Genomic DNA, 64,512 nt, shown 5'->3' with positions numbered 1-64,512 from the left:
GGGGAAGACACCAGTTGTTAGTGACAGGTTGAAGAAGTGGGCTAGGGCTGGGATGAAGATAGTGGTAAGGTTTGGGATGAGGTGGGACGGGATTGGGTCAAATTTACAGGTCGTGAGGTGTGATTTGGAGAGTAAAGAGGAAAGTTGATCTTCAGAAATGGTGGAGAAAGTGGTTTTGGAGGAAGAGGGTTGAGTAGGTGTGGGGTGGGGCTGTGGGGGCTTTAGGCAAAAGCTTTGTCTGATGGTGTCAATCTTCTGCTTGAAGAATGAAGCAAAGGCTTCGGCTGAAATAAGAGGAGAGGGAGGAGGCACTGCGGGCTGGAGGAGAGAATTGAAGGTGTTGAATAGTTGTTTGGGGTTGTGAGACAGGGAGGATATGAGAGATGCGAAGTATGTTTGTTTTTCTGCAGTGAGTGTGGACTTGAAGGTAGTGAAGGATTGTTTGAATGCAATGAAGTGCTCATTGGAGTGGGACTTTTTCCATCTACGCTCGGCAACCCTGGAGGCCCGTCGCAGTTCTTTAGTTAGGCTGGTGTGCCAGGGTTGTCTGTTTGTGCGAGCTTTGGTATGTGTGAGGGGGGCGACCGAATCGAGAGCTGCAGCTGTTGTGGTGTTGCATAAAGTGGCAGCAACATCTGCATCATGTAAGGAACTAATGTCTGTAAGAGGGAGAAGGGATTCAGAGAGTGAGTGTAGGTCAAGGTGTCTGAGATTTCTGCGAGGGTGTGCAAGTTTGTGGAGTGGGGATTGTTGACCTGGAGAGGAGAGGGTAGAGAATGTAAGTAGGTTGTGGTCAGAGAGAGGGAGAGGTGAGTTAGAGAGGTTAGATAGGGAACAGAGGCGGGTGAAGATGAGGTCCAGCGTGTGGCTGTCTTTGTGGGTGGGTGTGGAAGACCACTGGGTAAGACCGAAGGAGGAAGTGAGGGATAGAAGCTTAGAGGCAGCTGAGAGGGAAGTGTCAATGGGGATGTTAAAGTCACCCATGAGGATAGTGGGGATGTCAACGGAGAGGAAATTAAGTAGCCAAGTGGTGAAGTGGTCAAAGAAAGTGGTGGTTGATCCTGGGGGGCGGTAAATGATAGCCAGTTGGAGGTTGGAGGGGGAGTAGATGCGCACGCAGTGCACTTCAAAAGAGGGGAGAGTAATTGAGGGCGGCAGTGGGATATGGGTGAAGGAGCAGTTATCTGAGAGGTGGAAACCTATTCCTCCACCGTGCTTGCCGGTGGGGCGGGGGGTATGGGAGAGGTGGAATCCGCCGTACGAAAGTGCAGCAGGAGAGGCCGTGTCAGAGGGGGTAACTATTAAACAGTTCCCCCTCTACAGCCGTTAACCCCTTCACGCCGCAGCCAATTTCCTTTTTTTTTTTTCTTTTTTTCCTGCCTTTCTTCCAAAAGTCATAACTCTTATTTTTCTGGCCATATAGCTGTATGAGGGCTTCTTTTTTTTTTGTGGAACAAGTTGTACTTTTTATTTTATCATATGATGCACTGGAAAGTGGGGAAAAAAATTCCAAGTGCTTTGAAACTGCAAAGAAAAATGCAATTCCAAAATTGTTACTGACCTGGAAATATGATATAGCATATACTATATATTGTGCATGGAGGGTATGTATGTATATATATATATATATATATATATATATATATATGTATAGTTGTATTTTTATTTAAGTGGTGGAAAAATATTCTGAAATATGTAAAAAAAAATAAAAAAAAAATCCTTTTTTCTTTTAATTTTTGCTTGTCGCCGCTTTCCAAGACCCGTGTCATTTTCAATGTTCAGGATATGGGACTGTGTGAGGGCTCATTTTTTGCGCCCTGAGCTGACTTTTTCATTGATACTATTTTTGGGTAGGTACGATGTTTTGATTGCGAAACAGTGATTGCAATCTCAACAGAAAAGATTTTGTTAGCGCTGCGCGTGTTCTACTGTCTAACAGCGGTGGTCGGTCTCCACGGCAATGAGCTATAAACAAAAGAAAAGTGTTTAAAATGGTGTACCGTTCTTGAGATATTAACACTTTACTTTTCTTTATAGCTCTTTGTTTAGGAGACTGACCACCGTTGCTAGACAGTAGAACACGCGTAGTGCTTACAAACTCTTTTCTGTTGAGATTGCAATCACTATTTTGAAGCTGGATAGGATCTCTGGAGAGCATTGTTGCCTCCTAATGCTGGCCAACATTAGAGCACTGTTTATAAGCTAGACAGCTGCAGCAGTGGTCGGTCTCCTAAGCAACAGAATGGTAGAACATTTAAAAAAATTGTAAATTGCAAAATGACTTGTATTTACAAGGACTTTCTGACAATGGGCTATTTATGAAGATGGGAATAACCCTTTACTTTTCAGGATCTATGAGGGTCTCAGAGTGTAACAAAACCAGATAAAATAAGGCTATATTATTGCAATACATTGTTACTTTTTAAAATCCCTTAAGAACCCTGGACAGTTTTAGGTTGAGGAGTCAGAAGCCACAAAAAAAATGCAAACTAGTGGGACAAAGAGATGCAACGTGTTACAAGCTGCTTAGTAGTGTCCTATTAGTTATTGCAAACTGTACAACTCTCAGCATGCCCTAACAACTACAGTCTGCCATGACATACTAGGAGTTGTAGTTTTCCAACAGCTGAAGGTTAGGTAACACTAGTAAGACTTGATGAGAATGAAAATGATTAAATACTTAGCACAACAGTCAAGATGGTGACCGTGATCTAAGGACAATGCATTAGTGTATTATTATAGACTAGATGGTGGCCCGATTTGAACGCATTGGGTATTCTAGAATAGGTATGCGGCCGAAGGGGCGAAATTAGCAGAGCGGCGTTTAAATTTGGCGCCCAAATCGCTGATTGGTCGCGTTAGGCAACCGCGACCAATCAGCAAAGCGGTGTTTAAATTTGGCGCCAAAATCGCTGATTGGTCGCGGGCGGCGGCCGCGACCAATCAGCGAACCGTGTTAGTGAGGAATGGAGAGCGTGTTTAAATTTGGCCCCAAAATCGCTGATTAGTCGCGTCTGACAGCCGCGACCAATCAGCAGAGCGGTGTTTAAATTTGGCGCCAAAATCGCTGATTGGTCGAGGCCGCGACCAATCAGCGATTTTGGCGCAAAATTTAAACAACGCTCTGCTGATTGGTCGTGGCTGTCAGACGCGACTAATCAGCGATTTTGGGGCCAAATTTAAACCCCGCTCTGCATCGCTCTGCTGATTGGTCGCGGTCGCTGGCCTCGACCAATCAGCAGAGCGTTGTTTAAATTTGGCGCCAATCTCGCTGATTGGTCGCGGATGGTGGCCGCGACCAATCAGCAGAGCGGTGTTTAAATTTGGCGCCAAAATCGCTGATTGGTCGCGGGCGGCGGCCGTGACCAATCAGCGAACCGTGTTAGTGAGGAATGGAGAGCGTGTTTAATTTTGGCACCAAAATCGCTGATTAGTCGCGACCGCGACCAATCAGCAAAGAGGTGTTTAAATTTGGCGACAATACTGCTGATTGGTCGCGGCCGGCGACCGCGACCAATCAGCAGAGCGATGCAGAGCGGGGTTTAAATTTGGCGCCAAAATCGCTGATTGGTCGCCGGCCGCGAACAATCAGCAGAGCGGTGTTTAAATTTGGCGCCAAAATCGCTGATTAGTCGCGGCTGACGGCCGCGACCAATCAGCAGAGCGTTGTTTAAATTTTGCGCCAATACTGCTGATTGATCTCGGCCAGCGACCGCAATCAGCAGAGCGTTGTTTAAATTTGGCGCCAATCTCGCTGATTGGACGCATCTGGCGTCCGCGACCAATCAGCAGAGCGTTGTTTAAATTTGGCGCCAAGCTCGCTGATTGGTCGCGGCTGGTGTCCGCGACCAATTAGCACAGCAGTGTTTAAATGTGGCGGCAAGATCGGTGATTGGTCGCGGCCGCTATTTAAATGTGGCGCCCAAATCGGTGATTGGTCGCGGGCAGCGGCCACGACCAATCAGCAGAGCGGTGTTTAACTTTAGCGCCAAGATCACTGATTGGTCGCGTGCGGAGAGCGCGACCAATCAGCGAATCGTATTGGTGAGGAGCGGGGAGCGGAATCGTATTAGTGAGGACCTGGGAGCGCCGCCACCTGTGCGGCTACTTCCGCTGCGAGAACCCGGGACATGAGCGACTGCTCGCAGCAGAAGTATCCCGACCCGCAGCGCCGCTCCCCGGTCTTCCCTTCACAGCCTAGCCGCTGATCTCCCCACAGTATCCGCATGGTGTTACAAAGGTCCGGACATTTGTGTTAAAAATCGCTGATTGGTCGCGGGTGCTGCCCGCGACCAATCACCGATTTGGGCGCCAAATTTAAATATCGGCCGTGACCAATCACCGATCTTGGCTCCACATTTAAACACCGCTGTGCTGATTGGTCGCCGACGCTGGGCGCGACCAATCACCGATTTTGGCGCCACATTTAAATAGCGTCCGCGACCAATCAGTACAGCGGTGTTTAAATGTGGAGCCAAGATCGGTGATTGGTCGCGGCCGATATTTAAATTTGGCGCCCAAATCGGTGATTGGTCGCGGGCAGCGCCAGCGACCAATCAGCGATTTTTAACACAAATGTCCGGACCTTTGTAACACCATGCTGATACTGTGGGGACATCAGCGGCTAGGGTGTGAAGGGAGGACCGGGGAGCGGCGCTGCGGGTCGGGATACTTCTGCTGCGAGCGCCCGCTCATGTCCCTGGTTCTCGCAGCGGAAGTATCCGCACAGGCAGCACCGCTCCCCGGTCCTCCCTTCACACTCTAGCCGCTGATATCCCCACAGTATCCGCATGGTGTTACTAAGGTCCGGACATTTGTGTTAAAAATCGCTGATTGGTCGCTGGCGCTGCCCGCGACCTATCACCAATTTGGGCGGCAAATTTAAATATCGGACGCGACCAATCACCGATCTTGGCTCCAGATTTAAACACCGCTGTGCTGATTGGTCGCGGCGATATTTAAATTTGGCGCCCAAATCGGTGATTGGTCGCGGGCAGCGCCAGCGACCAATCAGCGATTTTTAACACAAATGTCCGGTTCTCGCAGCGGAAGTATCCGCACAGGCAGCGCCGCTGACATCCATGCGGCAAGGGTGTGAAGGGAGAACCGGGGAGCGGCGCTGACATCCAATTGGTCGCGGCCGCTATTTAAATGTGCCGCACAAATCGGTGATTGGTCGCGGTCTTGGCCCGCGACCAATCACTGATCTTGCGGCTAAAGTTAACCACTACTGTGCTGATTGGTCGCGGCCAATATTTAAATTTGGCGCCCAAATCGGTGATTGGTCGTGGGCAGCGTCCGCTACCAATCAGCACAGCGGTATTTAACTTTTGCGCTAAGATCAGTGATTGGTCGGGTCCGAAGACCGCGACCAATCATCGAATCATCTTGGTGAGGACCGGGGAGCGGCGCTGCCTGTGCGGCTACTTCCGCTGCGAGAACCCGGGACATGAGCGGGCGCTCGCAGCAGAAGTATCCCGACCCACAGCGCCGCACCCCGGTCCTCCCTTCCGCATGGATGTCAGCGACGCTGGCGGTCCTTCCGCTGCTGCCGGCTGGGACATGAGCGCCTCGCGCCGCTCATCTCCCGACTGCATCTCCGTCCCGCAGATGGGTCCGGCGGTCGGGGTCCTTCTGCTGGTACTGGAGATGAGCGCCTCGCGGTGCTCATCTCCCGGTTGCAACGCCGCTGAGCTCCGTCCCGCAGATGAGCCGCTAACGGCCGCCATCGTTTTTCTGAAATCCCGCTGCGCTGAATGGCCGCTGCCGGACCAATGAGCGACGCGGGATTTCCTGGACAGACAGACAAACAGACGGGATAAGACAATTATATAGTAGATCATGGTCTAGTTGTATAAATATATGGCAGGCCAATATATAGGAAAACTATTAATTATTTGACATAGAAGAGTAAAAAAAAAATTGTACAACTATGCCCTGCTGGACCTCTACAGCCAAATGTAACCACTTTATATAACTTTACGCTGTGCCTTTAAAATATGGACAGCTTTGGGTGCAGCAAGATGGCGCCCGTTGTACTTCCTGCCCGGCTGATGACGTAGAATGATGGCGCCGGAAGTGAGCTGCTCTGTACGGCATGCATGTGATGTCGCTGTTCGCGTGTGTTTCTGCTCTATGCTGCTGATCGGCGGGAGGAGGACGGGATAGAAGCAGAACATGGCGGCTCCTGCTGTGCAGTTTAAGACCAAGTAAGTCAGGGGGAGGTTTATTTCCTGTACTTTGCCCAATCCTGCGTATAGCACTGGTGGTACTACAAGTCCCAGCTCCACCACCACATCACAGTTCTATGTAATATTTTCTACACTGATATTTAGCATTAAAGGGGGCAGCTGACTATGTAAAGATTCTATGTCATCCATCATGTGTCCAGATCTGCTCTTGCTGTCAGTGAATGGAGACCCTCGTGTATACAGTGTCTCTTCTTGAGCTTGTGCTGTTCACACTGGGCAGGGTGCGTTACCGTGCCAGACCTCCCTGGTCACAAGCCCCGCAGCTGTGTGAGCAGGGTGTCATCAGAGTGGGTGTGATGTGCAAAGGGGAATAGATTTTTTGTTTACTTTTCAATTGAGACCCCAGGCCAGAACCCCCCCATCCCGATAACATCACAGGTTGAATTGAGATCCCTCCCAGACCAAGCCCCGAAGTCAATTAAGACCCCAGACCAAACTACTAAATGAATTGAGGCCCCTCTTCAGGCCAGACCCTTGGACAAATTGACATTGTCCTCTCACCCCATGCCCAGTTCCGCTCTACCTGGATCCCTATTATATGTACTATTACTTTCCTCTGGTAATATTGATTACGTTGCCATATTCTCAGGTTCGGTGGGGGTCCTGATAACTAGTCTGGGGTTTCCAAAGTCTTTGGGGGATGCACCATAACTCATTGTCTGTATTTTCCAGTTACGCCGTGGAGAAGAAGATTGAGCCTTTCTATAAAAGAGGCAAAGTTCAGGTATTCAGCAGATGTTTTCACATTGACGTCCATGATGTTAGAGGCCGTCGGGATCTGATTATGATTTATTTTTGTCTGTCAGATCAGTAAGGATGGGACCCATCTGTTATGTATATGCGGTAATAAGCTGAATGTCCTTGAGATCGCTACCGGGGCCATCACCCGAACTATAGAACAGGTGAGGAACCTACAGTCCTAAAACGCTTCCCCATAGGAGGTAACTGGGTTTGTGTGGGCAATAACAGGAGCATGTGACTCCTCCAGTCAGTGCCAGGAGGTGAGATTGAGGCTACCCCCATCTGATACCATCCTATATAGAGCTCCGTGGGGAGATTGAGGCTACTCCCATCTGATACCATCCTATATAGAGCTCCGTGGGGAGATTGAGGCTACTCCCATCTGATACCATCCTATATAGAGCGCCCTGGGGAGATTGAGGCTACCCCCATCTGATACCATCCTATATAGAGCGCCGTGGTGAGATTGAGGCTACCCCCATCTGATACCGTCCTATATAGAGCGCCGTGGTGAGATTGAGGCTACCCCCATCTGATACCGTCCTATATAGAGCGCCGTGGTGAGATTGAGGCTACCCCCATCTGATACCGTCCTATATAGAGCGCCGTGGTGAGATTGAGGCTACCCCCTTCTGATACCGTCCTATATAGAGCGCTGTGGTGAGATTGAGGCTACCCCCATCTGATACCGTCCTATATAGAGCGATGTGGTGAGATTGAGGCTACCCCCATCTGATACCGTCCTATATAGAGCGCTGTGGTAAGATTGAGACTACCCCCATCTGATGCCATCCTATATAGAGCGCCATTTCCCTAAGCTAAACATATTTTTTTTATCCTTCTAGGATGATCAGGAGGACATCACGTGTTTTATACTCAGCCCAGATGATGGGGTAAGTATGTAATATCAAGTAGCCTCCTCTCAACAGAAAGATTAAGACATTTTTGTTATTAGAATTAGTAAAAAGAAATTCTACCATTTTGTGTATACAGCTCCTGTGCAAACCTGTGTGTTTCCATAGCTGCAAACAAGTTACGCGTAGTCTGATCCTGCAGTAATATCTACTCCCTTGTTTCTACATTCAGGAGGTCGGCAAGAAGCCGGGGGCATACGGCTATAATTGTGGTCAGACTACACAGGGTTTGTTTGTAGTCTGTTACCATGGTAACAAATCGGTCTGCATAGGAGATGTAGACACAAAACTGTAGCGGATAATTAATCAGGATTATCTGCAATTTTTTTCGGTTTTTATTTTGGATGTATGGGAGCAATTAATTAAAAGTGGTTGTAAAGCTGGACCTGCCCTTCAAGTTCTGTCTTCCCTGTAGATCCTGGTGACCAGCAGTCGCGCTTTGCTGCTAAAACAATGGCAGTGGCAGATGGGCACATGCACTCGGACCTGGAAGGCCATCCACACCGCGCCGGTCTCCAGCATGGCCTTTGACTCTACCTCTACATTGCTGGCTACAGGTAAGACTCCAACTTCCCACCTTGTTATATGCATGTATGTTTCCTGCCTCTGATGATAATGTGACTGCTGAAAAGTGATATATATTACACAGGATCCACCATTCACCATAGTTGTCACAGCTCACCTCTTCCGCCCCCTCCCTACACAGGTCAAAGAGAATGCCCCAATACAACCACACCCCCCCCCCCAATAGAAGTCAATGAGTCCCCTCCTGTCTATTGTTTCCTGCTCTAAAGCAAATCTCTAAAAGTTGTTAACAGCACTTTGAGTAAGATGGCTGTCCCCATAAGAAAAATTGTACAATCAGAAAAAAAAAAAAAGATTAAAAGAAAAGATTAGATATCAGTAATTTGATCTGCATCGCCCTGTGTCAGCTGGTCCGGAGCCCTGCGATCCGCCTTCCCGGCGCCTTAACTGGGGCAACATGATGCCAGACCTGCTCATCACAAAATGCGCTGGGGACTCTTATCGCACGGCTACCGTCTGGCTACCACGAGCTACTGACCTGGCCACTGGACCAGGGTGCTGCGGATCAATTCTCTAATATGTGGCTTACTTCTACCGCTGTCAGATGTACAATAAGAGCGCAGCTTCCATGTTGCAGAATCTTGATTAGAATATTTATAATTTTCTGTGTTTTCTTTTACTTTTGTGCTTGTTATGGTCATTACATATTTCTGGCTGCTTAGCCGGTGATCTGCTGACGCTGTGCAGCTACATATAACTGTATTACCCTTCTCTACCTGTAGGGGGCTGTGACAGCACAATCAAAATCTGGGATGTTCTGAAGCAGTACTGCACCCACAACCTGAAGGGCTCCTCCGGGGTGGTCCAGTAAGTTTTAGATGCTAGTTTAGGGGGCAAACTGCCATCCACATTGGTTGTACGATCTGTTGCAGTAGTAAATGGTCTGCTTTGTGTTTTAGGTAATGCAATATTTAACCCCTTCATGACCGGAGCATTTTCAATTTTTGCGTTTTCGTTTTTTGCTCCTCTTCTGTCCAGAGCCCGAACCTTTTTTTTTATTTTTTGTCCAATATGGCCATGTAAGGGCTTATTTTTTGCGGGACAAGTTGTACTTTAAAACGCCATCATTGGTTTTACCATATCGTGTACTGGAAACCAGGAGAAAAATTCCAAGTGTGGTGAAATTGCAAAAAAAATGCAATTCCACAGTTGTTTTTTTTTTATATACCACGGTCACTGAATGCTAAAATTGACCTGCCATCATTATTCTCCAGATCATTATGAGTTCGTAGACACCAAACATGTATAGGTTCTTTTTTATTTAAGTGGTGAAAAAATATTACAAAGTTTGCTAAAAGAAACGCCATTTTCCGAGACCCGTAGCGTTTCTATTGTTTGGGATCTGGGGCTGGGTGAGGGTATATTTTTTTTTTTTGCACGCCGAGCTGATTTTTTTTATTGATATCATTTTGGGGTAGATCCAATGTTTTGATCGCCCGTCATTGCATTTTATTGCAATGTTGCGGTGACCAAAAAAATGTAATTCTGGCGTTTGGAATTTTGTTTCAATGGGGCAAAAAGGGAGGTGATTTAAACTTTTAAATTTTTTTAATATTTTTAAAAACATATATATATACACTTTTTACATGCTTCTATAGTCTCCATAGGAGACTAGAAGCAGCAGCAGTCCGATCGCCTCTGCTACATAGAGGTGATGAGCAGATCGCCTCTATGTAGTAGAAATGCTCATGTGCTATGAGCGCCGACCACTAGGTGGCGCTCAGAGCAATCTTTACACGACAGCCACAGGGGTCTGCTGCAGACCCCGGGTTGTCATGCCCACACATTGGTGACCCGCGATCACGCGACGGGGTCACTGATGGGCAGGGTAAGTGACGTGCTTCCAGCACGGTGCTGTTAAATGCCGCTGTCAGAGATTGACAGTGGCATTTAACTAGTTAACAGCTGCGGGTGGATCGTGGCGGGCACATGTCAGCTGTATAAATCAGCTGACATGTGCCCGGTTTAGTTCAGGCTCAGCGCCGGAGCCCGCGGTGAACAGGGGGTGCCGACGTGGTGCGTACTATTACGTACCACGTCGGAAAGGTGTTAAAGGGGTCATAGGAGATTAGAAAAACATGGCCGCTGTTCTCCGGAAACAGCGCCGCTCAGTGGCTCGGTCTGGTATTGCAGTCTCTTTAGCATTTTTGATCATCGTCTTATTTTTCTAGTCTGGTGCAGTTTCATCCTGACATGTCCCGGCTGCAGCTCTTCTCCTCCTCCATGGATTATAAGATCCGTATCTGGGATCTGAAGTCCAGCAAGTGTCTGCGTCTCCTGGAGAATCATTACAGCGCCGTCACCTCCTTGTGCTTCTCTGCTGATGGGGACATCATGATCAGGTAAGTCCCTAATTGTACAAAGCCAATGCATTGTGTGCCCCAGTGATGATCAGCCATTGTGATCTCCTGTCTGCAGCTCAGGTCGGGATAAGATCTGCACCGTGTGGGACCTGGAGACCAAGACGCCCAAGAGGACGGTTCCCGTGTACGAGGTCGGTGATCACTTGCTCTGTGATCTATTGTCGATATTATATACACGGGAAACAATTTATTTTTTCTCAACAGAGTGTGGAAGTTGTCCTTCTCCTCCCCAACATCCCAAAGCTCATCGGCAGAGATCAGGACACAAAGTCTCTTCTCTTCATCACAGCTGGCAGTAAAGGTAGGACAGAAGCAGGAATTACAAGGATTGTTTGCTTATTATAGCAGCATTGCTCATTCTGGGCCAAAAACATAGCTTGAAAAAGTAATTCGCACTCACTATTCACATACATTACTGATCCTGCGTGACATCCTGTATATACTCCAGAGCTGCACTCACTATTCTGCTAGTGCAGTCACTGTGTACATGCATTACATTACTGATCCTGAGTTACATCCTGTATTATACTCCAGAACTGCACTCACTATTCTGCTGGTGCAGTCACTGTGTACATACATTACATTACTGATCCTGAGTTACCTCCTGTATTATACTCCAGAGCTGCACTCACTATTCTGCTGGTGCAGTCACTGTGTACATACATTACTGATCCTGAGTTACACCCTGTATTCTACTCCAGAGCTGCACTCACTATTCTGCTGGTGCAGTCACTGTGTACATACATTACTGATCCTGAGTTACATCCTGTATTATACTCCAGAGCTGCACTCACTATTCTGCTGCTGCAGTCACTGTGTGCATACTTTACTGGGTTACATCTGTATTCTGCAGGTATACTGCAGGTGTGGGATGCAGCCACGTCCCGGTGTTTATACACTCAGCCATCTCCTCACCCCGGAAGGAAAGCCTCAGAAGAGGAGGGTGACGAGCACAGCCTGACGCACTGCCTGCTTCTCCCTAACCAGGAGGAGGTGGTGACGGTGAGCGCGGAGCACAGCATTATCATGTACGACCTCCACAATCTGCAGCTGAAGAAGCAGGTGTGTCTTGTCTCGTCCTTTCTCGCCCCCGGGTTCTCGTGATCTTCGCCGCCTCCTAACCTTCTCACCCGCAGTTTGCAGGATACAACGACGAGGTTCTGGATGTGAAATTCTTGGGTCCCTCTGACTCCCATATTGTTGTGGCCACAAACAGCCCCCAAATAAAAGTCTTTGAGCTGGAAACATCTAACTGCCAGATCCTGTACGGTCACTCGGGTACGTTGTGTGCAGCGAATCGTTCGGGGGAGGGCGTAGAAATGTCTGCAGACACATCACAATACAAAAAAAATCCCCCAAAATTCTGCTGCAAATTATTTCCACTTTTCCTGCATTTTTTTTTTTATCCAGTCTGAATGTGCATGTGACCGCTGCAGCCAATCACTGAATGCAACGGTAACATTTCCTTCTGGACTAAGTGAGAAGTACTGAGCCTGTTTCTGGACATCCTGTTCTAGCCAGATGGACATGTGACCACTGCAGTCAATCACTGGCTGCTGCGATGATTTGTCAGTCACTGCTGCGGCTAGTGATTGGTTGCAGTGGTTACATGCCTGTCGTGAAAGAACAGGAACTACGGAGACTAGTGATGTACCTGGTGGGAAATAAGTACAGTGGTTATACTTTACAAGTGAAGATCGGCCACCATGGCAGATTAGACTGTGCTAGCACAGATCTAATTGCTCGACTCTACTGAGAATCTGTCAGTGAGCTCAATCTCCCAGGAGTTTGTAAATTTATATCTGAGCTCTTCTGGGCGGATTGACTACCACAGGCCACATCAAAGAAGAGCTGAAACTTTGATGTGTGTTCATAAATAGGAGTTTGTCATTGTCTTTTTCAGCCTATCAAGAACGAGCTCACCGACAGATCCTCAGTTATCTCCTTTTGAAATGTGCAGAAAAAAAAATCCTATAAAAGCCAAACGATCCAAAATTTGTAACGAAACCTAACTGCAAAAAGGAATTCTTCGCACCCAAAAATATATATAAAAAAATTGGTCTGATCCTGAAATTGTGTCACTCCCCTCATTACACCTGATCTTGTCAAACTACTGAGTAAACCGGCAGGAGGGCGAAACCTTGGAGACACATAACTCTTCATTGGAGCTGTGTGCACAAAACAGTAGATCCTTTTTTTATATATATTTTTTTTTTTAATCAGGATGATTTGCAAAGGTGCTTAAATCTTAATTTTTTTTAATAAATACATTTTTTTTTAGCCATTTGTAGGTTTTAATAGCCTAAGAGCGATACCAACATGAGCCACAAGATGGCAATATATTTTTTTTAACTTTCTTTTTTTAATTTTTTTTATTTTTTTAGAGACTGTTCTTGCCCTTGATGTGTTTAAGAAAGGTCTCATGTTTGCCAGCTGCGCCAAGGTACAGTCCAAAAAATGTGTTAAAATACGAGCCGCTCCAGCAGGTGACCTCCTTGTACTTTGCTCAACTTGCACTTTCTTATAGGATCGAACTGTCAGGATCTGGAGGATGAATAAAACCACCGGACGCGTGCATTGTGTCGCCATGGGCGGAGGTCACACCAATGGTGTGGGGGCGATCGCATGCTCCAGGTAGGGGAGTCCCTGTCCTAAAACCTGAACTCCAGGAAGGATGGATGAGCGGCTAACAAACTGCGGGCGCCGCTGATCTCTGTGGTTGTAGTTCCTGAACCGCAGCAGACATGGCGTCATGGGACGGACCGGTGTCGCCTTCAGCTTTTGTCTCTTTCTTTTAGATTGAAAAATTCCTTTATTGTCAGCGGAAGCCAAGATTTCACACTAAAGCGCTGGACGCTTCCCGAGACCGTGACAGTGTCTAAAGGCCGGACCCCCGAACTGGAGAGTCTGTACGCCAGCGTGACAGAGAAGGGGCATGATAAGGTAAAAGAGGACTGAGATGATGCCCAGGTTATACCAGCTGTAAATATATAATTATATACAGAACATACCCAGGTTATACCAGCTTTACATATATAATTATATACAGGAGATGCCCAGGTTATACCAGCTGTACATATATAATTATATACAGGAGATGCCCAGGTTATACCAGCTGTACATATATAATTATATACAGGAGATGCCCAGGTTATACCAGCTGTATATATGTAACTATATACAGGAGATGCCCAGGTTATACCAGCTGTACATATATAATTATATATACAAATGATGCCCAGGTTATACCAGCTGTATATATATAATTATATATACAAATGATGCCCAGGTTATACCAGCTGTACATATATAATTATATACAGGAGATGCCCAGGTTATACCAGCTGTACATATATAATTATATACAGGAGATGCCCAGGTTATACCAGCTGTACATATATAATTATATACAGGAGATGCCCAGGTTATACCAGCTTCACATATATAATTCTACATAGGAGATACCCAAGTTATACCAGCTGTACATATATAATCTATAATATAATGCTGCAAGTGTGCCTGTCTGAAGCCTCGATAGACTGCGCATGCGTGACGCGCTGTCTGGCTCCAGGCAGAAGCAGGCATAAAGCCGTTACAGGTACGAGGAGTGTATGGCGCTGGAGATCGCGGTGTGCGTAGACACTGAACGCATACCGCGATCTCCGGCGCCATACTTACCTGACCGGGAGGAGCGTTGCGGCGGCGCCTCTCTTCGCTGGAGACTGGGGCAGGAGTGAGGCATCGGATCGGCGCATGCGCATAGCGCTATCCGGCGCCATTTTACTGAAGACACATTTGCAGCATGGGAGACCATATACCAATAAAAATGCTCGCCACCCGGGCGTAGAACGGGTTCAATAGCTAGTTATATATACAGGAGATGCCCAGGTTATACCAGCTGTACATATATAATTATATACAGGAGATGCCCAGGTTATACCGGCTGTACATATATAATTATATACAGGAGATGCCCAGGTTATACCGGCTGTACATATATAATTATATACAGGAGATGCCCAGGTTATACCGGCTGTACATATATAATTATATACAGGAGATGCCCAGGTTATACCGGCTGTACATATATAATTATATACAGGAGATGCCCAGGTTATACCGGCTGTACATATATAATTATATACAGGAGATGCCCAGGTTATACCGGCTGTACATATATAATTATATACAGGAGATGCCCAGGTTATACCGGCTGTACATATATAATTATATACAGGAGATGCCCAGGTTATACCGGCTGTACATATATAATTATATACAGGAGATGTCCAGGTTATACCGGCTGTATATACATAACTATATCCAGGAGATGCCCAGGTTATACCGGCTGTACATATATAATTATATACAGGAGATGCCCAGGTTATACCGGCTGTATATACATAACTATATCCAGGAGATGCCCAGGTTATACCGGCTGTATATACATAACTATATCCAGGAGATGCCCAGGTGTGCTGGATTATAAAATAGCAGATGTAATTCATACAATAATATATACATATTTTCCCCTTTTTGCTTCTCAGGATATTAACAGTGTTGCGGTGTCTCCTAACGACAAGTTGATCGTCTCCGGGTCTCAAGATAAGACCGCCAAGCTGTGGTCGTCGACCGACCTGTCTCTCATGGGCGTCTTCAGGGGACACAAGCGCGGCGTGTGGTGCGTGCAGTTCTCACCTGTGGACCAAGTTGTAGCCACTTCATCTGCAGACGGGACCGTCAGACTTTGGGGTCTACATGACTTCAGCTGCTTAAAGGTGATCATACCATTCTGCCCTCCTCTGTAGAATACTACAACTCCCAACATGACTACAATATATTTTTATTACCCTCCCTCTCATTATCCCTCCCGCAGACCTTTGAGGGTCACGACGCCTCTGTACTGAAGGTGGTATTCGTAAGTCGTGGCACCCAGCTGTTGACAAGGTAACCGCTAACCCGTCTCTCCCAGCTCGTGCTCTTCCTTCAGCGTATATTTCCATTTAAAGGGGTTTATTCCCATTTTCATGTGGATATTATCAGATCCTACTTGTTAAAACAAGCACTTTTGCCATTTATTGCAGATTAAAATTTGCAACCGTTCTTGAGATATTATCACTTTTTTTCTTTTGTTTTACAGCATGGTTGCCTAGGAGATCGACCACCACTGCTGTCTAAGCTTGTAAGCACTGTGCTCAAGTTGGCCAGGATTAGGAAGTAAAAGCATGGTCCAGCGATCCTGGCCTGTTTCAAAACAGTGCTGAGAAGCTCAATAGAAAAGAGCTTGTGAGCACTGAGCATGTTCTGCTGTCTAGCAGCGGTGGTCGGTCTCCAAGGCAACGAGCTGTAAACAAAAGAAAAGTGTTCATTTCTCAAGAACGGCTGAAAATTTTAACAAGTAGTAAATTGCAAAATTGCTCGTCTTTACAAGTTCTATCCAACCATACCCCATCTATGAAGGTGGTGAATAACCCTTTAACCCTTCATGGTTCTCATCACATTCAGTGGCTCCGATGGTCTGCTGAAACTCTGGACCATAAAAACCAACGAGTGCGTTAAGACATTGGACGGTCACGAGGATAAAGTCTGGGGGCTTCATAGGAACCGACTGGACAGCGCCGTGGTGACTGGATCTGCAGATTCCAGCATTGTCCTGTGGAAGGTGAGCAGACATCTGAGACCTCATATATCAAATCATGTGACTTTCTAAGCCCCATCCTGCTGAACTGTTGGAACACGCTTTAAGTGGACCTGTAATGCAAATTACCATATTGCGCCCATTTAAAGTGTGTTTCCTTCTACGGCCGACTGAACTGTCAGATGGTCACACATTTTTGGTTTCTGTGCAGGATGTCACGGAGGTAGAGTTGGCAGAAGAGGAGGCAAAGCAGGAGAATGAAATCTTGCAGTGAGTCTTACAATGATCCTGCTTATCATATACGGGTCTCTTAATGGCCAAGATCCTAATTAACTTTTTTTTTTTTTTTTGCTTCTAAGACAACAGGAACTGTCGAACCTTCTACACGAGAAGCGGTTCCTCAAGGCTTTGGGCCTAGCAATCTCCTTAGACCAGCCTCATACTGTACTCCGAGTCATCAAAGGTGGGTAGCAAAGTGCCCATTTTTAACCCTCTGAGCATTGAGGGTATGCCGGTGCTTAAATGAGATGGAACTAAACCCGCATTTTTTTTTTTTTTTTTTTGTGTGTTTTTAAATGCTATCTTTTGTTCTCTGTTAACCACTTCAAAGTGGGTAAAGGATGACGTGTTTATTAATGAGTTGAGTAGTTGAATTTCCTTGGCATCAGACTCTCATCCACATGCTGTTCGGAGGATATGCCATCAATATATATTCCTGAAAAAAATCCTTAAAGGGGACCTGTCACTTGCAATAAATATGTATTTTTTTTTTACTTGGTGTAAATGCCGCTGTTCTCCTGAATCCGGAGATGTTTTTCTTTTGTTCCTGTGCTTTTCCATTCCTGAGATATGGCTCCATCTTTCCTGTTTATAAATCTAGTCTTTGTGGGTGTGGTCATCTTTGTGGGCGTGGTCCCCTTCGTTGGCTTCTGTAGAGCCACACCCAACTGAATTACAAGACTAGAATTGCATGCAGGGAAGAGGAGGCCATATCTCAGGAACGGAGAGGCGCAGGAAGAAAAGAAAAACATCGCCGGATTCAGGAGAACAGCGGCATTTACATCAGGTAAAAAAATGACATTTTTATGTCAAGTGACAGGTCCCCTTTAAAGGAGTTTTTCTTAATTCTAGGATATGCCATAAATTTATAATCAGCTGGGTCAGACGTCTGGGACCCCCACTGATCAGAAAATGAAGGAACACTGTTCTGATTCAGCACTGGATTTGTTGCACAGTTTTGCCTTTAGCCACCCTTTTGAGCAAGGATTTGTTGCTGTAGCTTTGCTAGAGGTTCCTGCACAATGGGAAGCCCCTGTATCTCATCTTATTGTGCTTTACCTACAGATACATTCACATACATAGATACAGTTGATGTGTGCCTCTACTCCTTAGTACACTGCTGATTTAAGTTTGCTGGCCCTTTAAGAAACTGCAGCACAGGCTACTTCTGTGCTAAGCTGTACTAATAGGAGGGGGGATATGTTTGGGCTGTTTTTATCTTCCATCCTATGCTCTGCCTCCAGCCATCTTGCAAGAACCACAAGGGAAGGACGACCTGGAAAAAAATATTCTGAGGCTGCGACAAGACCAAAAAGGTAATTGGGATAAATGCAGGAAATGTTGTGTCTGAGGGACCTGAGCTGGTTTTGGGGTCTTATTGCCTGTGTTCCCCTTACAGTGGCCACAGATCACTTAGGCACAGTGCTTTATAAAATGGCCGAGCATCAGTAACCAATTTCTAGAGAACTCCTTTAAAGAAATGCACATCTATATTAAAGGGGTCCTCTGCTTTAACCTACTAGTTGGAAAAGTCCTGTTCGAATAGACTGATCATAAAGTATCTCTGTACTAAAACCTCCAGAGCTCAGCAGTGATCTGTAGAGAAACCCCCAAACAGCTCCACACCCATCCATAGGTTGTGTCTGGAATTGCAGCTTAGTTCCATTAGTGATTAGGGCTTGGCTGCAATACCACACACAACCTGAAGACGGGGGTGGCGCTGTTTTAAGATGTATCATTCTATAACGACCTTGTCTGCCCATCAGAGTCCATCCTGAGATACTGCAGCGTCTGGAATACCAACTCACGCAACTGTCACGAAGCCCAGTGCGTGCTGAGCATCCTGCTGCGGCACGAGCCGCCCGAGGAGCTGCTTCAGTACAGCGGCATCAGGGGCAGCATTGAGGCGCTCATCCCCTACACAGGTGAGGACGCCGACCATAGACGCGTTACAGGGAATGCCTCTTGCACGCTCTCATGACGTTGCCCTGTTTTCTTCCAGAGCGCCACATGCAGAGGATGGGGAGGTTACTGCAGGCGTCCATGTTCGTGGACTTCATGTGGCAGCACATGAGACTGACCGATCTACCAGTGGAGAAGGACGGCGTGCCCATCCCGGTGCCCAGTCTTGCTCTTCCCATGCAAGAAAATGGCAAAGCTTGAAGCCAGGACCAGACTTTCACCATACAGTCATATAGGGTCAACCAAAACCCCCCGGACCTGCTGGGGTCATATCCGCCATCCTGGATGGATTGTGGACCAGTTACCAAAAAAACGCTTCATGCTCCAATTTCATTGGTTTAATTCTTAATTTTTTTTAGGGGTAAAACTTCTGTCTGCCCCGTCCTATGAACGTTTTCGGGGGGGGGCACACAATTTTGAATATTTAATACAGACCTTTTCTTTTTGCCGGTCTCTCACTTTGCAATATCAAGTGACTATACACTGCCAACATATTACTGGTAACTAGAATAGTAGCACCATTTTGGGCAGCTACCACTAGAGGAAGCTATTGGTATACAGTTTTTTTTTCATTGAACTCCATAATAAAACAGTATACAGTGAGCTCCCCCTAGTGGTGACTGCTGGCAGAAAGCAATTTGTCATTCAACTTTGTGTCTATACCATAAAGATATATATTAAGAAAATAATCCAAATACAACATTGGACCAAAAAACTATATGGCGTTGTATACAAGTGGTATGTTATACATTTTTTTTTTTTTTTAACCCAAGTGAGATCTAAGCTGATTACCCTTGGTGGCGCTGTTGCATATGTGTCTGTTGAAAGATAATTTGCACCTCTAGTGGAGAAGAATGGTACTGCAGCTGGCAGAAGTCGTTGAATATCCCGCTGTGATGATACATAATGGAGATTTACAACACTTGGTTTGTATTTATTTCTCATTGATACAATGCAACATCAAAATATACCAATTTATCAGATAAAGATCATAGTGAATGTATGCGCTAAACGTTAAAGGGATTGTCCGCCGCCTCTCTCTTCTGTCTGGTCTGCCTTGGGGAGATGCTGATGTATGGACGTGGGTGTCCAGCACCTCTCCCTTTTTTTTTTTTTTTTTTTCCCACAAACCCTTTCACTCAACTCACAAAATAGATAAAAAATCTTTTAATATCATCCCTTTAAAGGGGCCTTATCATATTGATCATGGTGTCTGATCTGCAGGCAACAAATTCTAAAGGAAGAGGAGCTGAACAGACTAATATATAGTTTAGTAGGAAAAGACTCAACTTCTATTTTATTCATTCAAATTCTGACTTGTTCTTAGGAGTCCAGTGGGCGGTTCTACTGAGTGGGACCGCCCACTGGACTCCTAAGCATAGAATGAACATAATATAAGTAAATTACCAGGTATACTAAACCCTATATCGATCTGCTCAGTGCCACTTCACCAATATGGATCCAATTACTGAAATAATAAATATACAGAATAAATATAGATATAATTAAAAGTTTAAAAAAAACACATTTTACTGTCTTTAGCCGTCCAGGAGTACGCCCTCCCTTTTCTTTAAAGCTGTCCTCGTTACAAATGTACAATTGTTAAGAATTTCATGATGTTTGGGCCGTTGAGGGACCGGAGGGGTAATGTCAAAGACAAGATGAGAGTTGGGGGAGCCGCTAGTTTCTTTAGGGCTGCTGGGATTACTTCCCATAGTCCGTGCGTCTTGACTTATCTTCCTCGGTCGGGGGATGGGGGCTTCTTGGACGACTATTGCTGGCTGCTCGGAAGCAGCAGGTGGATTTCTGTTCTTCCGAACCTTAGGCTTCATTTCTGTTTCCGAGCTTGGGGTCTCCACCCCGATTTTTCCCATCGGTGATGTTCTCACAGGAGGTTGTTGAAATCCATATTGAGTATTTAGTGGGAAACCGCTAATTGACCTGGATTTTCGTCTGTCCAGTTTATTTTCTGCGTCAGGATGATTATCATATTTCCTCCATGACTCCTCTGCTCTGTTCACCTCCAAGGTGCTGGAGGCCTTGAAGAGGTTTCCCATAGAAGAAAAGGCTCCTTGGTTCATCATGGACTCAAGCTGGTGACAATTTCGGTAGGGTTTCAAATACATCGCTGGGACATATCCAGTTTTTCCATTATACCTATTCATAAAGATGAGATTAGAGATCCATTATGTCAAGTATATGGTAAAGTTATACTGATACAGCAAGTTTTATTTTCCCTGCAGCTCCCCCACAGGGGAAGGGAGGTATTACATGGCATTTTTAAAACTATAAATGTTTCTACATTTTTCAACTAAATCTATATTAAGATATACACTGCTCATAAAAAAAGGGGACACTTAAACAACAGAATATAACTCCAAGTCTATAACACTTCTGTGAAATCTACCTGTCCAGTTATGAAGCAACACTGATTGTGAATCAATTTCTCCTGCTGTTGTGCAAATGGAACAGACAACTGGTAGAAATGATCGGCAATTAGCAAGATGCCCCCTATAAAGGAGCGGTTCTGCAGGTGGTGACCACACACCATTTCTCTGTTCTCATCCTTTTTGGCTGTTGTTTTGGTCACTTTTTCATTTTGCCATTGCTCTCACCCCTAGAGGTACAGTAGCATGAGGCGGTGTCTACAGTACAACCCACAGAAGTTGCTCAGGTAGTGCAGCTCAACCAGGATGGCACATCAATGCGAGCTGTGGCAAGAAGGGTAGCTGTGTCTGTCAGCCCAGTGTCCAGAGCATGGAGCAGATACCAGGAGACGTGGAGAGGGCCATATGAGGGAAACAACCCAGCAGCTGGACCACTACCTCCGCCTTTGTGCAAGGAGGAACAGGAGGAGCACTGCCAGAGCCCTGCAAAATGACCTCCAGCAGGCCACAAATGTGCATGCGTCTGCACAAACGGTTAGAAACCGACTCCATGAGGGTCCGACGTCCACAGATGGGGGTTGTGCTCACAGCCCAACACCGTGCAGGACGCTTGGCATTTACCAGAGAACACCAGGATTGGCAAAGTTGCCACTGGCGCCCTGTGCTCTTCACAGATGAAAGCAGGTTCACACTGAGCACATGTGACAGACGTGACAGAGTCTGGAGACGCCGTGGAGAGCAATCTGCTGCCTGCAACATCCTTCAGCATGACCGGTTTGGCAGTGGGTCAGTAATGGTGTGGGGGTGGCATTTCTTTGGAGGGCCGCACAGCCCTCCATGTGCTCACCAGAGATAGCCTGACTGCCATTAGGTACCGAGATGAGATCCTCAGACCCCTTGTGAGACCATATGCTGGTGCGGTTGGCCCTGGGCTCCTAATGCTGGACAATGCCAGACCTCATGTGGCTGGAGTGTGTCAGCAGTTCCTGCAAGATGAAGGCATTGAAGCTATGGACTGGCCCGCCCGTTCCCCAGACCTGAATCCGAATGAGCACATCTGGGACATCATGTCTCGCTCCATCCACCAACGTCACGTTGCACCACAGACTGTCCAGGAGTTGGCGGATGCTTTAGTCCAGGTCTGGGAGGAGATCCCACAGGAGACCATCCGCAACCTCATCAGGAGCATGCCCAGGCGGTGTAGGGAGGTCATACAGGCACGTGGAGGCCACACACAATACTGAGCCTCATCAGGAGCATGCCCAGGCGTTGTAGGGAGGTCATACAGGCACGTGGAGGCCACACACAATACTGAGCCTCATCAGGAGCATGCCCAGGCATTGTAGGGAGGTCATACAGGCACGTGGAGGCCACACACAATACTGAGCCTCATCAGGAGCATGCCCAGGTGTTGTAGGGAGGTCATACAGGCACGTGGAGGCCACACACAATACTCAGCCTCACCAGGAGCATGCCCAGGCGTAAGGAGGTCATACAGGCACGTGGAGGCCACACACAATACTCAGCCTCACCAGGAGCATGCCCAGGCGTTGTAAGGAGGTCATACAGGCACGTGGAGGCCACACACAATACTGAGCCTCATCAGGAGCATGCCCAGGTGTTGTAGGGAGGTCATACAGGCACGTGGAGGCCACACACAATACTCAGCCTCACCAGGAGCATGCCCAGGCGTAAGGAGGTCATACAGGCACGTGGAGGCCACACACAATACTCAGCCTCACCAGGAGCATGCCCAGGCGTTGTAGGGAGGTCATACAGGCACGTGGAGGCCACACACAATACTCAGCCTCATCAGGAGCATGCCCAGGCGTTGTAGGGAGGTCATACAGGCACGTGGAGGCCACACACAATACTGAGCCTCATTTTGACTTGTTTTAAGGACATTACATCAAAGTTGGATCAGACTGTAGTGTGTTTTTCCACTTTAATTTTGGGGGTGACTCCATATCCAGGCCTCCAATGGTTAATAAATGTGATTTCCATTGATGATTTTTGTGTGATTTTGTTGTCAGCACATTCAACTTTGTACAGAACAAAGTATTCAATGAGAATTTCATTCATTCAGATCTAGGATGTGTTACTTGACTGTTCCCTTTATTTTTTTGAGCAGTGTAGAATCCTCATTGAATGGATTTATTTCTAGAAACCGATCCTATTTGCATACCTTATTAGCCACCATCCATTGTTTGACTTCTCCTTGACTTCTACTACGACTCCTCTGGAGATGGACAATTCATCGCAGCTCATGGCTTCATAAGATGAAGTTGAATAGTAACGGACTCCTGGATAGTAAAAGAGTACAGGACGTTATAGTTTATGGAATTATTAACCCTGTCGTTCTCCATGAACTATATGTCTGGCATAGATCAGGAGCTGAGCTTACTCCACACTCCTTACGCCTGCATCTGCCTCTAAAAGCAGAGATCAGCCACAATTGCAGTGTATCGGTCTCCTCACCTCTCCCAAAAATAATGATATTTTATAAAAAAAAAATGGATTATTTTTTGCTTGCAATACTTTGTCTGACCAGATATTGTGCTCTTGAGCCGATTGAGCAACACACAAGAGTGATACAATATTCTAATCTGCCACCTAGTAGTGGAAACAATTCCTGCACCGGTTTTTTTTTTCTTTTCTTTTTCTATAGCAATGAAGTTTCCAATGTTCCCATTGTTTTTAAGCATACATCTGTAGAACATGCAACACCGGGTGCACAGCGTACCTTTGTCATCTGATTCTGTTCCCGAATCCGACTCCTCTTTCTCTTCTACCGCCTTAAGGAATGGAGCAGGAAACCAGGCCACTCGTTTTTCTTCGTTTTCCACCAGCCACCACCCTAAAATGTAAAATAGGCGTTATTACAACTTCCATGATGTCATTCCTATAACTTGCATCTATCGATAAAGGCCTGGTGACGTCTCACCTGAGTTTTCCTTGATCAATACCCCCAGCTGCTCACAGCGCTTGATTTTGAAGGGCCGGTTCTTGGTGTCCTTGGTTTCGTAGTCTTCGATACACACATACATCTGGGATACAATAGGTGCGGAGGCTGGTGGTTGTGGTAGTTGTTTCGGTTCTTCTCTTTTCTGAGTTTCTCTTACTTCTGATGGCAATATCACTACACTGTAACCAGAAAAACGAGTTATATTTTATTTCCAAGTCTTAGTGCAGAAGCTTCTGTCTCTTAAAGGGGATCTGTCACAAAGCCAAAAAATGGCCAGTTGTTTGGTCTTATTTTATTCCTTTAGCCTCCCTGAATATTCCATTTTTTGTCTTTTTAAAATGTACAATACGGTTCCAGAGCTATGGACCATTTTATTTAGTCCTAATTTTTATGTTCTTTGCCAAAGGGGCGTGGCTGATAGGATTTTTCTGGGGATGTGGCTTTAGGTTGCTCTGCATTAATGCCGTGTGACCAAAAAAGCATTAAAAAAGGGCTGTATCTCTGGAATGGTATGGAATTAACAATCAAAAAAACCTTGATAATGAAATAAAAGCAAAACTGGCCACTTTTGACTTGGTGATAGGTCTCCTCTAAAGCTGTTGAATCTTAAATTTTATTTTAAGAAAACCCACACAATATGTTAAAAATCACAGTGATCAACTGTGATCACATAATCTGAATCAAGAAGCAAGTGTTAAAATTCTGTACAGTGGCCACTACAGGAGAAATTAAGTATTGCACAGTGTTTAATAGTCTGTCATCACAATGCATGGACAGATCAGGTCCTCCATAGTTAAAGATGCTCTCAGTAGCTGCTGCATTCCAGTTACTAGATGAGGGTCCTCAATAGGAGACCCCCGACTATGAATTTCTTTGTTGGTCATTTTAAAAAGTGGGCAACATGTCTCCTAACTTTTAGATCACTAAATGAAGTATAATAACATATTTGCCAGCAGTTCTGGTACTCCAAGGACGATCTGGTGCATTGTATAACAAAGGTTGGGGATTGTGCAAACTCCACCTAAAAAAAAAAAAAAAAAAGTGGCTCCGAAGACTGCTTAAAATGTCCTGAATGCGTCCTAAAATGTCCTAAAATGTGAATATGTTGTCCTCAGGCTGCACACACCTGTTTTCGGGGAAGGTGGCGTTTAGGTCACTGTCTTTGGGCGTAAAGAACGTCGTCACCACGTTGCATTGTGAGATTTTGTTGTCCGTCTTCAGCAGCTCCTGGGAAAATCTCTCCAGTAATCGCAGCCTCTCTATAAAGCGACTGCTGCTCCTGTTTTTCCTGAAGATCGGCACGTCTATAAGGAAGAAGAGGAAATTAGCCCATGAATCATCGGGACGGCTGTTAAAGATAATGTCCACAATGGTAATTGCCGTTTTAGGGAATTACTCAGCCACCTCTGGTGTAAACACATTGCTATGCCGAATATTTATTACAGATAATTATCCGCCCATGGGACAGTCCCATTCTTCGGAAAGAAAAAAAAATAAAAAATTTCCGGATAGGATTCTTTCACATTTTGGGTACGATTTTTTTTTTAAATTCTATAAAATCATACCCAACATGGGGAAAAATCCTATCCAGAATTTACTTACGTGACCGAGCCATAAATTCTGGATAGGATTTTTCCACATCTTGGGTATGATTTTTCTTTTCCATTTTATGTTTGTGTGAATGTATGTATGTTTATGTATGTATATATGTGTGTGTATATATATATATATCTACTATATAATCGGCTTATCCCGTCTGTCTCCATCCAGGAAATCCAGCGTCGCTGATTGGTCCAGCCGCGGCCAATCAGCGACGCCGGATTTCAGAACAAGATGGCGGCCGTTAGCGGCTCATCTGCCGCACGGAGGTCAGCGGCGATGCAGCCGGGAGATGACCAGCTTGCAGCAGAAGTACCCCGACCGGCGGCCTAGGCGGCACCGCTCCCCGGTCCTCCCTTCACACTTGCCGTCGGGAGATCAGCGAACCTAGCCGCTGATCTCCCGACGGTAGCCGCATGGAGGTCAGCGGCGATGCAGCCGGGAGATGACCGGCGCTAGCCGGTCATCTCCCGGCTGCTCGCAGCGGAAGTACCCGCACAGGCAGCGCCGCTCCCCGGTCCTCACTAACACGGTTCGCTGATTGCACGCGCATTCATTGACATAGCGCGCGGTGGATGCTGGGTGTGACACGATGGGGGATAACCCCGCCCACAGCCCGTCATTCACCGTGGTACGCGGAACAGGAGACCCCTGGCTGCAGCCACAAATAGTCGTGATGTAAGCGGAAGCAAGAGCCGGGGGAATTACGTGCTGGCTGTGCGTGGTCAGCGATGTTGTCACAAGCAGTATTGACAACCTGACGTAATTACAAAATTCATTAGGGGCCCCGGGGGGATACATTGGGGGGTTAATTTAAAGTAGTACACAACCCATTTAAACACTGCTTCGCTGATTAGTCGCGCCCAGTCGGCCGCATACATATTCTAGAATACCCGATGCGTTAGAATCGGGCCACCATCTAGTATATATATATATATATATATATATATATATATATATATATATATATATATATATATAATTTATCGCTGTGTGTGTGTGGGTTATATAGAATTTTCTTTTTTTTTTCTCTTTAAATCATACCCTAAATGTGGAAAAATTCTAGCCAGGATTTATATATATATATATATATAATGGGCTAGGCACCCTTTAAAGGGCGCTTAGCCAGGTGGGGCCTGTGTTGGATTTCACCAAGGGTCCAGGAAAGGGCTACATAAATACTGGGCCCTTCTATGCTTGGGGGCCGACCGCTGAATTATAATGAACCCCCTAAATTTGATTGTTTTTATGGGATCCCTAGAAATGATTGGGACCAGTCGATCTTGGATATTGATGACTAGTCTCGTTACCTCTCAGTTTGGGGATCATATTCTCCGATTTTCGAAGTAACCCGGATTCCAATGGGAATTTTTTTCTTAATTCTCGCTATGAATAAAGAAGAGGAAAAAAAAAAGATTTATTTCACTTTTTTCTAAATCAAGTTTATAAAAATGGCGAATACATTTTCTGCATCTTGTGATGCATGTTAAGGGATTTTCCTTATGACTGGCGCAAGATAGTGCAGATTTTAATCCAAAAGTTTGTTAAATTCAGCAGATTTTATCACCTCTCTCAGCCATACCCCTTTTTAGGACACCTCTAGACGTGTCAAATTGGGTGTAAATAAGAGTCTTAAAAAATGTTTTTATGCTCTATCCAAAACATTTTGCCACCGAAATACAGACTAAAAATCTTCCACGTAGACAGAAACTAACGAGGTCATAGGGGACTTTATTAGAATTACTAACAGGGAAAAGTAAAGCAGTTTCCCACAGCAACCAATCAGGTCACATCTTTCATTCTTCAAAGGCCCTGTGGAAGATAAAAGCTGACAGCTGATTGGTTGCTATGGGTAATGCTGGTTGCTGTGGACAAATGATATACTTGTCCCTTGCCTGAGTTTTGAAGTCTCAATTAATTTTGCCATTGTTGCCTAATGCAACCAATCAGAGTCCAGCTTTCATTTTGATTGCTATGGCCGGTGTCGCAAACAACCCTTTTATCAAAAAAATGTCATAAATTAAACACATGGCTAAAATTGGACACTGGTCACATGATACATGTCGGATACTAAAACGTGGCAACTGTAGTGCAATTACGTGGCCTCTCACGTGACCAGGCCTCGCCTAAACGCTATTAGATACTCATTAAGCAAAAGCGTCATTGGTTTCTATGTAAACCATGGCTCCATGGGCTACAACGCAACGAGCAACGTCCTTTTTGGGAAAAATGTTACTTACGTGCATCTTTTTGAAGTCTTCAAACGTCCGGTAGACGACTATGTCGTTGTGGTCAGACCACAGAATTGAAAAGATATTGCTCTGTCAAAATGAAAAAAATAATTACATAAAATTCACTTTTTTTTTATAGATATTTTTTTTTATTATTGATGGACTAGAAGTCCAAGCATGGCCTGGAAGAAGAAGCAAGATCTATACATAGCAGGCTATGCGTGTTTGTCATTGTTACTAGGGGTGTAACTTTAGGGGGTGCACCGCACATGGGCCACAACATGGCATGTGGGGTCTTGTTATAGATTTTGCATTAAGGCTCAGAAACGGCAGGACCCCAAAAGTCCTCCGATCCCCTTTAATAAGATCGATTTGATGTTTTTGAACGGGCAGAGGGAAGAAAGATGCTGTCAGACTTCTCCCCTGAAAACTCCATGATTCTTATCTCTCCTGGTATCATCTGTTGGAGGAGAGTAGGAAGGACCCCATACACAACAGATGATTGCTCGGTCCTGCCAAAATCGTTAGGTTCAACCAACTTTCATCCAAAATGTGTGGGGTCCTGTGGTTAGAGCCATGCATCCTGTAGGCATATGGCAACCTCAAGGTTCAAGGAGGCTATCATCATGGTTTATACTCTGTTTCTGTTCACAGAACCACCATATTTAAAGGGGTTGTTTAGTTTGGAAACCCATTTTCATACGCCCTATTGATTTCATATATGGGAGTCCATTGTTCATGATCTCATGGTCAAAGCGGTGAGCAGTGTAAAGACTATCTCTCGCTCTGGAGGACCTGTCCTGTGCTACATTACACAGACAACCAATAGATTTGAATAGATATTGTGTAATGCCTAATTTCCCCTATGGTGGCGCTGAAGGAAAATTAAGATTTAAAATAGATTAAAACTGAATTCTTGGGGTCCCAATAGGAGATCATTGAAGGACCCTTCTAGTAAGCAGACAAAAGAGAGTACTCGTTTAAAAAGTAGCCTTAGTGAATTTTCAAGACATAATTATTGAGGCAGGTGAGTGCAACGGAGTGCAAACAGGCTCAAGATTATTAAAAACATGGCTGTGTTCTTTCAAAAACAGCACCCCAACAGGTTATGTGTGGTATTACATCTCAGCACCATTCACTTTAATAGAGCTGAACTGCAATACTAGACTCAACCTGTAGACAAGGGTGGCGCTGTTTCTGTTGACGTTGCTATAGACTGTACAGCTACGAGAAGAACAAATGGTTGCAATACGCTACCTTCCGCTTCCCATTCCGAAGAACGCCGACAGCTTTGACTTCCAACGGATGACGCCCGGCCATGGTCTGCTGAGGCATCTTGCCGACAAGATTGTTATGATTATAGACAGTGGTAGCCTCTCTTTATAATATTCTGCAACGCCAGGTTATAATTATTCCACCAATCAGAAGTTATTGACTCAAGAAAGAAACATCACGCCTTGGAGGAAGTAAAGGACTCAACATTCTGGTAGTTGGGTAATTCCTTGTTTTCATCATCATGTGATTTCTTAAAGAGAAGAGAAGACAATGTATTGTAGCAGTAATAATATCATATGTAAAGAATGCCTGGTCTGACGTAATAATGGGGGGGACTTCGTAACTCACCTAAAATCTAGCCCAGATGTCATATTGTATGAATCTGGGTTAGGAAAGCTACGATCATATACTCTACTAAGGAATTCTGAAGGGGTATCTTCATCTCACTTTCCATCATCAGATCATAATTAAAAAGAGCACCCCCAGCTCTGGAGGACTCCACATACAGTTGTGCTCAAAAGTTTACATACCCCGGCAGAATTTTTCCAGTAAATACTGGAGGTGAATTTGCACTCATCAGCCTGGAAGCTGAGCATGGGACGTACTTGGATGTTCCAACATGACAACGATCCAAAACACAAGGCCAAGTCGACCTGTCATTGGCTACAGCAGAAGAAAGTGAAGGTTCTGGAGTGGCCATCTCAGTCTCCTGACCTCAATATCAATGAGCCACTCTGGGGAGATCTCAAGTGCGCAGTTCATGCTAGACAGCCCAGGAATTTACAGGAACTGGAGACTTTTTGCCAAGAAGAATGGGCAGCTTTACCATCTGAGGAAATAAAGAACCTCATCCACAACTACCACAAAAGACTTCAAGCTGTCATTGATGTTAGAGGGGGCAATACCTGGTATTAAGAACTGGGGTATGTGAACTTTTGATCAGGGTTATTTGGATGTTTTTGGTTGTCATTAAGATTTAAAAAGAGAAAACACAGTAGTTTGACAATAAATGGCTTCACCCAGCCAATAATCACGAGTGGAGAAAAAGTTTTTTTGTTATCATTCATATTCTCTGAAACAAGGCCAAGAAAGGAAAAATTCTGCCAGGGTATGTAAACTTTTGAGCACAACTGAATCTAAACATTCCACAGACAGTTCATTGACTTCTATGAGGACTGTGTAATACTTAATTTCTGCTGCGGAGGAAACGAACAGTTTGCAAAGTGTTCCCTCAGATTATAGAGAATTGCTGGCGGTCCCGTCCCAGAATAGTGACACTTTTACGGAAAATATATTTTCCTTCATCAGGGATACCTTTGGTCCTCGACTGGTCTTGGAAGTCTACCCCCCTAATAGATTGCTTTATTGAAAGGCAAATAGTTCAATTTCATTTCTAGTGTATCTAGATCAAAGAACCACCGACTTTCATTGTGCGACGTTTGTGCAGGGGGGCTTTTTACTATTTGTAGACTCCAAAATGTAGATCCTAGAAATGATTCTCCATGTTTAGTTATAAAGAGCCTAGACAATGGATATCACTGATATTTCTGAAATCAATATATCACTCCTTTGATACTCCCATGTTATATATTCTTTCATTTTAAAGTTAACACATTACCTTCATTGTTGCTAAATTCTTTTTTGCTTTTGTTAGTTTTCGACATACTTTGCACTGAAAAAAATCTCCTTTTTTTTCCTCAGTTTTCCTACATTATACCCCCCCACTCTGTTCACAAATTACGCTGCCATTATAGCCGCCTCAATTTCAATTCTTTGTTCTTGTTGTGGCAATTTTTCTCTCCTTCTTCCAAGAGTCATAACTTTTCTATCTTTCCATCTGCATAGCTCAATAATGAGGATTTGTTTTTGCAGGACAAGTTGTTCTTTTGAATGACCTTTCATTTTACCATTTAATGGACAAAAAGTTCTAAGTGGGATGATATGAAGAAAAATAAAAACCTTTGCAATCCCGTCATTAATCTTTGGGTTTTTATGATGTTCATTGTGCAATAAAAATGACCCGGCAACACGATGTTTAAGGTCAGTACTATTACAGTGATGCCAAACTTGTATAGTTTTATGATTTTTTTTTCTATTTCAGTAGTGAAAAAATACTGAAATTTGTAGGAAAAAAAATCTGATTTTTGTCACCATTTTCTTTTTTGTTGTTGTTTAATATAGTTTTTATTGTGAGGATTTTTAGCATATAACTGGGGAGAAGGGAAAGACATAATAAACATATATAATGAGCAATACAAATTAACATTAATAACAGTGTAAATTGTCACCGCAACTATCTAAGGGAAAAAAGTCAGAATTAAAGAAGGAGGAAAAAAGGAGAGAAAGGAAATGGGAAAGGAGGAAGGACATGGGAAAGGAAAGAACAGGGAATAGAAAGGAGGAGTAAAAATAAACTGAAAAAGAGGGAGGTGGAAAAGAAAAGGAAAAACAAGGAAAACATTCATCTTGAAAAAAAAACTGAATAAAACATAACTCATATAGAAAGTTTGGAATATGTATTCAACAAAAAAAAGTTGTCGCTATTTTCTGAGTATTTGTCAGTTATTGGACATGTGATAAGTGCTTGGTTTCTGTGTTCCGTGCTGCTGCTATCATTGGTACTATTTTGGAGTATGTCATAGTGAAAAATTAAACATTCATAAGACATATCCAGAGAGGGGAGGTATCCCCCCCTCACATTGAACATCTGGGATTAATTAGACCTAGGAACAGAGGGACTAATTTAAATAAGGGAGATGAGAAAGAGAGCTGACACCTCCAGCTCCATTGAAGCAGTGGCCCCCTGCAGTGTCCAGGTAATTAAACATGAGATTCTCTGGGAACCAGATACCAAAATGGAAATTCATTTACGCAGAGGAGGAGAACTGCCTTCATCAGGAAACAGCTTCCTTTGATCAAAGAATATGTCGCAGACCAGCCGGTGTCGGTGTATAGATATACATTTTTGGGTTTGCATCGATCCGATATTTATTGGCGATACATTTTCAGCATTGTAGCATAGGGACGAACAGAACGCATTCACTCACATCACTGAAGGGCCATTAGAACCCCTCCAACTTAATAACGTTTCAAGGGATGGTGCTATCCATGTCATTTTTCATCTCTATAAAAAGATAAAATCACGATAATGAAGATGACGACAATATCTCTCACCTGGGATCTACAGGGGTGAAGATAGCCTATAAGATGGGGATCACATAACATTCTAACATACCCAGCACATCCCACATACCACGTATGATGTTGTGATCTCTTTGTATTGATTTTTTTTTTTAAAGGGCTGAGGTTCAGTTATTGCTACAGTAATTCTATAAGATTTTATCTGTGCAACAAAAAATAAGAGAATATGAGCAAATGACAACCTCCAAGTATTCCTGTTGTGAATCAATGGTCATCAGTAGGGAAAGGAGGGTACTGCCAAAATATATGATTCTTAATGTCCGACACATCCAAGTCGTACCAAAAAAAAGTTATACATTTGCCAAGATGATATACCACTCGGTCTTGTCTGAGAAATAAGTAGCAATGTTTCTTCTCAGTGATCTTGAGGGGCAGATGCAGGACCTTACCGGCAGCGATCAATCTCTGCAAATAAGCTAGAGCCTTTATCTGTTTCTTCTTGCTGCACTGCCCTAGACCACCGGGTATATAGACATGCAGGGGATTTAGACACATTTATTTATTTATTTTTACTTAAATGCATGTACTTGGGGCCAAAATTCATTTTTGCAAATGGGTTTCATTAAAAATGTTGCATCATTTGGCTTTTACAGACTCTTTTTTTTTTTCTGATCATTGAGCTATGATTTGATCCATAGCCATAAATCAGCTGAGAGGAGCAGGAAACAACAGATTAAAGAGTTAGAAACTCAACTATTGGGCTGTTAGGATGAGCTCACTGACACAGTCTCACTTAACCCATTCTGCAGCCAGAGATAGACAGTGTAACATAGAGGCTATAGAAAGCAAACGGTGCAAATTTTTTAATGAAACCCAATTACAACAATTATTTTTAGCCAAAAATACATGCATTTAAGCAAGAAAACAAAAATTATCCCCAAAAGTGGAAAACTCCTTGAAGATATTTTCATTGGGATCCCTCTCTGTGGGAACTGCTGAATTGTTGCAGGTAGAAATATAGATCAGAGTTTTTCTGTCTGATCCTCTAATGCCCCCCCCCCTGCCCCGACCACCACCACTCCCAGAGACAAATGACGTTTCTGGTAGTCACTAATGAAGCACTACTGCAACATGGAAGTTCAATGGGTTGAATTAAGATTACATAAAAGAAAAGTATTTTTTGAGAAATAGATCCACACTTGTATTTCCACATACTGACAGCTAGGCTGGAGCAGTTAGAATAATATGGGTCATATGTGGTGACTTGTAATATTCATGTCACGTGCACACATCTATAATTAGTACATGAAGCATACAGGTTCAATATACATGCAATATAAGAATCTAACTTCCTCCATCCCTGGGCATAAAACACCTGTCTGCTGCCAGAATATCATCAATTATACAATATATATAAGAAATAATGAGGAAACAATAAACTCCAAATTCCTTACTTAGGAGGCAATAGCAAAGTAATTCTAATATTATTTTATGATTCATCAGAATTAAAATTCTGAAAGCGAGCGTGCTAAGAGCAGCAGTTTGTGCTCCAGAGCAGCTATTCCTGCTGCAAATGAAGATAAGACAGTACAACCGTTGTCTGCTACTTGCAGCAAATAAGTAAGAATCCTTCTTTTTCAGAAGCTCAATAAGTCGCGGTCTCTTGGAGTACCTTAAACACATCCGCCAGCACGTCGGCACATTTATGATGTCAATCCATGAAAGTCATATTTTATTGAGCATTAAAGGGTTTGTCTGGAACTTTGATATTGATGCCCGATCCTTAGGATGTCTAATTACACCCAGCACTTAATGTGATAACTAAGGCTATGTTCACACATTGCATATTTTTTATGCGTTTTTTAATGCAAATTTTCAGCTGCGTTTTACAGTACCAGCAAAGTCTATGAGATTCCAGAAATCTCATGCACACACCTTGGTTTTTGTTTCATCAGTATTTTGTGCTTTGCATGTTTGTTTGTTTTTGCAGAATAGAGCATGTCACTTCTTTCAGAGTTTTTTCAACTTTTTTAACCCATTGGAAGTAATGGGTGGTGAAAAAAACACTGAAAAAACGCATCAAAAATGCAGGTGTCAGTTATTTCAGCATTTTTTGTGACAAAACCCGATGAAATAGAATGAGATTTTTTTTTCATTGAACTTTATGTACATGCATAAAGAGACAAAAGGACAGTGAAAAAAACGCAGCAAAAAAAACAAGCAAAATTGGGAACAAACCTTCCTGGCAAGAGATCAGGTTTTGTTGCAGAAAAAAAAACGCAATGTGTGAACATAGCCTAAGACATCAACAAGGCTAGTTTCCCATACAAGTGGGGCTGCTATATCGGCTCCATGCATATTAGAAATATATAGTGGAAAATGTAAAAAAAATATTCCCTAATGTAAAATAAAAAAAAATAATATTTAGCAAAATATAGAAATTAACAAAAAGAAGAAAAAAAAAGATTTATGCCGCTGTTGAGCCCAAAGTCCCAGTTCTGACCCCGTTTAACTATCCAGATCATTTTATATTTCAGAATAAACGTTAGACTCAAGCAGAAATATTTAATAGTTTCTCTATGTGAATAAAAAAAATTGCTTAAATTTAAAAAATGAATTGTCTATTTACTTTCTATCACGCCCTAAATAATAAAAACTCTCCAAATACTAAATGTGGTAAGATGATAAAAAATGTCCAATTTGTTACGAAAAATAAAAAGTGCACACAATGTCTTTTTCAGGGGGATTCTGCCCCCCGAAAAAGCGCTCCAAAAAAAAAATGAAATAATGCAAAGTAATGTAATAACGACTCACTGTGCACATGTGCCGTCTTTGTCATTTCTTTTAACCTCTTCAGGCTTCCAAAGCTGGGAAGTTGTTAAAAGAGGTTCATTTTTTGGGTGGCTTTTAAAATTTAAATGGCAAAAAAAGCTCTCGGCGTCGGAGCCACCACAAAGAGGATGGCAGAAAAACCAATGAAGATGCTTCAGGAAAAAGGTGACAGGCATTTTCATGAAGCTTCTTCCGCTTTCGAAAAGTTGTCGGTTTTGTCGAAAAGATGTCATGTGAATATATCTTAAGAAGCGGTAGAAACTTCCCGTGGTATGATGAGGTTGTCCTTGAAAAACCAACTCCACCAGCCCACGGGAAAATCACAATGAATACAATTATGTATTGTTTCCTCATTCCATAACATGGATTTGAAAGTTGTAAGATTGCATTATAATAACAATGAGAGAAGAGGCTGGAGGGAATCCTCCTTACATACAGTATGTTCTTCAAGACATGTCACCATGTTGTAATCCATGGATCCAGGGCAAAGCAGACATAGAGCTTCCCTAGACATACAGCGAAACCTCAATGAGAAACCCAGCAAACATTACGTAAGTGAGAGGTGTTATGGTACTGCTGTAGTTTTGATAAAATCATAGTTTTATCAGCAGGAGATTATCACTAGAGGACTAGTAAAACTGCTGTCATTTAGCCCTCCATAATCATTTACTCTGTATAACCCCACTGTCACTGTGACTGTCACCATCTGCAGCCATCTGCCTATGCACAGTGTACAAAGAAAGTAGCCAATCAGTGATGTGGGCGGGGTTATACAAGGCTCAGCATTCCAAACTCTGCTAAATCTGCAGCAGAGAAAACTGCAGCAAGCAGTCTAGTAAGTGGCACAGCACTGGAATCGGGGTCTTTGCCCCTTTATCATGCTGCTCTCAGAAAGGGTAGCAAAAACTTAGATTCCCTTTAAATGGGCACTGTAGTGCTGGTTCATGCTTCCCTTATGCATAGCTTATAAAAAATAATAATAAAAAAATTGTATACGTAACACATCAAGTATGTTTATTGCAAAACTAGATGGTGGCCCGATTCTAACGCATCGGGTATTCTAGAATATGTATGCGGCCGACCGGGCGCAATCAGCAGAACGTTGTTTAAATTTGGCTCCAAAATCGCTGATTGGTCGCGGCCGGCAACCGCGACCAATCAGCAAAACGGTGTTTAAATTTGGCGGCAATATCGGTGATTGGTCACGGGTGGCGGCCGTGACCAATCAGCGAACTGTGTTAGTGAGGACCGGAGAGCTTGTTTAAATTTGGCGATAAAATCGACCAATCAGCAGAGCGTTGTTTAAATTTGGCGGCAATCTCGCTGATTGGTCTCGGCCGGCCGGCGGTCAGGACCAATGAGCAGAGCGGTTTTTAAATTTGGCGCCAAAATCGCTGATTGGTAGCGGTCGCCGGCGGCCGCGACCAATCAGCAGAGCGTTGTTTAAGTTTGGCGCCAATCTCGCTGATTGGTCGTGGTTGGCCGGCGGCCACGACCAATCAGCAGAGCGCTGTTTAAATTTAGCGCCAATCTAACTGATTGGTCACGGTCGGCCACCGCGACCAATCAGCAGAGCGGCGTTTAAATTTGCAGCCTATATCGCTGATTGGTCACGGCCGGCCACCGTGACCAATCAGCAGAGCGGCGTTTAGATTTGCCGCCCATCTCGCTGATTGGTCGTGGTTGGCCGGCGGCCGCGACCAATCGGCAGAGCGCTGTTTAAATTTAGCGCCAATCTCACTGATTGGTCGCGGTGGCCGACCGCGACCAATCAGCAGAGCGGCGTTTAAATTTGCAGCCTATATCACTGATTGGTCGCCGCCGGCTGACCGCGACCAATCAGCAGAGCGGCGTTTAAATTTGCAGCCTATATCACTGATTGGTCGCCGCCGGCTGACCGCGACCAATCAGCAGAGCGGTGTTTAAATTTAGCGCCAATCTCGCTGATTGGTCACGGTCGGCCACCGCGACCAATCAGCAGAGCGGCGTTTAAATTTGCAGCCTATATCACTGATTGGTCGCCGCCGGCTGACCGCGACCAATCAGCAGAGCGGCGTTTAAATTTGCAGCCTATATCACTGATTGGTCGCCGCCGGCTGACCGCGACCAATCAGCAGAGCGGTGTTTAAATTTAGCGCCAATCTCGCTGATTGGTCACGGTCGGCCACCGCGACCAATCAGCAGAGCGGCGTTTAAATTTGCAGCCTATATCGCTGATTGGTCGCCGCTGGTCGACCGCGACCAATCAGCAGAGCGGTGTTTAAATTTAGCGCCAATCTCGCTGATTGGTCGCGGTCGGCCACCGCGACCAATCAGCAGAGCGGCGTTTAAATTTGCAGCCTATATCGCTGATTGGTCGCGGCCGGCCACCGTGACCAATCAGCAGAGCGGCGTTTAGATTTGCCGCCCATCTCGCTGATTGGTCGCGGCCGGCCACCGCGACCAATCAGCAGAGCGGCGTTTAAATTTGCAGCCTATATCGCTGATTGGTCGTGGCCGGCGACCGCAACCAATCAGCAGAGCGGCGTTTAAATTTGCCGCCGATATCGCTGATTGGTCGCGGTGGCCGGCTGCGACCAATCAGCAGAGCGGCGTTTAAATTTGCCGCCCATCTCGCTGATTGGTTGCGGTGGCCGGCCGCGATTAATCAGCAGAGCGGCGTTTAAATTAGCCGGACATCTCACTGGTCATGGCTGGCCACCGCGACCAATTAGCAGAGCGGCGTTTAAATTTGCCGTCCATCTCGCTGATTGGTCGCGGCCGGCCACCGCGACCAATTAACAGAGCGGCGTTTAAATTTGCCGCCCATCTCGCTGATTGGTCGCGGTGGCCGACCGCGACCAATCAGCACAGAGGCGTTTAAATTTGCCGCCCATCTCGCTGATTGGTCGCGGCCGGCCACCGCGACCAATCAGCAGAGTGGCGTTTAAATTTGCCGCCCATCTCGCTGATTGGTCACGGCCGGCCACCGCGACCAATCAGCAGAGCGGCGTTTAAATTTGCCGCCCATCTCGCTGACTGGTCGCGGTGGCCGACCGCGACCAATCAGCACAGAGGCGTTTAAATTTGCCGCCCATCTCGCTGATTGGTCGCGGCCGGCCACCGCGACCAATCAGCAGAGTGGCGTTTAAATTTGCCGCCCATCTCGCTGATTGGTCGCGGCCGGCCACCGCGACCAATCAGCGTCGTATTAGTGTGGGCCTGGGAGCGGCGCTGCTTGTGCGGCTCCTTCTGCTGCGAGAAGCCGGGAGATGAGCGGCTGCTCGCAGCAGAAGCATCCCGACCGGCGGCGCTGCTCCCCGGTCCTCTGTTCACACTTGCTGTCGGGAGATCAGCGGGCCAAGCCGCTGATCTTCCGACGTTAGCCGCATGGAGGTCAGCGGCGCCGGTCGGGGTAGTTGTGCTGCTAGCGCCGCTTATCTCCCCGCTGCATCGCCGCTGACCTCCATCCGCCAGATGAGCCGCTAACGGCCGCCATCTTTTTTCAGAAATCCCGCGGCGCTGATTGGCCGCTGCCGGACCAATGAGCGACGCGGGATTTCCAGGACAGACAGACAGACAGACAGATAGATAGACAGACAGACGGGATAAGACAATTATATAGTAGATACAGTTGCAAGTGAAAAATCCACCAGCAGGGGGTGCAGCAGAGGTGAGGTCACCCTACACCTGCCAGGCGTCATGCACCTAAATCCTCTACGGGGAAATCAGCCTTGTTACAGAATATGAAACTAACCTTGAAGGATGTGGAGTCAGATACCAGATTGTCACCTGTTTCTAGGAAATGTTCCTGTCAAAGAAATCTCTTAGGTGAGGGTAGGAGGATAATTTGCTTGTGATTTACAGTTCTGTGCAAATATTTTAGGCAGAAAGGTAAAACAAAAATGCTGCAAAGTAAGAAACTTTCACAAATAGAAGTGTTAATAGTTTATTTTGTTTCAATTAACAAAATGAAAAGTGAATGAACAAAAGAGAAATGTGAATCACATCAATATTTGGTGACCGCTCTTTGTCTTCAAAACAGCACCCATTCTTCTAAGTACGTGTGCACACAATCAGGGATTTTGTGGGATTATAGTCAAGTGTGTGAGTAACCAATTCTACAAACAGGTGATAATGATCATCATTTTCGTATATAGGTTGAAACACAGTTATTAACTGAAGCAGAAACAGCTGTGTAGGAGGCTTACAATTGGGTGAGGAACAGCCAAACTCTGCTGCTAAGGCAAAAGTGAGCACAGTAACAAGACACAAGGTAGTTATACTGCATCAGCAAGGATTAAAACTGGGTGTGGAACAGCCAAACTCTGCTACAAAGGTGAGGTTGTGGAAGTCAGTTTCATGTCACATGTCATACACCATGGCAAGGGTGAGCACAGCAATAAGGCACAACGTAGTTATACTGCATCAGCAAGGTGTCTCCCAGGCAAAGATTTCAAAGCAGACTGTTGTTTCAAGATGTGCTGCTGGTCTTTTGAAAAAGCACCAACAAATGGGCAAAATTGAGGCCAGCCAAGGAAACTTAGCGCAGCAGATCACAGACATATCATTCTTACGTCCCTTCTAAATTGGAAGATGTCCAGCAGTGCCATCAACTCAGAACTTCAGAAAAATCTCGCCAGACCTGGTCTTCATGCTGCCAAAACCCAAAACTTTCTACATGGAAACAAGATGGAGGGACTCAACTATGCAGAAATGCATATTAACTGGTGTGCAGAAAAACTGCAGCAGGTGCCCTGGACTGATGAGTCAAAGTGTGAAATATTTGGCTGAAACAGAAGACTGTTTGTCCGCTGAAGGGCTGGAGAGCGGCACAATAATGAGGGTCTGCAGGCAATATTGAAGCATGGTGGAGGTTCCCTGCAATTTTTTTTTAAATTTATAGTCCTTAGCATGGGTTCATCCACTCCCCTGTAGAGCAGCTTTCTTGGTTGTGTTGGTACATCTAGACTGGATCTCCTGCATTGTAGGTCTTTCTGGCACAGGTGGGGTTGTGGTGTCAGCATCGTCCGAAGAAATTGATGTCTTTGGTGACAGATGTTCCACAAATCCTGAATCTTTTCGTTGTTTTTCCTCCACATGGTCGCCCATCTCCTTATTATCCTTCCATTCATGAATGGAGACCACTGTCTGGATGGATCTTGGCTTCTCAGTCATGGAAGAAGATGCACCTTCCTTGTCGTCTTGCACCTCCCATTCCACATATACATTTCTTTTTCTCCTTGACTTGACAAATGACTGGTCAGATGCGTCTGATAAGTCTTCGAGATCGTTCAGTGATATTGATTGCAGCCTTTCTAGTTTACCCTTATGGCCCCCATCCTCATTATTCCTATGTTGTGGGTTGGAGGCTGTATCTAGACTGCTCACCACCTTGGAGAGATTGGGAGAAGACCCTGATAGGTTATTATGTAGGTTTACTTGTAGTTTCTGGTGCGGGTTTTGATATGGCTTGAGGCACATGGATGGGGCATAACCAAATCTTCCATTGTAACTAAAAGAGAAAGAAACCAAGAAAGAAGGAAACTATTATGAATGTACAGTATATCATGTAAATTCAGACTGCCCAGACATTCTGACTTCTTCTCCATTTACTTAGTTCGACATAGCTTCTTCTTTTCTATGCTTTTTGATTGCCGCCCACCCTGACCACTGCTTTTCTACCCATATTGCAGATTCTCCGCCAGCCCTAACCACAGAAATTTAAAGAAGCAGCAACTTTGATATGCCTACCATGCCACCATGAGGATTTTTCTAGATGAAGAATGGATATTTCTTGGATTCTAGTCCCATATTTAGCCCCATGCCAAATGCTTTAGCATCTATTTGTTTGCCAAGTTTTGAGATTGGAAAAGTATGGATACTTTCTCCACTCTAGTCCATAGGTTGTGTCTGGTATTTACTTGAATGGGGGGCTAATACCATCTATACTCTACCCTTTTAAATAATCATTGGCTGTAAAGAGAAAAAATAATAACCCTCTTACCAAATAAGCCACCATCCAATTTCAGATTTCTCAATGACCTCTACCACAACGCCAACCGTAAGTGACATTTCATCTGTTTTCTGAGCTTTGTAGCCCTTCTCTGCGTAGTAATACGTTCCTGAAAAAAATGAAATCTGATCAGCAGCATTACTGAAAAAAAGGATATGTATCAACATGGCTGCAGGATGGATGAAACTTGTTAGAAAAATATAGATAGAACAGAATAATTTCTTCACTCAAGAAACCCAAGAGCTTGAAAACAAACCTTTCCCTGTCCTAGGTGACCAGAGACAGTCATTAACCCCCACTAGGATACTGAGATGAACCTCTTCACTACCCTGGACCACCAGGCCCCTATGCATACTAGACCACCAGGAATACTAACCCTAGCCTCTACATATTCCTAGACCAACTGCCCTAGACCACCAGGGATGTTGACTTTAATTCATACAGAATACTGCCCTAGACCACAGGAGATCCAGGCACTAAGCTCTTTACTGACCTATTCTACCAGGGATACTTAGACTAGTACTTCCACATTCTTAGAATCATAGAATCATAGAATGGTAGAGTTGGAAGGGACCTCCTGGGTCATCTGGTCCAACCCCCTGCTCAAAGCAGGATTCACTTTCTTAGGCCACCATGCATGCTGAATCTAACCCAAAGAGTACACTATCCTAGACCACCAGGGATGCTGAAACTAACCCTAAGAGTACACTGTCCTAGACCACCAGGGATGCTGAAACTAACCCTAAGAGTACACTATCCTAGACCACCAGCGATGCTGAAACTGACCGTAAGAATACACTGTCCTAGACCACCATGGATGCTGAAACTAACCCAAAGAGTACACTGCCCTAGACCACCAGGGATGCTGACATAAATCTCTTCACTGCTGAGGCAAACCTTTTTACTACCCTAGACCACCAGGAGTGAGAAAATAACCTTTTTACCGCTTTAGATCACATTGAATGCAGAAATTAACATATTCACTGCCCTAGACCAGCAGGGATGCAGATGAAATTCCCCTTATTGATTTAAACCACTTGAGATATAGACCATGGGGGCGATTCATTCAATCCAGCGATTCTCTAGTCGGTCTTGATGAGGGGGCGTTTTGGAGCAGATGCTCCTGATTCATTAAGAAGCGCACGCCTCTTAATGAATCAGGTGGGGTGCGTAGCTGGAGTAAGATCTGTGGCCTAGCAAACACCGCCGCTCATCATGAATTTGACGGCATGAATGACCTTAACACGCCAAATCACTTTTTTTGTGCAAACTCGCAATTGCACAAAATAATGCGACTTTTCAAAGCTTTTTTTCGCCAAAAATCTGGTGAAAAAGCTTTGATGAATCGCCATCAATAACTGTCACTCTCTTAGATCAAGATGCTCTGGAGTATCTGGCTGCTGTAAGAAAAATTGTAAGAGCAATTTAGGCTAATATTTCTAGAATTTTTGTATAACCTGGCTTGGAGATATCAGAGCTCCTGTCCCAGAGGCCAGCCATACACATTAGATGGCTGTCGGCTGAACGATGCTTTGGCCGATCATTCCTCTGACAGCCATATCTGTTCACACTCCCATACACAGGAGCGCTTGGTTGAGCGTACCCGTGTCCTCTATGAGAAAGCCGCCAGCAGACACATGGGCCGGCAGCTTATCTCCAGAAGAACAATGTGATCGGTAGTCCGAGTGCCTTAACCTAAGCCACAAATACACAAACCCCCCCATGCATAATAAATAACTTTTGGGCAAATGATGTCGGACTAATCGTTCAGCGGACTGCTATCTCTCCCAATTCCCCCATACACAGAAACGTTCGGCTCGGCTGAGTCCTCCTGTGTTATCTATGAGAGAGTCGCTGCCGTCAGCCCAGATCATTCTCTCCAACTACATCATCTGTCAATGAGATATCAACGGGTTTAGACGACAGTAGTCTAATGTTTATAGAGGCCTTTAGAGGAAACAATGGTCACAAGCCCCCACCTGTGTAATCCTCTTATGCCTCTATGATTTTTCTGAATAATTGCCTCAGTTGGAGCTATGAAAGTTGTCCACTTCACCAACCTTTCCTGAATGATTTCCTCTTTGAGTTAATATCTTCTAAAGACTCTGACTTTTTCAGATAAGGAGCCGGGAACCAGGATACTTGTTTCTCTTCATTCTCCACCAACCACCAGCCTAGAAGAAAGGAATAGATGCCTAACTTTTAGATTCACTTGGTGGTGACTCTTTTCTTGTCACATGTGAAATCTAGGACCTACCAGAAGGATCTCTTATCAGGACATCAATGCATTGATTCTTCTTGACCTTAAATGGTCTGTTCTTGGTATCTTTGGTTTCAAAGTTATCAAGGCAGATGTAGGATTCAGATATAATTGGCTGTGTGGTGGTGAGTTGTGTTGACCTGGGTGGATATGTTACCTCTTTTTGATCATTGTCTGATGGCATTATTACAACACTGAAATAAGGAGATAATGACGATTTAGGTACTTTTCATGCTCAGAAAAACCAAAGATGAACATTCAAGGATGTTAACATGACTCGTGGTGACGGTGATACGTCTGTCCATTCATGATCTCTAGATAGGACGTCTACTATACAAACCTGTTTTCAGGAAAGGACGGAGTGAGGTCCTGCTTCTTAGGAGTAAAAAAATCAATAACCTCTTCACACTGAGAGATCTTGGAGTCAGTTTGAAGAAGTTCCTTGGAATAAATTTCTAAAAGTCGGAGCCTCTCTAAGTATCGATTAGAAAATTTACTGCGGAACAGCAATGGGGCATCTATAAAAGCAAAAAAATAATTATTACGCAACACAATGACTGGCATGAGTAAGGTGGTAACTTGAATCATAATAGTTGTAAGTCACACCAAGGTTGCAATTCATGATTCACTCTGTCATAGATACAACTCAATACTTTCATAATACTTTTAAAGAGATAGGACTTGTAGAGGCCGAAGACATTATCTAACTAAGGCCTTAAAAGCAAGTGTGCTACTGTTGACTATTTTCAAGTAATAGTGTGCTAATGTCAACCAATCTCAAGTAATACAGTGCCAATGTTGACCAGTTTCAAGTATTACGGTAATATGCTAGTGTTGACCAACACCAAGTATTAGTGTGCTGATACTGACCAACCTCAAGAATTGGTGTTCCAATATTGACCAACACAAGAATAGGAATGTCATTGTTGGCCAGTTCCAAGATTTAGTGTGTAAATGTTGACCAGTTTCAAGTATTAATGTACTGGAGTAACAATGTTGACCATTTCCATGTATTAGTAAGCCAATGATGACTAATTTCAAGTGTTAGTGTGCCAATGTTTACCATACTAAATTATTGGACTACCAATGTGGGCTATCCCCAAGTATTGGAGTGCCAATGTTGACCAATCTCAAGTATTGGAAATCAATTGTTTACCATTCCCAAGTAATGAAGTGTTATGCTTGACCAATCACAAAGGTTGCGGTGTCAGTGTTAACTAATTTCAAGTATCAGTGTGTAAATATTGACCAATATCAAGTACTGAATTGCCAATGTTGATCATCCCCAAGTTTTGTTCCAATGTTGACCAACCTCAAGTATTAGCATGCAATTGCTGACCAATCCCAAGTATTAGGTTGTCAATGTTGATAAATCTCAAGTATTGAAGTTTCAATGTTGACCATCCCCAAGTATTGGTCCAATGTTGACCAACCTCAAGTATTGAAGTGCCATTGTTGACCATCCCCAAGTATTGGTCCAATGTTGACCAACCTCAAGTATTGAAGTGCCATTGTTGACCATCCCCAAGTATTGGTCCAATGTTGACCAACCTGAAGTATTAGCATGCAAATGTTGACCAATTCCAAGTATTAGTGTGCTAATGTTAACCAATGTCAAGTGTTAAAATGTCAATGTTGACCATCCCAAGTATTATAGTGCTAATTCTGACCAGCCTCAAATATATAGTACGCCAGAGCTTACCAGTTCCATATAATAGTATGCCAATTGTATGGTCAATTGTTGACCGATTCCAACTATAATTGTGACCAACCCTATGTACTTGAATGCCAGTACTGACCAATTCGAAGTATTAGTGTTTCATTGTTGCACATTGTTGGGGACTTCAACTACCCCGATATGGGGACTTCAACTACCCCGATATAGACTGGGAAACCGAAAGCTGTAGATCTCAGAAAGGAAACAGGTTTCTGTCAATTATCAAAGACAATTATTTGTCACAACTTGTGCAGGAACCAACTAGAGGGACGGCCCTTTTAGATTTAATATTAACTAACAGGCCAGACAGAATAACTGAGGTGCAGGTCGGGGGGCATCTGGGAAATAGTGACCACAACATTATACAATTCCACATGTGCTTCAGTAGGGTGCCCAGCAAGGGAGTCACAAAACACTGAACTTCAGGAGGGCAAAGTTTGAACAGCTAAGAGATGCCCTTCACCTTATAGACTGGGATAGTATCTTTAGTAATAGGAGCACGGATAGAAAATGGGAAATTTTCAAAACAGTCCTACATAGTCACTGTAGAAGGTACATACCTTACGGGAATAAAAGGGCTAGGAATAGGAGGAAGCCAATGTGGCTAAATAAGGAAGTCAAGAGGGCAATGAAAAACAAAAAAAGGGCTTTCGGTAAACTTAAACAAGAAGGCAGCGAGGAAGCGCTAATATCTTATAGGGAAAAAAACAAAATCTGTAAGAAACAAATAAGAATAGCAAAAGAGGAGACAGAGAGACTAATTGCCAAGGAAAGTAAAACGAATCCCAAACTGTTCTTTAACTATATAAACAGTAAAAGGATTAAAACTGATGGAGTTGGCCCATTGAAAAATAACCTGGGTAAAATCATAGAGGGCGATGAGGGTAAAGCAAACCTACTCAATAGCTTCTTCTCCACTGTTTTCACAAAAGAAAACAATTTATCGGAGGAAATGCAGAGTGATAAAGTAAACCCTCCGCTAAATATCACCCACCTAACCCAGGAGGAAGTACAGAAACGCCTAAATAATATCAAAATAGACAAGTCACCAGGCCCAGATGGCATACACCCCCGGGTACTAAAAGAATTAAGTAATGTGATAGACAGGCCGCTGTATCTTATATTCAAGCACTCTTTATGGACAGGGACTGTCCCACTAGACTGGCGCCAAGCAAATGTGGTACCAATATTCAAAAAGGGGTCTAAAAGTGACCCTGGGAACTATAGACCAGTCAGCTTAACGTCTGTTGTGGGTAAATTGTTTGAAGGATTTCTTAGAGATGCTATTGTAGAATATCTTAATGATAATAACTGTCTAACTCCATATCAACATGGATTCATGAGGGATCGCTCCTGCCAAACAAACCTGATGGCCTTCTACGAGGAGGTGAGCTCACAGCTGGACCGGGGAGAGTCAGTGGATGGTGTATACCTTGACTTCTCCAAAGCGTTTGATACCGTGCCACACAAAAGGTTGGTATATAAAATGAGAATGCTTGGTCTGGGGGATAATGTGTGCAAGTGGGTAAATAGCTGGCTGAGTGATAGAAAGCAGAGGGTGGTTATCAATGGAGTAAGCTCAGGGTGTGTCAGGGTTACTAGCGGGGTGCCTCAAGGGTCTGTCTTGGGCCCTATATTATTTAATATATTTATTAATGATCTAGTGGAAGGGTTGCATAGTAAAATAGCAATATTTGCAGATGATACTAAACTTTGTAAAGTAGTTAATACAGATGTGGATAGGTCACAGCTACAGGAGGATTTAGATAAATTGGGGAGTTGGGCCAAAAAGTGGCAAATGGGGTTCAATGCCGATAAATGTAAGGTCATGCACATGGGAAAGAAAAACAGCAGTCACCCATACATATTAAATGGGAAACCGTTGGGGAAATCTGACATGGAGAAGGACCTGGGCGTCTTGGTTAATAGCAAATTAAATTGGAGTGCCCAGTGTCAGGCAGCAGCTGCGAAGGCAAATAGAGTCATGGCATGCATCAGAAGAGGAATAGGGGCATATGATGAGAACATTGTTCTTCCTCTGTATAAAGCGCTGGTAAGGCCGCACTTAGAATATTGTGCACAGTTCTGGGCTCCTGTGCTCAGGAAAGACATATTGGAGCTAGAGAGGGTACAAAGGAGGGCGACTAAGGTAATAAAGGGAATGGAGGGACTAGAATACCCAGAGAGGTTGTCAAAATTAGGCCTATTTACGTTGGAAAAGAGAAGGCTTAGGGGAGACCTCATAAACATGTATAAATACATCAGGGGGCAGTACAGAGATCTCTCCCATGACCTATTTATACCAAGGATGGTGACAAAGATGAGGGGGCACACTATGCGTCTGGAGGAAAGGAGGTTCCTGCACCAGCATAGAAGGGGATTCTTTACGGTCAGAGCCGTGAGACTCTGAAACTCTCTGGGAGAGGAAGTGGTGATGTCCAACTCACTTAATGAGTTCAAGAGAGGCCTGGACGCCTTTCTTGAGAACAATAAAATTACATCTTATGCTTAGTTAATTAATCCAGGGATTTAATCTGACTGCCAGATTGGTGTCGGGAAATGAATTTTTCCTCAATGATGTAAATTGGCCTATACCGCATGGTTTTTTTTTGCCTTAACCTGGATCAACGCTGCGGAATAGCAGCAGTGCACAAGAAATAGGCTGAACTGGATGGACGCTTGTCTTTTTTCGGCCTTATAAACTATGTAACTATGTAACTATGTAACTCTAAGTTATAGAGTGTAGTGTCGCCCTGATCCACCAAATATTACAGTACACAGAATATTTTCATAACCTGGTTGATTCTAGATCCCATATTACGACGTTCTGCTATTATGCCAGTTCTCGAAGTGCTAGCCGGCCAATATTTTGGAACCTCTACTGTAATGACTTACTTAGTGCTTTAGTTTTGATTGTTCTAAAAAGTTCTAGAACTTATTTTTTTTTCTATAGAAGGGTGTGACTCTATATAAAAGCACTTCCAATAAAATGTCACAACTTTAGCTTATCAGTTGCGGAATGAACAGACAGACCCTGTTTATATATTCCTAATGTGAGCAATAAACCGCATCGTAAGGTCTGGTTCAAAGATTTTATCAGCAGATTGGATCTTATAAGTAAATTCTGCATATAAAACAAATACTATAAAATATTTAACAGTGACATTTCCTGATCCTTGTAAAATGAAAGTCTAAGATTTTCATAATAGTTAGAAGAAAACGTTCATTGTCATACAAGTTTCGTGTAAAATCACAAGAAGGACTCCCATTGTTCCACTAACTTGTTCAACCTGAAAGGAAAATGAAGTTCTTTACTCATTCATTTGGTATCTATTCAGAGGCAAAGGAGTTCTTTAACCCCTTCCCGACAAGGATTTTTTATTTTTCCTCTGATTCTCCAGGTCTGTACGATTACGGTGATACCAAACTTGCATAGTTTGTTTTTTTTATTTAATAAAAAAAAATTTGAAGTTTAAAAAAAAAAAAAATACAGATAAATAAATTTTGGTTCATGTCGCCATTTTCTGAGACCCCCGGAATGTTTTTATTTTTCTGTCTATTGAGCTGTGTGAGGGCTTGTTTTTTGCATTGCGAACTGACGTTTTCCTTGATTCCATTTTGTCGTACATAGGATGTTTAGGGCAATTCTGGCGTTTTGATCATTTTTTTCTCTTTTTGAAGTTTTCCGTACGGATTCATTAATTTTATATATTGATGTACAGGACGTTTACGGACTCAGTGATTTCAAATATATTCATTTTTTAATGAGGGAAAATGAGGAATGATTCAAATTTTTTACTTTTTTTAATATATATTTTTAAAACTATGGGGTTTTTTTTCGTTTTTTTTTTTACTACCCTTGAACTTGCGAACATCTAGTTCCCGGTAGCCTTCAACTCATTAATATTCTGCAATTGAGTCCCATGTAGGGGGGACAATGCGATTGTACTGGCAACTCCGCCAGTTAAATGCTGCTGTCAGAGATTGACAGCATCACATAAATGGTTAACAGCAGCGCACAGAGCTCAGCTCCGCTTTCTGCTGTTAGAGACAGACGCCGGCCATGCAATTTGTCCATTTATCCATTATGCTAGGACTTGTAGTTCTTTAAAGAAGCACTCCCATCAAAGATTTTATCCTCTTAATACATTGCAATCATCATATTATATAGCACTGTGTACTTACAATTGCTCATTTTGCCTTTCTACCCAGCTAATTCTTCTCTTTTCTCTGCTCTATGTAGAAACAGGAGGTCTCTCGTCTCTGCAATCATCATCTGTTCAACTCCTGACCCAGCTGCTCCCTCCTCTCCCTGACCTGGGACTTTTGCAGTGACTTATGACTCATACAGGAAAAAATGACCTTCTGTTTTTACATAGAACTTAGAAAGATTTAGCTAGTCAGTTTTTAATTACGTGATGTCATAGACCTAATGGAAAAAAGAAGAGTCACTTTTCTGTTTACTTTCTCTTGTGTTATTCGTTAAGGGCTTTTTTTTTTGCACCAAATTCTTCCAAATGGTCCATGATTCAAGAATTTTGCACAAAAATAAAGAAAGAAAGCGCTTTATTTTTGTCTTTAACCGGTTTGGGGATTTTAATAACCCAAAATGTCATATGTTTCACCAAAAATTTAAGATGTAGATAAACGAGGAAAGCTGGATGACATTTTCATAAAAATTTAGTGACTTTTTAAAACGTTGCAATGATGAAACGGCCGCAAAAATCTGAAAACTCCAAACTTTCTTCACAATGACGAACATAAAAAAGGAACAAAAAACAGAATAGTACATATAAAATAAACTTAAAAAAAAGCTAATTAAATGCAGAATAAGGCACAAATGAAAAACAAACAAAAATGACCAAAAACAAAATAAATGGCTACGTGTGAGGTTAGCGTTATTGCAGTCCTATGTAATTTCACAGATCACTTGCATCTCTGATGTCTTCTGCGTGGAGTAAATGCCTCACTTACCCCTGAGAATGGGAAGAATTCTCTCTAATTTGTTCACCACGCCGGCCTCCAGTGGAAACTTCCTCGTAAGTGATTTCTAGATGATCAAAGCAGATGATGAGGGTTATACTTACTTACTCAGTAATTACTGGGGGCTACAATAGTCCTCTTCTGAGATAAGATCACTGTGGCTGTTATTGAGGGCAGTGTAGCGTTGTGGTTTTTTTACTAGGGCGCTGTTCTCATGTGAAGGCAATGTGGCTGTCATCAGCTCTTATTATGGGGACCCTGCTTAGTATTATTAGGGTATGTTCACATGTTCAGTATGTGCATTAGATATTACTGCTGCAAATATGGAAGTGTTGACAGGAAAAGCGCTGCATAAAATACGCTCATCTTTGATACGTTTTTTCACCCATTCATTTGAATAGATGAAAAATGCTGCAAAAACTCTGAAAGAATTGAAATGCGGCAGATTTAATTCAAATTTGCAAGGAAAAAATAAGCAGCATCAGTAAGAAATTCTGAAATCTCGTTCACTTTGCTGGTACTGGAAAACGATGTTTTTTTTTCCTGTAACAAAAACGCATAAAAAATGCAACGTGTGCACATACCCTTAGGGTACCGTGGCTTTAGGACAGGGACTGTTATCATAGGGCACTGAGGCTGTTATTTTTAGGGTACTGTGGTTGCTATTATGTGGTCTCTGGATGTAATTTTTAGAGTACTGGTGCTGTTGTTATTGGGACTATGTGGGGATCTATGGCCGTTATTTGAGGGTTGATATTATAGGGACACTTAAGCGGTCATTAGAGGAGCTCCATAGCTGTTATCATGGGGCACTGTGGTTGTTATTATGGGGCACTGTGGCTGTTATTATGGGGCATTGTACTTATTATGGGGCACTGTGGTTGTTATTATGGGACTCTGTACTTATTATGGGGTACTGTGGCTGTTATTATGGGGCATTGTACTTATTATTATGGGGCACTGTGGCTGTTATTATGGGGCATTGTACTTATTATGGGGCACTGTGGCTGTTATTATGGGCCATTGTACTTATTATTATGGGGCACTGTGGATGTTATTATGGGGCACTGTAATTATTATGGGGCACTGTGGTTGTTCTTATGGGACTCTGTACTTATTATTATGGGGCACTGTGGCTGTTATTATGGGGCATTGTACTTATTATTATGGGGTACTGTGGCTGTTATTATGGGACTCTGCTTATTATGGGGTACCGTGGCTGTTATTATGGGGCACTGTACTTATTATTATGGGGTACTGTGGCTGTTATTATGGGACATTGTACTTATTATTATGGGGTACTGTGGCTGTTATTATGGGACTCTGTACTTATTATGGGGTACTGTGGCTGTTATTATGGGGCATTGTACTTAATATAGGGTACTGTGGCTGTTATTATGGGGCATTGTACTTATGGGGCACTGTGGTTGTTATTATGGGACTCTGTACTTATTATTATGGGGCACTGTGGCTGTTATTATGGGGCATTGAACTTATTATGGGGCACTGTGGCTGTTATTATGGGGCATTGTACTTATGCAGCACTGTGGTTGTTATTATGGGACTCTGTACTTATTATTATGGGGCACTGTGGATGTTATTATGGGGCACTGTACTTATTATTATGGGGCACTGTGGCTGTTATTATGGGGCATTGTACTTAATATGGGGCACTGTGGTTGTTATTATGGGACTCTGTACTTAATATTATGGGGCACTGTGGATGTTATTATGGGGCACTGTACTTATTATTATGGGGCACTGTGGCTGTTATTATTGGGCATTGTACTTATGGGGCACTGTGGTTGTTATTATGGGACTCTGTACTTATTATTATGGGGCACTGTGGCTGTTATTATGGGGCATTGTACTTATCATGGGGCACTGTGGCTGTTATTATGGGGCATTGTACTCATGCGGCACTGTGGTTGCTATTATGGGACTCTGTACTTATTATTATGGGACACTGTGGATGTTATTATGGGGCACTGTACTTATTATTATGGGGTACTGTGGCTGTTATTATGGGACTCTGTACTTATTATGGGGTACTGTGGCTGTTATTATGGGGCACTGTACTTATTATTATGGGGCACTGTGGCTGTTATTATGGGGCATTGTACTTAATATGGGGCACTGTGGCTGTTATTATGGGGCATTGTACTTATGGGGCACTGTGGTTGTTATTATGGGACTCTACTTATTATTATGGGGCACTGTGGCTGTTATTATGGGGCATTGTACTTATTATGGGGCACTGTGGCTGTTATTATGGGGCATTGTACTTATGGGGCACTTTGGTTGTTATTATGGGACTCTGTACTTATTATTATGGGGCACTGTGGATGTTATTATGGGGCACTGTACTTATTATTATGGGGCACTGTGGCTGTTATTATGGGGCATTGTACTTATTATGGGGCACTGTGGCTGTTATTATGGGGCATTGTACTTATTATGGGGCACTGTGGTTGTTATTATGGGACTCTGTACTTATTATTATGGGATACTGTGGCTGTTATTATAGCATTCTGTACTTATTATTATGGGGCACTGTGGCTGTTATTATGGGACTCTGTATTTATTATTATGGGGCACTGTGGCTGTTATTATGGGACTCTGTATTTATTATTATGGGGCACTGTGGTTGTTATTATGGGACTCTGTATTTATTATTATGGGGCACTGTGGCTGTTATTATGGGACTCTGTATTTATTATTATGGGGCACTGTGGTTGTTATTATGGGACTCTGTATTTATTATTATGGGGCACTGTGGCTGTTATTATGGGACTCTGTATTTATTATTATGGGGCACTGTGGTTGTTATGGGACTCTGCATTTATTATTTTGGGGATGGGGCACTGTGGCTGGTATTATGGCATGCTGTACTTATTATTATAGGGCTGGTATTATTCGGCAATGAGGCTGATATTATTTGCACTCTGTGGCTGTTATTATGGAGAATTATGGCAGTTTCTACAGCCCTCTGTACTTATTATTATGGAGCTACCATAAAAGTTATTTTGGACACTATTATTATGGGCTACTGTAGCTGTTATTATTGGAATTCTGTGGCTGTTATTATGAGGGCTCTGTACTTATTATAGGAATACCGAGGTTGTCATTATTGTAGGTTTTATGGCTGTTTTTATATTTTCCTGTCTACAATTTCACTCTCATGTTTGAGTCTCTTGTATAGCTCTAAATTAAAATGAAAAAAACTTACTGAAAGCTCCTTGAAGACGTCATACGTCCTGTATATGAGAATATTATTAGAGTCCGACCAGAGGATGGAGAACATGAAGAGCTGCAAGAACACAAAGAATAGCATAAATGACAGCGTAAAACTTTAAGCTCCATTCAGATCTCAATTTTTTTTTTTCACGGTAAGATATGTACCCATTATAGTCTATAGGGCTCTCTGTTTCTTTTTGGGAGACCATGTGTTCCACAAAAAAAATCAGAGATATGTCTATTTTTTGATCCAAATCATAGATCAAAAATACCCATACATGTCTATGTGTCCGTGAAAAACACAGCGCAAGGATGGCATCAGTGATTAACGTCTAATGTATAGGAGAAGCTTAATAATTATTTTTTTTATACCGGAAAATCACTGATGAAAAATTGATGGTAAAACCTGACATCGGATTTATAACACTGATGAACAACGGTCCATATATTTACATACAATAAAAATCACCGGCGTCTGAATGAGGCTTTACCCATAAGTTTCATCTATGTTCTGGAGGATCCAGCGCATATGTGCGTTGTACAGAACTGTGTAATACTACATTTACACTGTGGGGGCACTGCAGAAAAATGAAACACCTGCTGCCAGGTTTCCCCACAGGTTAGTTTATCACTGGGTCCAATTAATGGCATTCCCTAATTATAAGAGGACCCTGCTTGCATAAAAGGGATTGTCCAGTGCATGCATTGTGTTTCGTTTTCCTCCTAAAGTCATGGGGAAATATTATGGGAGTGGACAGGAATATCAGCGATAGAAGCTTACCTTCTGCTTCTCATGCTGCACCAGTCCTACAGCCTTGGCTTCTACTGGATACCGGCTCATATTTCTCACCTGCTGACACCTGCAGAGACACTGAGCTTTTTACCTCTGCAACCCTGGAATTCATAGACTACAAAGGAAGGGGTGGAAGGCTGGTCTCCCGTGAAACCGAAATTGCATGGAGCCAAATCGCACCGTCCCTTTTGTCTTTTGATCTTTTTTCACCGGTGCCAGTGCAAATATCTCACCCTTATCAAACACATAGTAAAAGACGACACCTGTATCATAATGGATGAAGAAATGCAAATAAGTAGAGCAATGGGAGATGCTCAGTCCCATATCTTCTCTTAAAGAGCACTTTCACTTTTCCCTAAAATGAGAGATAGGTGTTACTGAATCGTCATTGACCCCAAGTTAAATATTTCTGGGGAGATGGAAAAGACATACAGAGAAATATGATTTCAACAGAATAAAGGATCAGCAGTTGGAATTGGACATGACAGATCCTTTCCTCCCCCGACATTTATCTGTCCGGGCCCCCATTCACATTACACTGTCATTCGAACCCATCGGAAGACAATTAGCCATTCAAAACATGGCCGTCACACTGCGGGAATCATGGCTGTCACACTGTGGGAATCAGACTCCGACATCTCTCTCCCAGATCCCTCATCTAAGCACATTCTGCCTTAAAAGGAATCCATCACCAGGGTTTTGTTACTCCATCTAATAGCAGCATGATGTAGGGGCAGAGACCCTGATTCCAGCGATGTATCACTTGTTGGGCTGCTTGCTGTAGTTTTGATAAAAGCAGAGTTTTATGTACTGCAGATCTACCAGTTCTCTGAATGCTGAGCTCTATAAAACCCCACCCATACCACTGATTGGCTGCTTTCTCTGTACCCTGTGCATAGGCAGAAAGCTGCCAATCAGTGGTGGGGGTGGGGTTATGTAGAGCTCATGAATATGGAGGACTACCTGGCAGCATGATTACTAGTCCTCAAGTGATAATCTCCTCCTCATAAAACACTGATTTTATCAAAGCAACAGCAAGCAGCTCAGTAAGCGACACATTTCTGGATCTCTTTTTCTAAATACCTGGTGGCAGATTCTTTTTAAAGGAAAGCTGTCTTCAGGATTTTATGCCTCAAACTAACAATACCTTGATTGTAGAAATCCGTTTTGGCGTTTCTCAGCAATCAAGTGTTGAAATCTTATGCAAATCTGCTGCAAGTGCTTTGGGGTGGGGCAATGCACTTGCAGCTCCCCTGCCTCCCTCCTTACTGCCTGCTCACCGGCTGCCTCCTGTGTCAGACTGACAGGTCAGCCTTGTTTCAGTAACCTGCCTCCCCTGACAGAGATCTCTTGCAATCAGTGCTGGGGTGATGCATGTGAAGTACGAGATTCGGATGACATCCATTGACCCAGTGAGTCGGTCGGCCCATGCACCGCAGCAGCAGTGATGGCGCTTGCAAGAGTTTTCAGTCGTGTGGGGGGGGGGGGGCTGGTCACTGAAATAAGAGTGTCAGTCTGACACGGGAGGTAGTAAGGAGGGAGGCAAGAGAGCAGCAAGTACATTGTCCCACTTCGTGGCTGAGTTGTTGCGGTTCCTTCCACTTCTCAATAATATCACTCACAGGTGAATGGCGAAGATTAGGAGGGAAGAAAGTCATGACCGGACTTATTACATCGGTGGCTCCTATTACAGGACCGCACTGGTATCAGTGAGCGCTGCACACTCTGCCGTGGTCGACAGGCTGGATGTTATACACCGGGGGCAATGGGACTGAATGAGAAACCTGCATTCAGTGATTAATACGTGTCCCAATACTTATCTCTATATAGTGTGTGATGATGTATAGAAGAGATACATATTATATGATATATTACCTTGTGATATTGTCTTATAGTATGATTACATTACTGTGCATTGTGCAATAGCTTCACCCTGTCCCCATTAGTTTGGAATGAGATGCAGTGACACCTATTGTGCTTGAAAGTTTGTGAAACTTTCAGAATTTTTCATATTCCTGCATAAATTTGACCTGAACTTACATCAGATTATACCACAAGTCATAAAAATAGATAAAGAACCAAATCAAACAGATGAGTCAAAAATATTAAACTGGGACGACAATCAGGTGTGAGTAGTTGACCTATTTTATTTAAAGAAAAGGGATCTGTCAAAGTCTGATCTTCACAACACATGTTTGTGGAAGTGTATGGTGGCACAAACAAAGGAGATTTCCGAGGACCTCAGAAAGAGTTGCGATGTTCATCAGACTGGAACAGGTTACAGAAATCTCTCTAAAGAGTTTGGATTCCACTGATCCATAGTCCACAGATTATGTACAAATTGAGGACATCCAAGACCATTATTACCCTTACCAAGAGTGGTCAACCAACAAAGGTCACTCCAAGAGCAAGATGTATAATAGTTTGCGAGCTCACAAAGGAACCCAAGGTAACTTCTAAGCAACTAAAGGCCACTCTTACACTAACTCCATCAGGAGTACACTGAAATGGTGTGCATGGCAAGATTGCAAGGAGAAAGCCACTGCTCCCCAAAAAGAACAATACTAGCCATCTGCAGTTTGCCAACGATTACCTGGACAAGCCAGAATGCATTTGAAACAATATATTTTGGATGGATGAGACCAAAATAGAGCCTTTTAGTTTAAATGCGAAGTTTTATGTTTGGAGTAAGAAAAGCACTATATTACAGCATATAAACCTCATACCATCTGTGACACACGGTGGTGGTAGTTTCATGCTCTGGGTTAGTTCTTATGTACCTGGTTCTTTTACCAGCAAATAATTCTAAAGGAAAATGTCAGGACATCTGTTCATAAGCTGAATCTCAGCAATGTGGGTCATGGAGCAAGACACCCACCCAAAGGGCACAAGTTGTTCTGCACAATAATCGGCAAAGAAGAATAAAGCTAAAGTTTTGGCATTAACAAGTCAAAGTCCTGACCCTGATCCAATAGAAATGTTGTGGAAGGACCTGAAATGAACAGTTGATGGGAGAAAACCCAACAACGTAACAGAAGTTACGCCATTTTGCACGGAGGAATGGGCTAAAATTCCTCCAAGCAGATGTGCAGGACTAATCAACAATTACTGGAAATTGTTAGATGCAGTTATTGCTACACAAGGGGTCACATCAAATACTAAAAGCAAACGTTCACAAACTTTTACCACTCACATACATTTTATGTTGGATCAAAATCATCTATAAAATGATAAAGTCTAATATATTTGACTCATTATTTTATTTGGTTCTTTTTCAACTTTTAGTACCTGAAAATATAATGTAGTTTAAGGTCAAATTTATGCAGAAAAAAGGAACGTTTTGAAGGGTTCACAAACTTTCAAGCACCACTGTATGCAGGAGGTGTGAAACCTGCATCAGTCAGTGGTCTGGCACATGATTTTTGAGCTCTACACAATTAATAATAATTGTATGCAGCATTATTTAGGCACTACATTACACTGTTACTATTAATTTACAGACGGAGCTGTCATTTGGAATTTGTATGTTGCTGTCATTTGCACATTGTGTGGCGATATTTGCTTTGGCATTGTGTTGTATATTATTTTTTCGGTGGACGGTGGTGGCAGCCATGTGTGGTATTGATATTTAGACAACTGTTTAATCTTGTCCGGTGACATACCACAACTGCTATGTGACCCATAAGAAGAGTCAGACCTGGCATCCGCCCAATTCTCCTGATACTCAGTGTATCGTCTGGAGGATTTGGATGGAGTGATCTCATGCACCATACCCAGCAGGTGACAGCTGTTTTACACAGTTGACACCAGTCGATAACTGCTGCGATTGGAGCCAGATCTGATCAACTTAACCCCTTAGATTCTATGGTGAGCAGAGCATCTAAGCAGTTAGACATGAGCTGGGAAGAGAGCCCTAGAGATCAGAGGATCTGATGGCTTTTTTTTAACCACAACCAGGGCCCATTGGGGTGGTCCATTTTGAACCTTCACAATGAGGTCACCAGATTTCTCTGCGTACCACTGATTTTGTCAACATTTTTTTAACGGCATGCAGCTTGATCTTGAGCGATGGTGACTTGATGGATTAAAGATCTGTAGGAAGATCGATCTTGTCAAGCCTAGATAGGTCCACCAGGGTCTTCTTCACCATCATCTTGATAGTATCAAGCCATCGGGTTGCTGGTCTTCCTCTTTGCCTTGTTCCTTCTATTCTTCCAATCATGATGTCTTTCTCCAGTGATTGCTCTCTTCGTATGATGTGCTCAAAGTAGGCAAGTTGTAGCTTGGTGATCATTGCTTCAAGTGACATGTCTGGCTTGATTTGTTCCAAAATTGATTTATTTGTTCTTCCATGGTATTAATAACATCATTCCCCAGCACCACATTTCGAAGGCGTCGATTCTTCTTGGGTACTATACTGTATGGCACGGTTATTTCTACTGTACACCATATGGGGGTTTGCCTCAATAGAACAGAAGGACTAAGGCACCATTCTATACTTGTGCAAACTGTTTAGGTAGCCCAATGGCCCCACAGTCTTCAGGTGATCTTATTAAATAATTGACCTAATTACTGAAGTATGCTCATTATTGCTCATTGTCCCGCAAAGGCAGTGATCAGTCATCGATCTTCAAACAAGTCAAAATTGACTTGGTATTTTGTCAATAGGTCTCTCATTCAGTCAGAATATCTTCCACATACATCATCCCTTAGCGATGGACACAATTGATCCTATACCTCATTCCAGCTCTACCATGGGGCATTGCTGATGCTGATGATGGCTGCATACAAGTCTCATGCAAGAATTCTGTGACGCCTGTGCTCAGAAGCCCCCTTTTTACCCTTGGAGATGGGGGACTCGGAGTCGGGTCCTGTGATGGAGAGATGGGGTGCAGCCGTGGCCCGGACCCGCTCCGTGCCCAGGGCCGTCACATTAAAAGAATGGTGTGGGCTTATCCGGGTCGAGTGGCTGATTACGACTACGCCACCTGTGGTACCTGGTGAAGGCCACCATCGCTGCTGCAGTCTGCCGAGGCATGGTGTTATGGCAGCCGTGGTTGTTACTACGCAGAATAAAGAATCCGGAGGCCATAGGGGGGAACTTCCAAGGCTTTACTCACATAAGAGATGGCAGAAGGAAGTCGACTCCCTGCTCCCCGCGGAGTTCTGCGGTCACCAGGAACGGGGGTCCGACAACCTCTGAGTAAGTCCAGTATTCGATCAGGACCCCGCACCAGAGTGTTCCTGAACTACAAGTCGAATCCTTTCCTGTCTGTGTGTGTAGATAGGCCGGGTCTCCCTCTGAACTCCTCTCAGAAAAAGGGTACGGGTGGCAGCTCCGCTCCTTCCGATACCCGGTGGGATCCTCAGGGCCTACCGGACTTTCCTGACCAGGACATGGAGTAGCAAGGTCGGCTGGCGGGGGCCGGTACCCCTCTTGCAGCCGGACTCCCTCTGAATATATCAGGTTGGCGAAGACAGGTGGCGTATACCGCTCCGTCTGCATCCTCCCTGGGATCCATTTGCTGTGGAGCTACACTCTTAAACTCCGGGCCTTCTTGGTCGTGATCCTTGACCGGGTTGAGACATTCCTCGTCTGCAACCTGCCCCTCGTCCCAAGGCCGGGGTACGAGGGCTGTGTCTCCATCCGCTGCAGGTCCACACAGGATCCACTTTCAGGGTGGGAGATCACAGTAGATGACAGCCAATAGACTTGACTAACAAGGACCAAGAGCCAAGATGGCTTTTTATTAAATATGAAATTTGAATTGTCACTAAATTGTGAGTCCTCCACCCTCACCCACTAACTGATTCCCCTAACTCTTGGTTCCCCCAGTCTCCCTCTAACCAGGAGGGCAGCACCTAGTGCCTTCTAGCCCCCTCTGGTGGAGAAATGTGGTGTTGGATGTAAAGGAAGGGTCCCGATCATCACACTGTTCTTACCTCAGAGGAGGAACACTGCACCCCATTAAAGAAGTGCAGCATCCCTGTGGCGGTCGAACCCTCAGGGGCGCCACAATTCTGCATTGAAAAGATTCTTCCCACCAGCCAGCTAAACTGGTTTTTCATGTTCATGTGCAACGAAGCTTTGAGCTCTAAAATCACAAATATATATATATTTTTTAATGGATTTTCTAAGCAGTTTAAAGCAAATTTATTCTGCTGCAGCCGGGATCTTTGTTCTGTAATTGTGGGATACAAAGTTTGTTTGAATTGGACTTTATAGGTGCCGGACAGAGATGAGCAATTCGATTTGCAGTACCATCATCCGGCGTCCAGTCATGCCCTCCATGGCAGCTATTTTTCACTTACTTCCCCGGCATCCTCAGCCTGGCACCCTGGATGACTCTTGGCTCCATGTCCACGCGGCACTAAGCACTTCATGATTTGTGGTAAGGCGCACAAGATACAGGCGCAGAAGTGGAAAGGAAAAGAAGAGGTCCAGCTTCACAAACATGCAAATTTTTATTTGTGGATGAGTGCAAAAAAGCCGTGCAAACAAGACTGAAATATCATGATAGATAAGTCCTTAAAACATCAATGTGTTTCTGGTGTGTGACATCCTTAATCATGATGTTAGTAATGCATTATCAATATGTAACGCGGCGCGGGGCATTAGCCGTGGGCAAGGTACTTGTCTCTTACTCCCTGACACGTTACTTTGTAAAGGACATATTGATATTCATGCTATGGCAACTCCATTTTGTCTGCTTGTGTAGCGCCCCGAGGGCTCGGCTGCTACAGGGGTATTGCACCTCAGACCAGAGGTGTGGTATTCCACTCCCAGGTAAGGATGGAGCGTGGACCAGGGCTCAGTTAGCTGCATACACCACACACACCCCATTTCCGAGGGACAGCTCAACGGTGCTCCCACTAGACATAAGTGCAGGCACGACCGACCATGTCCCTGCTGGAGTGGGGAGGGGGGTGGAACACCCAGTGCTGTAGGGGCAGATAGGGGGCGGTTTCTGAGTGTAGGAAGGAGCCCATTGGTTGCTGGTCACCTGGGCTCATGGCTAGAGGGAGGTATAAAAGGTGGGCACCATCTTAGATCTAGGTTCTGTTCTGTGGAGAGGAGAAGACAGGGAGCAGCAGCTCAGGCTGAGTGCTGCTCCAGAGGCAGGCCTAGGGAAGAGGCCGGGGCCTGAGAAGAGAAGGAGAAGTGGGCCTGGAGAAGAGGCCGAGGAGGAGGTGAAGGGGAGCTGAGATTCTGGCTCATCTCAGCTCCAAGAGAAAGGAACAGAAACAGAAAGGAACTGCAAAGAAGGAGAGACAGAGAAACAGAAGGGCTCAGGAACAAGAAGGTGGAAGGGACCCTAAGAACCCACGAGAATCCAGGGTGAAGGGTCAGGCAGATTAAGGGTACCGGATCCCAAGTTGGTGGAGGAGAAACAACCCTCAGCCAAAGACCGGTCGTCGTGATCATATATTGGTGCGACACCTCATCAAACCTGCTAGGAAGGCACCATATAGGACAGCGGAGGACGGGGCCCACGTTTAACCGCACAGGTCCGCGGCAGCTGGACAAAAGTGGGTCACTGGTGAGGCAGGCCAGAGAAAGGATAAAAGGGGGTCCTGTGCCATGTTCCTGAACTGCCTGGGAGTTGACCGAGCCCCTCACCTGGTGGACGCAGCACGGCTCGGGCGGTCACTGCTGGCCGAAGTGACCTGGAACAAACGAACTGTGAGTAAAGACCCTGGACTGTAACTTGTTGTCTGTGTGCTCCTTCGCGCCTCCAGCACTATCAGCACCGGGACTCGCACTACCATCACTCCCAACATCCACTACACTGCCCTGGGGCTGCACTCTTCCCGTGGGGAGTCACATCACCTCAGCTGCACCCATCATCAGCCCCAGCGGACTGCCTTGCAGCGGCGGTTCTTAATAACCGCAATCCACGGGTGGCGTAGTCGGACATTATTTGGAGCGCATAGCAGACTACCATTGGCCTGACCACCCTGAGCCGCGGGACCGGGCCGCCACTACTACTACCCCCATCGTTCCCCTATCGCCCGGATCCGCGTGCCCCACGGCCCAGGGGGCGAGTCAGCTTTGGCGTAGTCGGCAGGATCATTACCAACCCGCCACAAGCGGGTATTGCGTGCCTGAAGAAAATTGCACATGTACCTTAAAAAGAAGTTTCCCGCTGTCCGGAGTCGTTTCCCGCCATCCGGAGCCGATTCCCGCCATCAGACGCCATCTTGGACCGTTTCCCGCCATCTTCATCCGTCTTTCCCGCCCTGGCAGAGCGGACGCCATTATGTGCACACCAAAAGACAGCAGTAAGCCACCTCCCATCGTGGGCCAGGTCCCAGAATGGCGCCAAAGAAGGAGCCCGCCCCCACCAGCCATGAATGCAGAAGTGGAGATGTCCATCAACATGGGGGGGCTGCCCCTGAAAGTGATTGTCAGCAGAATGCCCCAGGACCACCCCCTCTGGGGGCGGAGAGAGAAGAAAACTGTGGGGCAGGGCGCAGTCTGGATCAGTCTGGCCAGGCCGCACCCGGAGATGGAGGGAGAAACCAGTTCCGGTACCCTGGCAAAGGGCCTGCTGCAAGCTACACCACCATGCAGCCTCACCGAGCTGTTAGCCCATCTCCCCAAGGAGGACCCCGAATATACACGGGCGGCGTTGGAAGAGCTGGACCGGAGGATGGTCCGGGCGCAGCAGGACGTGATCGCCGGATGGAAGAAGGAAGTGGCCCGGCGGGCTGTGATCCTGCAGCCGAAGGTGCCATCGACGAGCAGCGCACCAGCCACCGAGGGCAGTGAAGGCCGAGCGGAGGCCGAGGACGACGCCACGGAGGAGGCCGCGACAGCAGAGGCAGGTAACGGAGACGCCCCTGCACTGAATCCTGAGGCCGCCGACCTGCCCCTGCACCCCGTCACGGAGCCCAACGCACCGGGACCCGCTGTCGACACCGTGCCCCCGCCGCCATCAACCGGCCCCCAGGCCGTCGACGCTGCCGGTGAGCCCCGCCCCACGCCGTGCCCTCTGACCCCGGGCGTGCTCAGCCAACCACCATCGCAGGCCCGGCCGCAAGGCCCTGCGCCCCTGGGCGCCGCTGCCCCGAGTAAAGACCCTGGACTGTAACTTGTTGTCTGTGTGCTCCTTCGCGCCTCCAGCACTATCAGCACCGGGACTCGCACTACCATCACTCCCAACATCCACTACACTGCCCTGGGGCTGCACTCTTCCCGTGGGGAGTCACATCACCTCAGCTGCACCCATCATCAGCCCCAGCGGACTGCCTTGCAGCGGCGGTTCCTAATAACCGCAATCCACGGGTGGCGTAGTCGGACATTATTTGGAGCGCATAGCAGACTACCATTGGCCTGACCACCCTGAGCTGCGGGACCGGGCCGCCACTACTACTACCCCCATCGTTCCCCTATCGCCCGGATCCGCGTGCCCCACGGCCCAGGGGGCGAGTCACTTGCTTCAAAATCATGTTATTATACTCTTTGCATTCTTTCCTCTTGAGTCACAAGCAACTTTCCCACACTAACGTTTTCTCTCAGGAACATTCTATGAGACACCCTGCTCCTGTTATCTGTTATGATCTGCTACAAGCACTAAGGAAAGACAGGAGATCTGTCCCTACAATAAAATTAAGCTTGATCCCTACCAGGGCCGGCGTCAGCACCCGGCGCACCCGGGCAAATGCCGGGGCCCTGAGCAGGCAGAGGGGCCCACTGGCGGTCGCGCACCCCGCTGGGCTATGGGCGGAGGAGAGCGGTGTCAGCGCCCCCTCCCCTCTCCCCTCCGCTTGCTCAGGGCCCCGGCAGCTGGATACTTACCTCTCCCCGTGCCTCCGCAGATCAGCTGTCTTCCTGCTCTGCGCTCCCTGTGACGTGTGAGGTCAGAGGGCGCGGTGACGTCTTTACACCGCGCCCTCCCCTGAGCCGTCACAGGGAGCGCTGAGCGGGAAGATGCCGACAACGCTGGAGTTCGGACCCGAGCAGCGGGCAGCGGGCAGCAGGCAGCAGGCAGCGGGCAGCAGGCAGCAGGTGAGGAGAAGGGAGGTGAGTATTTGATTTTTTTTTTTAATGTATGGAGGCATGGGGCAGTATAAAGAGAGGGGAGGGGGGGTGGCATCCTGCATGGGGCAGTATAAAGAGAGGGGGGGGGACATCCTGCATGGGGCATTATAAAGAGAGGGGGGGGGACATCCTGCATGGGGCATTATAAAGAGGGGGGGTGACATCCTGCATGGGGCATTATAAGGTGGGGAACAGCCTGCATGGGGCATTATAAAGGGGGGGGGCAGACTGCATAGTGCATTATGTGGGGGGGAACAGCCTGCATGGAGCATTATAAGGGGGGGGCTGTATGGGGCATTATGTGGGGGGGTAACAGCCT

General features: G+C 44.8%; 3 protein-coding genes across 4 annotated transcripts; 1 reads left to right on the top strand and 2 right to left on the bottom strand.

Annotated features, from left to right (window-relative positions):
- The first annotated feature begins 6,053 nt into the window (after positions 1–6,053).
- Positions 6,054–19,868, top strand: TBL3 (transducin beta like 3). Of its 2 annotated transcripts, none has more exons than XM_073648401.1 (22): positions 6,054–6,209; positions 6,924–6,975; positions 7,058–7,153; positions 7,838–7,885; positions 8,322–8,463; positions 9,214–9,298; positions 10,663–10,833; positions 10,910–10,985; positions 11,059–11,155; positions 11,708–11,916; positions 11,991–12,132; positions 13,239–13,297; positions 13,382–13,488; positions 13,653–13,797; positions 15,402–15,632; positions 15,731–15,801; positions 16,360–16,516; positions 16,704–16,762; positions 16,852–16,955; positions 18,016–18,087; positions 18,538–18,696; positions 18,774–19,868. In XM_073648401.1, exons 1-22 carry the CDS (start codon positions 6,178–6,180, stop codon positions 18,932–18,934), a joined length of 2,475 nt encoding a protein of 824 aa, XP_073504502.1. In that variant the 5' UTR covers positions 6,054–6,177; the 3' UTR covers positions 18,935–19,868. The 2 variants fall into 2 exon arrangements, with proteins under 2 accessions (XP_073504502.1, XP_073504503.1); XM_073648402.1 differs by having other exon boundaries at positions 6,134–6,209; positions 7,063–7,153.
- Positions 19,708–29,430, bottom strand: LOC141162361 (NADPH oxidase organizer 1-like). The gene is made up of 8 exons (XM_073648403.1): positions 29,173–29,430; positions 27,925–28,005; positions 26,995–27,070; positions 25,212–25,389; positions 24,065–24,264; positions 23,864–23,977; positions 23,306–23,423; positions 19,708–20,890 (listed from the first exon to the last, which is right to left on the bottom strand). The coding sequence occupies exons 1-8, from the start codon at positions 29,248–29,250 to the stop codon at positions 20,272–20,274; spliced, it is 1,464 nt and encodes a 487-aa protein (XP_073504504.1). The 5' UTR covers positions 29,251–29,430; the 3' UTR covers positions 19,708–20,271.
- Positions 29,431–39,165: 9,735 nt separating this feature from the next.
- Positions 39,166–54,291, bottom strand: LOC141162362 (NADPH oxidase organizer 1-like). The gene is made up of 8 exons (XM_073648404.1): positions 54,137–54,291; positions 53,348–53,428; positions 50,110–50,185; positions 43,759–43,936; positions 43,416–43,612; positions 43,219–43,332; positions 41,150–41,267; positions 39,166–40,657 (listed from the first exon to the last, which is right to left on the bottom strand). Exons 1-8 carry the CDS (start codon positions 54,194–54,196, stop codon positions 40,063–40,065), a joined length of 1,419 nt encoding a protein of 472 aa, XP_073504505.1. The 5' UTR covers positions 54,197–54,291; the 3' UTR covers positions 39,166–40,062.
- Positions 54,292–64,512: the final 10,221 nt, after the last annotated feature.

This window comes from Phyllobates terribilis, unplaced genomic scaffold, assembly GCF_046119375.1.
Source record: "Phyllobates terribilis strain yellow unplaced genomic scaffold, ASM4611937v1 Scaffold_9__5_contigs__length_417890890, whole genome shotgun sequence".
In the NCBI taxonomy this organism is placed as follows: domain Eukaryota; kingdom Metazoa; phylum Chordata; class Amphibia; order Anura; family Dendrobatidae; genus Phyllobates; species Phyllobates terribilis.
This window is presented reverse-complemented; position numbering and strand designations above follow the sequence as displayed.

Coding starts and splice junctions, on each gene's coding strand:
- TBL3 (XM_073648401.1), top strand. CDS start 6,178: ATGGCGGCTCCTGCTGTGCAGTTTAAGACCAA. Junction 11,156..11,707: donor CATCACAGCTGGCAGTAAAG/GTAGGACAGAAG, acceptor TGTATTCTGCAG/GTATACTGCAGGTGTGGGAT. Junction 18,697..18,773: donor GGCGCTCATCCCCTACACAG/GTGAGGACGCCG, acceptor GTTTTCTTCCAG/AGCGCCACATGCAGAGGATG.
- LOC141162362 (XM_073648404.1), bottom strand. CDS start 54,196: ATGAGCCGGTATCCAGTAGAAGCCAAGGCTGTAGGACTGGTGCAGCAT. Junction 50,186..53,347: donor ACGTCTTCAAGGAGCTTTCA/GTAAGTTTTTTT, acceptor TTGATCATCTAG/AAATCACTTACGAGGAAGTT. Junction 40,658..41,149: donor ATTGGATGGTGGCTTATTTG/GTAAGAGGGTTA, acceptor TTTCTCTTTTAG/TTACAATGGAAGATTTGGTT.
- LOC141162361 (XM_073648403.1), bottom strand. CDS start 29,250: ATGCCTCAGCAGACCATGGCCGGGCGTCATCCGTTGGAAGTCAAAGCT. Junction 27,071..27,924: donor AAGACTTCAAAAAGATGCAC/GTAAGTAACATT, acceptor CTTTATTCATAG/CGAGAATTAAGAAAAAAATT. Junction 23,978..24,064: donor ATTGATCAAGGAAAACTCAG/GTGAGACGTCAC, acceptor TTTACATTTTAG/GGTGGTGGCTGGTGGAAAAC.